The 60,948-nt window shown below is 45.2% G+C and overlaps 1 protein-coding gene across 12 annotated transcripts; it reads left to right on the forward strand.

Moving 5' to 3' along the window:
* The first annotated feature begins 21,717 nt into the window (after nt 1–21,717).
* On the forward strand, nt 21,718–60,714 carry Rcor3 (REST corepressor 3). 12 transcript variants are annotated; one of them, XR_005287751.1, is made up of 12 exons: nt 21,718–22,019; nt 22,263–22,319; nt 29,775–29,852; nt 32,576–32,628; nt 34,308–34,469; nt 35,454–35,578; nt 36,171–36,249; nt 39,881–40,099; nt 43,890–43,967; nt 50,895–50,952; nt 57,301–57,433; nt 57,634–57,773. XR_005287751.1 is itself a non-coding variant. In XM_038350181.2 (12 exons), exons 1-12 carry the CDS (start codon nt 21,848–21,850, stop codon nt 58,661–58,663), a joined length of 1,653 nt encoding a protein of 550 aa, XP_038206109.1. In that variant the 5' UTR covers nt 21,718–21,847; the 3' UTR covers nt 58,664–60,714. The 12 variants fall into 12 exon arrangements, 9 of the variants coding, with proteins under 9 accessions (XP_038206109.1, XP_038206112.1, XP_038206114.1 ...); XM_038350181.2 differs by lacking the exon at nt 57,301–57,433 and adding an exon at nt 58,319–60,714 and having other exon boundaries at nt 57,634–57,860; XM_038350184.2 differs by lacking the exon at nt 57,301–57,433 and adding an exon at nt 58,319–60,714 and having other exon boundaries at nt 57,634–57,749.
* The last annotated feature ends 234 nt before the right edge of the window (nt 60,715–60,948 follow it).

Here is a 60,948-nt window from a genome sequence, read left to right on the forward strand (position 1 = left end):
GTCCCCATGTGGCACTTTGTAGTTTACATATTCATTGTGTATCCTCTAATATTGGCTATCACTAAGCTGTTTACCAAACAGTTAACACAAAAATGAAATGAGTTTTTCCATTTTAAATGAGATTTAAGCATCTTTTTGCTTATTATTTTCTCAGTATACATTTCAGATACACTAAATTTCAAAATTACCACTACAAGAACTGTAATGTTTTACTATATACACGGATGCTCCCTATTTTAGACACCACGGAAACTAAGGGGAAATAAGTCAGTACTGGGTGGTGTGCCTTGGCAAAATGCAGGCTGTCCCTGAGAAGATACAAATTCGGTTCTGTCTCACATCCAGCTTCCAGACCTCTTGACAAACGCCTTCAACCAGGCTGAGAAGGGCTTTCCTCCATATGTCCAGGACCATGTGATGCTATCCAAAGAGATGAATAAGTATGTGCACTCTCAGGAGAGTATTGTGATTGCTACCAATGTTCTGCTGAGTCTGCCCAGTGTGCTGAGGGACTGAACCATACCGTCCTTGGGTGGGCGTGGACCTGGACCCATGGAAGACTTGTATCTGTTATATTTTAGCACTCATAGTCCCTGATGGTGTGTGTAAAAAGGTCTGGACACCAGCCTGTGATGCTTTCGGTGGGTTGTAGGAGCTCTAGGAAGTGGGGAATAGCTGGAGGCCTTAAGGGTTATTAGGGGAGTTGGGACCCTAGTGTGTGTGTATGTGTGTCTCTCTCTAACTCTGTCTCTCTATCTCTGTGTGTATATGTCTCTCTGTGTATGTCTCTGTCTCTCTCTTTCTGTGTATGTTTCTGTCTCTCTTTCTCTGTGTATGTCTCTGACTCTCTGTCTCTCTATCTGTCCCTCTTCCCCTATCCCTCCCTCCCTTCTATTGTGTGACCCCATAACAGCTTCCTCTACAGTGTGCCCTCACCATGGTGTGCTCATTGCCAGGTGCTCCCACCGTGGTGTCCTCATTGCCACGTGCTCTCACTGTGTTGTGCTCATTGCCACGTGCTCTCACCGTGGTGTGCTCATTGCCACGTGCTCTCACCGTAGTGTGCTCGTTGCCACATGCTTTCACCGTGGTGTGCTCATTTTCACAAGCTCCAAAACAAGGAAAATCATGAACCAAAGTGTGTTCAGTTTTCTGTCAAATTGACACAACTTTACTAGAGTCATCTGGGAACAGGAACTTCAACTGAGAAAATGCCTTCATCAGACATGCATACAATATACACATGAATGCAAAAAAGTTAAAAATGCCTGAATCATTAAAAATCAAAAATTAAATGCATATTCTCTTTTTAAAATTATGTTAGTTATTCATTAGTGAAATTACTATTACTACTGCTACTACTATCATCATCACCATCACCATCACCAACATCACCACCACCACCATCATCATCATCACCATCATCACCATCATCATCACCACCATCATCTTCATCTTCTTCATCATCACCACCACCACCATCATCATCATCACCGTCACCATCATCATCACCATCATCATCTTCATCACCACCACCATCATCATCACCATCACCACCACCATCATCACCATCATCCAATTCCCCAGCTGTTCAAAAGCTCTTTCCAGTTGGAGAGAGCACAGTGGGCCACCCTGAGGTGGAAGGTGAATTAACTCAGGTAGGATCAAGTTAGACATGATCAGCTTGCATCTGGAGGAAGCTGGACTGACACACAGATAACTAACTGCTAACAGAAGCAGTGGCTGGAATGAATTATGGGCCACAATGCTGTGAAACTCTTTTTAACTCAGGCTGGCCGCAACTTCACTGTGTAGCTGAGGGTAACCTCAAAGTGTGCCTGCCTCTACCCCGAGTGCTGAGGTTGCAGGCACGCACCTCCACATGCAACTTCCGTGTAGCATGAATTCTAATTGTTAATAAAAACCCAGAGTCAGATATTAGGGGGTAAAAGCTGAGAGATCAGAGAAGCAGTGCAGCCAGCTACCAGAGAGACCTTTTACCTCTACCAATGCTCCGACCAAATGACGATCCAGTTCTGACTGCATCCTAAGACTGCATCTGTCTCCACCAAACCTCAGACTGCTTTTGAACTCAAGTCTTCTCCTGCCTTATATTCCTCTCTCCACCCAGCCATTTGCCTCTTGTCTCTACTTACCTAGTGCTGGGATTGAAGGCATGTGACTCCCATGAACTGGGATTAAAGGTGTGAGCCACCACCACCTGGCTCTGTTTCTCTTTGAGATGGGATCAATCTAGTGTAACCCAGAGTGGCCTTAAACTCACAGAGATCCAACTGCCTCTTTTCCGAGTCCTGGGATTAAAGGTGTGAGCCACCACTGCCTGGCCTCTAGTGGCTTAGCTCTGCACTCTCGTCTCTCGTCTTCAGGAAAGCTTTATTTATTAAAGCACAAATAATCACTGCACTGCACTTCTGAAGTCCTAGCATCTGACCCAGGGCTTCACAATGCTAGGTGAGCATTCTGCCTGCTTAATTACATCCCAGCCTCCGTTTGTGAGAGTTTTCACACAGAAACAGGCCTGAAAACTGAAGCAGCAGTTTAGGGTCTCCAGGACCCAGCTCCACAGAACCTTTTGTATCAGTTGGTTTTCATCTCCATGGCCCAGTATATGACAGAATGGCTCTATGGAACAAAGGCGTATTTTAGCCCACAGCTTCAGAGGGTCCTAACCCGATGTGCTTGGGCAGAATATCATGGCTCCGAGAACATGGACAGGAAGTAGAGAACGTTGTAGCTGATGAAAAGTGGCCAACATGAGATAGAACTGCAAAGAAACACCCCAACTAATCCTCCTCCTAGGCCCTGCCTCCGATCTTTTTGCCACCTCCAAATGGGACCTCATATTGAGGACCCATCAAAGAGTTAATCCTCCTCCTCTTTTTGAGATCTGGTCTCACTATGTAGTCCAGGATAGCCTGGAATTCACGACTATTACACCCTTCCCAAAGAACCCTATTTTCAGTTTTGTCTTAGCTTAAGTTTGTTTTTGTAAAATGCTTTAATTCTTTCACATTTTTTAAACTGTATTTTGGCCATCTTCATTTACTTCCCCCAACTCCTCCAGATTCACCCTCGTTCCATTTACCCAACTGTGTGCTCTAATTTTTTATTGTAAATAATTTTTTTTCAGATAATATATTCTGATTACAATTCTCCCCTCCCCCAACTCTTCCCACATCCTCCTCATCTCTCCACCTACCATGCCCTTTCTTTCTCTTAAAAAAGAAAAGCAAACAAAATACAGAATCCAAAGCAAAAGACGAATAATACAAAAAAATGACCAAATAAAGTGATTTGAGATAAAATGTCTACAAAAATATCATTCAGTTAAATTTGTGTTGGCAATCTGCCATCTCCTTCTGGGCATGAGGCCGGCCCTAAGTGTGGTGAATGTACCGAGTAAGATTTGGCTGGAGAAAGGAATCTGGGTCAAGGAATGAGGTTAGAACACCCTTCTTTAGGTGCTTCCAACAAGGACAGATGTGTTGGTGAAGAGCAGGACCAGGAAGTGAGGAATGCCAGGAAGCAGCGGTTAGGGGTTAGGCACAGTTGGTTGACTCAGCTGGTGATGGGGGAACCAAACTTGCTGAATGAAGGTCCTGCGAAACTGAGCAGAAAACAGCCAGGATTGAGTCCACTCCTACCGTACGTGTGTGAGAAACAACGATCCTCACTTCCTAAGAGCCGGGAGACCCAGAGCAGTTTTGCAAGGTTGGGCATCAGCCTAGAACAGCAGGTATGCTGAATGCAGAGAGGTCCTTGACCCTAATGTGCAGCCCATCCTCCCCTTTATAACCAGGACAGACAATCTTACTCACTGCTTAGATCTTATCTTTTCCCCCCAGCATAAACAGTGTGTGCTTTTTTATCTCTGTGTTTTTACAACCTATTTATTTTACAGCTCATTTGATGAACATGAATGAACTTGACTGTGAATTTCTGCTCTAGACTTCTAGTTTGGGTGGAAAGGCTTTGGCAGGGGTCTGGTGTTTTCTGTTTTTTGTAGCTGGACCTAAGCTGGCTCGTGGTACCTTAGAGAACAAACTGTTTGATTTTCTCTCTCATACACGGCCTCTGGGGGTTATCCTGTGGGCCTGCAGCAAAGCAAGCTCCCAGGGTGCAGAAAAGCCCTCAGGCAAAGAAGGCTACAGAGAGCTCAGAGCCCATTTGCTGCAGTTTTAGCCTTTCCTATCCCACACAGGTAATTCCAGTCTTAAAATTGGGCCAGTCTGTTGGAAGAGACTCTTATTTCTGGTCATCACTTGGGTCTCTATTGCTGCAACAAAACACCATGACCAAAAAGCAAGTTGCAGAACAAAGGGTTTGTTTGGCTTACACTTCAGCATTACTGTTCATCACTGAAGGAGTCAGGGCAGGAACTCAAACAGGGCAGGAACCTGGAGGCGGGAAATGATGCAGAGGCCATGGAGGGGAGCTGCTTACTGGCTTGCTTCTGATGACTTACTTGCTCAGCCCACCTTCTTATGGTACCCAGGACCAACAGCCCAGGGATGGCCCCACCCACCATGGGCTGGGCCCTCCCTCATTGATCACTAAGTGAGAAAATGCCTCACAGCTGGATCTCAAGGAGGTGGTTCTGCAACTGAGGCAACTTTCTCTGAGGACTCTCCCTTGTGTCAAGCTGACACACAGAACAGCCAGTACAAATCTCCAATCTGACATCCACGGTCCCGTGAAGAGCACTGCATTTCAGTTCACAGAAATGAATTATGGGAAAGTACAGCTGGCTGAAGAGAGGACAGCCGGGGAGGTGTAGGACCTGGTCTTGCACCCCACCTCCCGGATGATCTCTGCAAGGGAAGAAAAGCAATTCTGGTGGCCAGCATGTCGTCTTTGGTGTTAGCTAAGCAGGGAGAGGGTGGTGTGAGGTAAGAAAGTCACCTGTGAAAATTAAGGACAGGTGGGTGATGAAGCTGGAGGCATGAAAAATATCTGAAACATTCCTGGCTGAAGGAGAGAGACGAGTGAGCGTAAAACACAATGGGCAGGTCCAGGGAGAAGGCTCTACAGTTAGGGACGCTTGATGCTCTTGTGAAGGACCAGGGCTCTGTTCCCAGCACCTATGTTGGGTGTATCACAAAGACCTACAGCTCCAGCTCCAGGGGCTCTGATGCCCTCTTCTGACCTTCACACACACACACACACACACACACACACACACACACACACACACACACGTTTAAGAGGAAAAGTGCAGTGGTTGTTGGGAGGCTCAGAGTGGTGCTTGGTCAGTGGCCGTCAGTATGCCCAGCTGCATTCTTCTCTGAGGCTGCACTGGAGCCAGATACACGCTCACAGCAGCGGTCACCTGGATAGACTCCGTTTGGCCGGTTGATCCACTTATAACAGTCTGCCCACGTGGTTGATTTCCACTTTCACCTGTAAAAGGAGAAGCAAGTGGGGTGAATGACCAGAAAGAAAGATCTAAACTGACATCTCAGGTTGTGCTCAGTTCTTTCGCAAGACCGTGAGTCCGCTAAAGCCATGAGCTATTTGCTATTCACCTCTGTTTCCCACATTTATGATGAGTAAACTTGTGAAATAAATGGCAGAATGAATTTTAAAGCCTTGAGATTTATTGGGCTTGGTGTGTGCTTATTGTCTTTCAAACCAAGAAATTAAAAGTGGGTAAGAACAACTTTAAGAAGCAGCCAAGCCTTTCCTGTTTATTAATAAATAGGGACAGGAGCTGGAGAGATGCTTGGGGTGAGAAGATGCGAATTCAGCTCCCAGCACCCACGTGGCAGCTCACAAACACCTGCAACTCCAGTTTCAAGGGAAATGATGTCCTCTTCTGGCCTCTTCCAGCACCAGGCACACGCATGATGTAATACATGCATGCAGACACTCATACACATACTTAAAATAACAACAAATAAGTCTTTTAAAATAAAAAATGGGGAATAAAACATTGAGAATCAACTAGCCAAAAGCCCATCAGACAACTTAAGATCTAAAAGACAGATTTCAATGTAGAACAAAAGTAAAATTTTATAAATACTTATTTGATATTAACAGTTGTATGTATGTCTCTATTCTATTCCATTGGATAGAAATGTCTTTCTATATTCGCATTAAAAAGACACCATTGTACAGAACTAGTTTCTCTTGCAACAGTACACTCAGCAGTTGAGTCACAGGTCACAGCCTCGCATATCAGGCCACATGCTATCCCCGGTCTTTCTTCCCTGCAAAGGCACTACCAGCTGCAAGGGGAGAGAAGCTGCTCTGACCCTGCAGTCACTGAGTACCGAATTCATCCCCCTGGTATTGTAGAATCAAACAGAAGCAACCTGACTGTAGGCAGCATAACATAGGCTACCCGTTAACCATGCCTATTCTCTCAGGATATGGAGCCATATGCAAAGCACATCGCCCGCCCGCATGATGCTCTGCTGTACACCGCCTTAGCCCCTGCCACTACAGGGCAGTACACAAGCCGGGAACTAAGCTGGAGACTTAAAACACACGCACGCACAGACAGACAGAGAGACACAACACAGGTCATCCTTGATACAAGAATGCCAAGTTTATTGTGCTCAGGGGGAGCTAATATAGGGCTCTGGCCAGGCCCCGGCTCTCGGGATCTTTCAGCTGCAGACCCACCGGCCTGCCATCAAGGTCCCATGCTCAGAGCAGCTGCAGGCACAGGAAAAACAAACCGCTCACAGGGAATTCAGGGTGCGGGGGTCCATAGCCCCCAATAGCTCACAACACTTCCCTCTCCTCTGGAAACCTCTAAGAGGGGGACAGGAAATTCTCTCTTCAGAATCCCCCTGCACTGTGCATGGCATTAATAATAAAGCTCTCCCCCAAAAGGACAATTCACCTTGCACCTCCCCCTTGCACTCCCTACCTCCCTTCTCCATGAAGTGAACTAATACCAACAACTGAGGACATTTCTTGTTTCCTGGAGGGGAGTGGAAGAAGCAGAGAGCGGCCATTTGCAGTGATTAGGGCACGGCACAAAGAGGCTGTGGTGACGAGTTTACGTGTCACCTTCACCGTGCACAGGACCATGTCATCCTGAGAGTGTGAGTATGCTCTGGATGACCCTAGCATTCAGGGCAGAAGTTGAGTAAAGATGACTGGCCTCCATTAAGAAGACAGGCTCATCCAGGACTTGAAGGCCTCAACAGAACAAAGCAGCCAGCCATCCCCCTGTGGTAGTTTAAATGTAACTGGCCCCCATAATCTCACAAAGAGTGGCACTATTAGGAGGTGTGGCCTTGTTGGAGGAAGTGTGTCATCGTGGGGGAGGGCTTTGAGGTTTCCTATGCTCAGAATACTACCCAGTGAGTCAGTCAGCTTCCTGTTGCCTGAGAAATGTAGCATGGCTCTCTGCTTGAGTTGACACGATGTGACCAGCTGCCTCACTCTCCTGCCCCCATACTCTCCCTGCTTGTCATGTTACGATATGGCCAGGAGCTGTGAGGGCCAGACAGCAGGTCCCTCATTGGTGGTGGCACTGGCTGGAGCAGTTGTGGGAGGTGCAGCCTCAATGGAGGAAGTATGTTGCTGGGGCAGACTCCGCGTTTAAAGCTTTGCCCACTTTCCGCTCACTTCCTGCTTTGTGCTGAGGTTGAAGATGTGCTCCCTCCACTCCCTCCTGCCACTGCTGGCATGCCCCTCCCCACCATGAATGACTCTGTTCCCACTGGAACCAGAAGCCATCAGAACCACTCTTCCTTAACCTGCCATTGGCAAACAGTGAGTTGTCAAAGCCGCCGACATGATGAGCCGTACCCTCAGACTCTGAACTAAACAGACCCGCCAAGCCGCTTAGGTCAGGATTTTTGTCACAGCAGTGAAAAAAGCAACTAATGCAGAAAACGTGAGCACTGCAGCTCGAATGGAAAGGTATCCTGGCAGCCAGGAGCCAAGGAATACCACAAAGTCACACCACACATCAAACCTCACACAAGAGATTTATTGGGAGGGAAAAAAAACAGGAGGGTGGCTGCCTCTGCTTGGGCAAGAAACAGCAGCAAACTAAAGAGGATCCAGAGTTTAGAGATTCTTGGGAAGGAGGTGGAAGTTTTTCAGGGTGGAGCTTTCCAGGGTGGAGTCTGGTGGGATTTCACGTCCAGAGACTGGCTTTTCACTCTGTAGGGTGGGGGCACGGTCTGGCAGTTAGGGCAGTTAGAGTGTTCTGTGAGTGGAACCTGGCAGTTAGAGGGCCTGGGGGGGCAGCCACCCCTATGGCTTGAGGGGCTTACATTCCCCTGTTTTGCTTATTATTAATAAATGACAATCAGGTCACAGGAAAGGGGGTGATGTTACCATTAGACTACTTCCGGCTGAATTAGGGCTTTGGGGTTCTTTGGGCAATCTTGATCTTTTTTATCAGGATATAACCAGGGCGTAGCTCTCTGGTTTCAAGCTAGGGGGTGGTAATCCTGTAACAGTAACTGGTTAAAAGTCTGGCTAGAAATATCTTGGATCTGTTGTTGAAGAAATCTGGACAAGAAGCTTATAAGGCAGGGTACAACCAGTATGATGAAAAAAAAAACAGGGAAAAGGGGTTAAGAAGGCGGCATCCAGTTCCATATGTTGGAAGCCAGGCTGTACCTGTGGGTGTTACAGCTCTAAAGGAAAGGTTTCCAGGACATCAGAAGTCAGGCTATACCTATAGCTGGGAAGGGGAGGCATCCTGGATTCCTATAGCTGGGAAGGGGAGGCATCCTGGATTCCTATGGGTGGGATGGAAGGAAGGTTCCTGGATTCCTATGGGTGGGAAGGAAGGAAGGTTCCTGGATTCCTATGGGTGGGAAGGAAGGAAGGTTCCTGGATTCCTATGGCTGGGAAGGAAGGAAGGCATCCTGGATTCCTATAGCTGGAAAGGAAGGCATCCTGAATTTCTATAGCTGGGAAGGGAGGCTCCTGGATTCCTACAGCTGGAAAGGAAGGAAGGTTCCTGGATTCCTATAGCTGGAAAGGAAGGCATCCTGAATTTCTATAGCTGGGAAGGGAGGCTCCTGGATTCCTACAGCTGGAAAGGAAGGAAGGTTCCTGAATTCCTATGGCTGGGAAGGAAGGTTCCTGGATTGCTATAGCTGGGAAGGAAGGTGTCCTGACTGTCAGAAGCCAGGCCACAGCGGAGGGGAACGTTCTCCTGGCACACCTATGTGACTTTTGTAGTAAAAGTAAACAGCAGGGAGGTCAGCAGTGACCCCCAGCAGAAGGGGGGAGACGAGCTGGAGAAACACAAGTGTCTCAGTAAAGTATAATGCACACACGGTGGAGCCCTGAAGGGTGTAGAAGACTCTTTCATAAAAGGTCAGCCATAAGAGGCTTAGTCCCCTGAGGCTATGGCGAGAAAGTGAGTGTTGAGCCTGGGTGATACAGTCGGTGGCTTTGATGAGGCTGACAAAGCTGTCACCCTGCCCTGACAGTAGGGGAACAAGAAGAGATAGACCACTAAAACTCCACTAGGACTAAATAGGTGACCTGATGCTGTGATGTCTACCTGAAGTTCCCAGTGAGAGACGGCAGCGGTCAGGCTGAGGGAGCCCAAAACCTCTCAGATCTAGGTCAGCTGAAGGGCCACCCAGGCTTCATGTCCCCAAGCCGTGATGGACACGGGTGCAGTCAACACCCCAATGCCCTTCTTGATGGCACCTTGGGGATGGTCTGGGTGATTTGTGAGGGATCAGACAGACCCGGGCCCAATGGCCCTCCTGACTGCATTTGAAAGAGGGACCTGCAGGTTCTCGAGCTCCGGGAGGCCAGGGACCTGAGCAGTTGCTATGGCCTATGGAAAGGCCTTCGCTCGCAACAGGTATTTCTGTTTCAGGCTTTTTCATCTCTCCCATGGCACACCTTAAGGCCCTTGCTAAGACTTCTGCTTGTGGAGTCAGGTGTCCTTTCTCTAGATGTTTAAGCTTGGCCCAAACATCAGGGAAACTAGGAGAAGTGGGTAGAGCCAGCTCAACATAATCTCAACACAATCACAACACTGTATGATTGTTTTCATATTAAACTTCAACTAAGATAAACATTTCTGAAGTTGCTATTTTTCAGGAAAGACAAAAGAATAAATTCTTTGGCAAAATTTGTAATAGAAAGGAAATCACTCGGAAATGGGATAAAATGAACAAACAGGACCTCTTATATGCTTTCTAGAAACCTCCAGGGGTTAGCAGAGCAGGGGTAGTGCTGCTTGTTTTGTAAATGAGCACACAGACGCTTTCCTCTTCCGTTCTACTTCTGAAGTCCTGTTACAGCTCTTTTACATTGCTTGTTATTTTATTTACATTATAATAATTTGTTTTATCTGTTAGTTGATTGATTCCATAAACATGTATCACCTTAAAATGATAACATAGACCCATGGTAAAGAGTCTAACCATAAAGAGTACACAAGAAGAGAAAGACCACTTTTCATCCCAGATTCTGGCACAACTTCCTGAGGTAACCAGTTTTTATGTACTCTTGAAGAAATATTCTAAGCATATGTGGGTAGCTATATATACCGACCTTATGTAGTAAGGAGGCCACTAGTTAGTTCCCAGCCACTTAGCCCTAAAATAATCACACAGAAACTGTATTATTTAAATCACTGTTTGGCCCATTAGCTCTAGCTTCTTATTGGCTAACTCTTACATCTTAATTTAACCCATCTCCATTAATCTGTGCATCACCATGAGGCCATGGCCTACCAGCAAAGTTTCAGCATGTCTGTCTCCAACAGCAGCTCCATGGCTTCTCACTGACTCCACCTCCTTTCTCCCAGCATTCAGTTTAGTTTTCCCTGCATATCTCTGTTCCCCTATAGCTCTGCTATAGGCCCAAAGCAGTTCCTTTATTAATCAATGATATTCACAGCATACAGAGGGGAACCCACATTACCTCCCCTTTTCTGTTTATATATAAAAAAGGTTTTAACAAAACATGTATCAAGCAAGAATTGCAGTTACAATATTTACATCTACTTTATCTTTTATCATAACTAAGGAAAACTATAATTATAACTATTAATTCTTCAACTCCATCAAAGACTCCAGAAGTTAACAAGAAGTGCATTGCAAGCAACTTCCAAAACTCTAGAATTGACAGAGACATCTCACTGGCTGGACAGTCACCCAAAGTTCTTCTGTACCACTGGGGCATTCATCTTCAGTCTATAGGCCCATAGTGCCCAGCAGACTTTTCCATGAAGCAGGAAATTTCAAAGACAGTTCCACCTATATTGGCAGTTTGTCAGTCACTTTTTTTCTGTGTCCTACAGAATGTCTAGCAGACTCTTTCATGAAGCAGGAACCCTGAAGTACTGTCTCACCTTTAGGCAAGTTCAGCAGTCATTTCTCTGTTGGACCTGCATATCCAGTTCATCAAGCAGTCTAGGCAAGAGCAGTTTCCTGCCCAAATGGCTAACAAATTCCATAAGGAGCCTCTTCAATGCCCATCTTCCTCTTGAAGTAGATTGGAGCTGCCAGGAGCAGATGTGTCTTATTGTCATAAAAAGACCTAAGTTATTAAAAAATTTTAAATGCCATATTCTGAAGGTCTCTGAAAGATTTGAAGAATACCTATCCATCTTAAATATATCTGTACATCAAGAAAATATAACATGACTACAAGCTTGACTATTATAGATGATTATCTATTAACCTACATTTCTTAATTATACATTACATTTTTAAATGAGCTACACAATTACGAAACCTTAATCAAGAGCAGAAATATATATGTATATATACATATATATATACAGTATAACAAAATTGACCTTAAGTTTATATCAATAAACCAAGATCCATACCCATGCAAAAATCTATAGCATATCCCCTTTTAAATTTGAAAAAATTATAAACAATATTTGGGAATATGGGCATAGTTCTCTCCAAACTGTTTTCTGCTTTTTGAGGGGCAAGGTATTTTTTGATGGGTATTCAAGGCCACCTTTCAGGGGTTCTTGGCCCATCAAACCACATTAGTCTGAGAGGATCCCACAGGCTCTCATCCTCTGTGGAAACAAAAGAACCTCTTTTCCAAAGCAACATATTCTTAGACCCAAATTCTGAGGTCAAGATACCTTTATAATATACATGTTGGTTTAGCTTAGCAGGCCATACAATGAAATGTTTCTCTGTACTTAGCTCCTTCACAGTCAAAAAATTCAAAGAAGATGCAATAATATACTATAATAATCCAGACTATCTATGCATATTCCATCTTTACGTGGCTTTTCTTACTCTATTACTTTTTAATATCTATTTTATCTTTTCTCCTTTAATCTATGACTATCTGTCTCTTTAAAGACTTTGTTTTATTTTTTATAAACCATCTATTCCCTTTTATGACTATTTCTTCTCTCTCCCAAGTCTATGTACATTTATCCAACACTGTGACCCATTTAGAGGTCTTTTATGTCTGAATCTTTCCTATTGTGTATCTGTAATTCTTTACTGTCCAGGAGCACTTCTTAAAATGCTAAGAACTTCTTAAAAACTTCAGCTGTGCCATTGCTAGGGGAAATATGGCACCGCCTGCTTGCCTCACTCAGCCCAGCATGGCAGAGCTGCTTGCTGCCTCTGAGAGTCATGCATAATGCCCCATCTCTAGGCACATGGCTGGTCCATGTTTTCACCAAGCAAGCGGTAGCACTTTGCTCACAAACCCCATTCAAATGCTCAGTCTCCTGAAAGAGCCAGAAGTCACACTGGCAGCATGGCTCAGAAAGCCGGCATTTCAAAACAGTGCAGCTTTTTCCCTGCTACCGCTGAGTCAGGAAAACCTCTTTAAAGTAGCTGCAGCATGCCGCCAGTGATGGAGGAGGGTCATCTGTCTATGTGTTACTTTCATTGGTTAATAAAGAAACTGCCTTGGCCCTTTAATAGGACAGAAAATTAAGTAGGCGGAGTAGACAGAACAGAATTGTGGGAGAAAGAAAGCAGAGTCAGGCAGATGCCTCAGGAAGTCGCCATGATTCTCCGACCCAAGACAGACGCAGGTTAAGATCTTTCCTGGTAAGCCACCACCTTGTGGTGCTACACAGATTACTAAATATGGGTTAAAGCAAGATGTGAGAATTAGCCAATAAGAGGCTGAAACTAATGGGCCAGGCAGTGTTTAAAAGAATACAGTTTCCGTGTAATTATTTCGGGTGTAAATCTAGCCAGGTAGTGGGACGCAGCCCCGCTGCTCCTTTCTACATGCCAGCAAACAGCAAAAAGCTGTGTTAAACTCCATATTTTTGTGTCTAAAATTACTTTTTAAGCTTTCTCGGGTTTTAAGTGGATTTTAGTTAGCCATGTTGGTGCCAAATTGTAGTAAAGAGGCCGCTAGTTAGTTCCCAGCTGCTTAACCCTGAAATAATCACACAGAATCCTATTATTTAAATCACTGCTTGGCCCATTAGCTCTAGCTTCTTATTTGCTAACTCTTAAATCTTAATTTAACCCATCTCCATTAATTTGTGGATCACCACAAGGTCATGGTCTACAAGCAAAGTTTCAGCAGGTCTGTCTCCAATGGTAGCTCCATGGTGTCTCCCTGACTCCGCCTCCTTTCTCCCACCATTCAGTTTAGTTTTCCCTGCCTAGCTCTGTTCCCCTATAGCTCTGCTATAGGCTCAAAGCAGTTCCTTTATTTACCAATAATATTCACAGCTTACAGAGGGAAATCTCACACCAGAACATGTGTGTAAGTGTGTGCACTCTTATGTGAGTGCAAGTAGAGGCCAGAGGGCAACCTTAGGCCTTATGCATTTTTTTATTATCTTAAATTATGTGTTTACGTTGTGGGAGGTATTTCCATGTGAGTGCAAGCAGTGACCAGAAGTGTCTGGCGTGGAATCACAGGTGGTCTAGCGCCATGATCTGAGCACTGGAGATTGAGCTCCGGCCTCTAGAAAAGCATCACATGCTCTAAACCACTGGGCCATCTCGAGACCACTATATACATTTTTGAGACAGGGTCTCTCACTTGCCTTTACTTCATATTCACTAGGCCAGTTGATCAGCTTTTTTATGTAGGTTGTGGGGGCTGATCTCAGGTCCACAGAATTTATCTACTGGTTGAGCTATCTCCCCAGCCCTGCCCAATGACTTTTCACTTAAAATACTTTCAAAACTTGCCAGCATTTGATATAAGCAGGTATGCTTCACTGCTGAAAAGATCTTAAATTCCATTATGTGTGCTGGTTTTAAGGAGCCAAAAGCCTAGGAGTCAGGTGTGGTGGTACACGCCTTTAATCTCAGGAGGCAGAGGCAGGAGGATCTCTGTGTGTTCAAGACCAGCTTGGTCTACATAGAAAGTTCTAGGATGGTCAGGGCCACATAGCAAACCCTGTCTCATAAGTAAAATTAAAAACTAAAAGTCAACATCATCACTAATAAATAAAAATAATTTAATTACCTACAAAATTCTTTTTGTGATTTGTGTGCAAATGTTCAATTGTGCACAGGTATGCATGTGTACATGGAAGCCAGAGGTTGAAGTCAGGTGTCTTCTTCAATCTTACTTGTGACGTGTGTGTAAACACACTCAGTTGTGCACAGTTATGCATGTGTATGTGGAAGCCAGAGGTTGAAGTCAGGTGTCTTCTTCAGTCTTGCTCTATTTTATTTATTTTTTGTTTTGAAGGACCTCTCTATGTAGCCCTACCTGTCCTGGAACACACAGATCTCTGTCTCTGTCTCCTGACTGTTGGTTAAAGGCTCACCACCACACCTACCTGTTGAGATAGTGTCTGTTCAACTCTCTTCCTGCCGCTGTTATGGTGACAAATGCCCCTTAAAAAGCAGTGCAGTTATTTTGGCTCACAGTTCAAGACTACAGTCCACCACTGGGGAGGGGGAGAGCTATGGCGGGTGACACCTATGGCAGCTAATCACACTTCACATAATCTTTTCAACTTGAGGGGATTCAGAACCACCTTGGAAACAAATCTCTTGAACAAGTTTGTATGGGACACCCCAAATGAGGAAAGCACCATTCCATAGACCAGGGTCCCAAACTGAAAAGGAGCAATAGAGATGAGCATCGGCTTTCATCTCTCTCTGCTTCCTGACTGTAGATGCCATGTGACCAGCTGCCTCCAGCTTCTGCCACGATGATGTCCCCGTTGTGGTGGACAAAAGCCCTTGAACTGCAAGCCAAAATAAACCCTTTCTAATAAGAGCCCTTGGGCTCAGACTGGACACAACGGCAAGGGGAAATGACTTGTTCTGAGGGCGGGTGAATTCTCTCACAACAGCAAGGGGAAATGACTTGTTCTGAGGGCGGGTGAATTCTCTCACACGTGCTTTTCCCAGCCAACCACTTTATTGTCCTCTCTTTATTTTTCTGCCATTTTGAAGTCTCCAGTCATATATACACACAACCAGCAATTCTCTGGCAATAGCAAGGTTACAAGACTTGAATTTCTCAAGGTCATAGAACAGATAGAGCTGCACAAAGCAATAATTGTCAGCTTACATCATGGCTCAAGGGAGGCGAGGCTCTGACAATTCTAAGAGGCAAAAAGGTCAACTAAGGAGCTTTAAATTCTAAGAAGGGAAGAGGTGAGTTCGTGTGCTATACTACATTCCTAAGTAAGTGTGACTAATTAAGCTAGAAGTTTGTAATCAATAAAAGAAAATAAGCGGGAAAACACAGACACAGTGTTTCCTGGTAGCTTGCTGGAATAGTACCTCTGGGAACAGCATAAGGTAGCCATGGCAACCGGCATAAACTGCAGCATTTGTTCCAAATTAGCATTTTCATCAAATGTTAGCTGGCTAAAGGGGACCTCTCAGATCTAAGAATTGCATCTTTCTTTTTATGGTTTATTGGAGACAGGGTTTCTCTATGTAATGCCCTGCCTTTCCTGAACCTTACACTTTGTAGACCAGGCTGGCATCGAACTCATTCACAAAGATCTGCTGCATCTGCCTCCCAGGTGCTGGAATTAAAGGCATGCACCACCACCCCTCGGCAGAACTACATCTTTCACCCTAAGCTGTCAGAACAAGGGGAGGCCTATAGTTACACAATATAAAATTTGGAGCCCTACACTTTCCAGCTGCCCAGGCCAAATGGTGGTGTTTGTTCCCACGGCTCCTGTGTGGAAAGGATTACCTTTCTCGGGAGTTGGTCAAATATCTATTGCCTTTTCCTGTTATCTCTCAGGGTTAAGAGACAAACAGTTAATCTCCCAGACTAAGATCTTGTATCCATAAACCAAGGTGAAAGTAAGCACCGGGTATTAATAGTTAGAGCGGGTTAACTAGGTTTGTACTCCCCCATATCAGCTGAGGGTGAATCCAGGGCACCCAGTCCTCCTTATTTGTGAGGGCTATGAATCTACAAACCTATCTGTGAATGTCCCGATGGTGGTCTTTCTGTAAGACTCTTGTCCTGGCCAAATGTCCTGCCATAGAAGATAACTGGGGGGAGCTGGCTTCTAAGTTTATATTCAGGAATGGAGCAGAGATTTGACTATAAGAACAACGATTTTGACCGCATTGCTTACTTTCACACCAGGGTCCCATAGTGTGGGGGAAAAGGCATCCAATACACCTGTACAGAGGGAAAATTGTGCCCAATAATTGACTATGGCTTCACAAGGATCCACAGCAACAACAGCCACGGTTCGAAAGCCGGTGCTCCCAGCGCCTACGTTTGAACTTGTCTCCATCTGAATGCGTATTTCCGGGAAATTATCAGCTGCAATCTCACTGCATAACTTGTGGACTCAGCACCTCCCACCCTGAAGCTGCTTCAGTCAGGTATTTTATCACAGCAAGGAAAAAATTAACACCTCAGATTTTAAAATTCACACACATGGGGCGGTGGTGGCTCAAATTGCACTGCTTGTTTCAAGACATTAAGTTTACTTCTTTATTTTCTGGAGCTTCTGTGTTGTTTCCTTGTTGCCAATATGAAAACATCGCTGGCACAGACTCACACTGTATTTCTTCCTGTTTCCCTTTTGATCCACCGCAGTGTGGCTGCTCTGGCCATCAGTATCAGTGGACCTGCTCTCATCCAGACCACTCAAGACCTCTTTCTTGCAAGATCTGAGTTCTAGCTCAGTGAACTTGTGGTCATCATGGTTATCCTCAGACCTCTCTGTACTTTTGGTTTGAATAAATAACATCCAGCCATATTCCGATCCCCTATGTCCTCAAGCTTTCGGGGATTCCTTTCCTTTTTGATCTTTCCATGTTGTTGCTCTTGGTTTTCACTTTCCACTTGCCCTCCCTGGGGTCTGTTAAGTCTGGCTATGATTTAAATATATGCGTTCCTTTGAAATCTATTATGATGGAAATCCAGTGCAATAAATAGTTTTAGGAGGTCTAGCCCCTCCCTGGCAGTGGGACTAGGATCTATCCCTGGTGCGTGAACTGGCTTTTTGGAGGCCATTCTGTATGGTGGGATGCCTTGCACAGCTTTGATGCAGGGAAAGGGGCTAGGTCCTGCCTCAATTTGATGTGCCAGACTTTGTTGACTCCCCAAGGGAGGCCTTACCCTTTCTGAGAAGTGGATGGGGGTCAGTGAGAGGTGTTGGTGGGTGAGTGGGAAGAGGGCAAGGAGGGGAAAATGTGGTTAGTATGTAAAACGAATTTTAAAAATTAAAATAAATGATGTAATGAAGTTATTAAGTCATAGGGCTCTGCCCTTATTAGCAGAATTAGTGTTCTTATGAAGCAGAAAGCCCTCACCAGCAAACACACCTTGAACTATTCTGCAACTGCAAAAACAAGTTACATTGTTTACAAGTCACCCAGGCTAATTTCTTGCAGCAGTGCAAATAGACAATGACTGATCTTAAGACTCTGATTAGCTACAATCAACCCCAAAGAAATCCCTCTCTCCTGCTCTGATCTCGATTACACATCCAGCTTCATGTTGGGTATCTCATTAAGTATCCAGTATATACACATCCAGATGCATGCTGGGTATCCCATTAAGTATCCAGTATATACACATCCAGATGCATGCTGGGTATCTCATTAAGTGCCCAATACTCCCCAAAATAAATCCACTATATTGCTCCTGAGATTGTGAACTACGCAGGGCTGTTTCCATCTCAGAGGCTGATACAATCACCCAGACTCCCAAGCCAAAACACTGGCACCAGCTTAGATTCCTCGGTTCCATTTTTTTTTTTTTTTTCGAGACAGGGTTTCTCTGTAGTTTTTTTAGAGCCTGTCCTGGAACTAGCTCTTGTAGACCAGGCTGGTCTCGAACTCACAGAGATCCGCCTGCCTCTGCCTCCCGAGTGCTGGGATTAAAGGCGTGCGCCACCACCGCCCGGCCCATTTTATTTCCAATTCAGTTTCTCAGATCTTTCCAATTCCACCTAAGTTTTCTGTCTGTCCCTTCCTCTAGTCTTGCTACCACTGCCACAACTTCAGACTCATTTCCTGACCACTTTAACAGTCAGATTTGTCAAATTTCCACCTTAGCTCTGAAATGGAATCCAATGACTCTTCTGCCGAGACCTCTCTGGCAGTTCTTTGTAGGGTAATTTGCCTAGCCCTCTGTCTATGGCAAAAGGTTTCGTGTGGCTCAGGCACTGTCTGCTCTACGTTCTCTTCACAGTCCAGGAGTACCCAACCATTTTTAGTTCTCTGGTATAATATCTGAACTCATGGTTTGCTCTTTCCTATACTGTTTTCTGTACCTAGATTGTTTCTTTTACAAATTATGTTGACTGACTACCCAAAGTACTATCTTTTATCACAATGCCCACAATCTAATTTTTTATTAAAGGTTTTGGTTTTTATTTTGTTTTTTACATTTTATGTGTATAAATATTTTGCCTGAATGAATTTGTGTGGATCATGTGTGACTGGTGGCTTCAGATTCAGGAGAGGGCATTGGATCCCCTGGAACTGGAATTATGGATGGTTGTGAGGCACCATGCAGGTTCCGGGAACTGAACCTGGGTCCTCTGCAAGACTAACAAATGCTCTAACCCACTGAGCCATCATCCAATTTGATGAGAAGTACCAAGGATTTTTTTTTTAACACATGGATATTCAATTGCCCCAAAGTCATTACAATGGTTATTTTTTCTACAACATGTCACGGGTTTCTAGCCTATGCCAGTTCTGTGTGTGTGTAGCCAGAAGTTAGACCTTAGGTGCCAGCATCCTGCTTTTGAAGACATGGTCCCTTGCACTTACCAATTAGGCTAGGCTGTCTAGCCAACAAGTCCCAGAGATTGACCTTTCTCCACCTTCCCCAACTCACTACCCCAGGCTTGGGTTTTTTTTCTCATATGAGTTCCGAGGACTGAATTTAGGCCCTCATTAGCACTATTTCAGCAGAGTTCTTGGGTGTCTTTCACAAGACTCATTCCTAGAGGTAACATGACAAGTCATCCCAAGAGCTGGTGGATCTTAATCCCTTGGCCTTCTAAATACTGTCTTTTTTGAAACGAAGGTCTCTGCCTATGTCCTTGCTTCTTCTGGAACTGACCTGATTGTCAAGGACAAGCCCAGGCATCGTTAGGTGCGCACCATACAAGTTAGCCAACCCCAACCTTTACCTTACCTTTGGTCTTTGAAACTCTGAGAATGTTAAATGTTAGAATAGGAAATTTTAAATTGTGCCAACAGACCAGTGCACTCCCCCATCCCCTGGACGTCCTAACCCTTGGAGCTCTCCTCCTCCTCTCTGTGCACCCAGAAGCAGGCATTTCCCAGCTTTCCTCCCTGGGGTTCCTACTCTGCCCCTATCATGTGTTGAGAAATCATTTAAGGTCCATTAGTATCATCCTTCTGAGGCAGGCAAGCTTAAGGTGATTTCCCTTTCTTGAGAAGCAAAAGAGGAATTTGTTTTCCTTAAACACACACACAAACCTTCACCCCAAATCCTTTCCTCAAAGGTGAATGTAGTTGTCTTTGCTCCATCCTCTTCTATATTCCAGTAAAACCATTTTACATCAAAGGTTTTCGCTAATGAAGACGACACAAAGGTCCTTGAATCTTCAGATTTCTTCCTACAGAAAAGTGTGCAGACAGTGTTGCAGGGCTGGGGTGCCAGAAAGCCGACCTGGTAAGTGGCCTCTAGGCAGGGTCTGACATTTGTGTTCCAGGACCAAAGGAGCTTATGTTCCAGGATGAGATGTGTCATGTTCATTAGCAGCCGGAATATAAAAAACAGAACATCAACGTACACTTCACAACGAAGAATGCAACTGCCCCAGGCAAGTGCTCCTCATTTGTCCACGACATCTCTCCTTGTAGAAAATTAAACCGTGGGATTAAAATATTCCTCAGGAATGTATTTGATTACAAGGGGTCGACTGTGATTCCAGTAAGTAACAGGCACGTATAAGGCTCTCCAACGAGAAATTCCGTTCTTTCCATTATCAGAACCAGACACGTGGCCTGACTAATATTTGTATCCCAGAGTTTTCTTGGCTGAATTCTTCAGTAGATATGTTATTTCTCAGTAACGGAATTCTTAAGGACAGTTTTGTCCTGCAAAAACCATCTTACTGTTGCTTCCAAATTCTGCAGAACATCTGCACGTGAGTCCTTCGTCTTCCTCCAGAGACAGAAAGGCTAACACAATATAGTCCTCCAAGGCCAGGCAGGACGTTCAGCGAGGCCACCAGGACGATCCTCTTCCAACCAAAGGCAGCTGGTCTCACCTCCCTCCGCGCAGGGCTCTACTCTCTCAAGAACTGCTCCAGACCACTCCTTCAGCGTCGACCCAGAAAGCACTCCATGGGGAGGGCAGGATTCTGTCTTCATTTTAGTTCCTCACTCATGGTATTCACTTCTTAGTTGGCAAAAGAGAAAAAGCAAAGTGACCTCAATGCAGAGATGTGCAGGTCGTTAGGGCCGGGTCCCCTTGCACCAGACGGGGCCGGGGTCCCAGGGACGCCGTGCAAATTCCACTACGAGACTGGAGGGAGAGAACGCGGCCAGCCACCAACCCGAGGTGGCCATCTCCTCCTCTCCCGAGTAACCGCCAACCTGAGGCCATCCCGGGCGGCTCGTCTCCCGAGCAGCCAGCTGTGGCCACCATTCCCGGCCGCTCATTCCCCTAGCAGCCACCATCCCCGCCGCTTGTTCCCCGAGCAGCCACCATCCCCGCCGCTTGTTCCCCGAGCAGCCACCATCCCCGCCGCTCGTTACTCGAGCAGCCGCCATCCCCGGCCGTTCGTCCCCCGAGCAGCCACCATCCCCGGCCGTTCGTCCCCCGAGCAGCCGCCATCCCCGGCCGCTCGCCACCGGTGCAGACACCATCCCAGGCCGTTCGTCCCCCGAGCAGCCACCATCCCCGGCCGTTCGTCCCCCGAGCAGCCACCATCCCCGGCCGTTCGTCCCCCGAGCAGCCACCATCCCAGGCCGTTCGTCCCCCGAGCAGCCGCCATCCCCGCCGCTCGTCACCGGTGCAGCGCCTGTCTAGGGCCGCGCTCAGCGGGCCGGCTTCTTCCGCTCGGACAGGGTCCAGCGTCCGGCTCGCCTCCCTCCGTGCGGCCTAGCAGCGAGGCCCGATTCCCAGGCTCGCCCGTCGGCCGCGAGCCGCCGTCGCTCGGGAACGACGGGCCGGCCAGGGACGCGCAGGGTCTCGGGGCTCCGGGCGGAACCCCCGAAGGCGGAGAGCTCCGGGCCGCCCAGGGAGGAGCGCGCGGCCGCGAGGGGCGCACGGCCGGGTGGCGCGGGGCGGCGGCGGCGGGGGAGGGGAGAGAGGCGGGGCCGGGGCGGGTTGTTGTGGGGCGACTGCGCTACGGCCCGACCGGGGCGCTGATGGCGGCTCCATATTAACACCTCCTCCTCCTCCTCCGCGCTCCCGCCCGCGCCCGTCAGCCGTCAGCCCCCTTCCCTGACGCCACCTCTCCCCCTCCTCTACCATGCCCGGCATGATGGAGAAAGGGCCCGAATTACTGGGGAAGAACCGATCGGCCAACGGCGGCGCCAAGAGCCCGGCGGGAGGCGGCGGCGGCGGCGGCGGCTCCTCGGCCAACGGCGGGCTGCACTTCTCGGAGCCCGAGAGCGGCTGCAGCAGCGACGACGAGCACGGGGGTACCTCGCCGCGCTCCCTGCCCCGCCCGCCCGGCCCCCTCCCCGCGCCCTCCTCCCCTCGGAGCCGAGCCGCGGCCGCCGGAACTCCCGGTGCCGCCGCAGCCCGCGACCCGCGCCTCCCCGCCCCCACCCGGCCGCGGCCTCGCCCGCGCTCCCGCGGCTGGAGAGCCTCTTGCTTTGCCTTTCCCCGCGCTTCTCCTTATTTATTATCATTTTACCATATTTCTTGGCATTGCTTTGCAGATGTTGGGATGAGAGTCGGAGCTGAATACCAAGCTCGGATCCCTGAATTCGATCCAGGTAGATATATTTGCTCACAGGAAAACCCCGTCTCTCTCGCTCTCCCTTTTTTTTTCCGGGCTTGCTCTGGGGTGGCCGGCTTCGGAATGGGGGAGTTACGGATGCGGGTGTGGGGAGCACCGGGAGAGGGCCGGGCCGGGCAGGGCAGGGCAGGGCATCGCGGGCTGGGAGGCTGAAAGGCTCGCCTGGGCAGTGACACAGGGCGTAGGGGTGGATGTGTGCATGGCAAGGTGAACATGGTTCCCTCCCGCGGCACTTGCACGCTGCTGGCATCGCACCGAGGTCGCGGGTCCGGGGCCCGGGGCGCGGGGAGCTGCAGAGCGGAGGGCTGCAGAAGAGGGCGTACGGGATGTGTGTGCGTGAACCTACCCCAGGTCAGATGCCACACCGACCCGCCCGGGGAACCCGGGACTCGGCCGTGCTCCGCAGACCCATGCTCGGCAGCCCCGGGCTGCTGTCATCCGCCCCGGCCAAGGGCGAGCCCCGCGACCCCCGTGCTTGAGAGAATCCTGGCTTCTCTTTCTGTCGCGGCGGTGTGGACCTGGGCGGGGAAACACCCGCGCCCGACACCCCCCCCCTGCCCCCCCCCCCCCCCCAACGCCGAGCCGGCCAGGGAGAGCCAGACCGCAGGACAGCGGCTACGGCTGCCAAGGAGACATTTTCTCCGGAGCAGCCAGGTTCCAGCACCCTCCGCCAGCTCAGCTTGCGGGCTCCCTCTCTACTTTTCTCCAAACAGGCTCCCAGGCGGTCACGGGATGCGAGGCTGCTCGGGGATTGGGCGAGAGTTCCGCATATGGAGGCGCCCTTGCTGGAGCCTCTGGGCCTGGAGCGCTTGGCTGCTCTAACCCAGCCAGACTCGCCGCGAGCTCAGTGGGCTCTGCCCTGCCTGGACTGCCCTCCCACTTTTCCTGCAGTCAGTTTTTGTCCAGAGCACATTCTAACAGCATTGCCAGAGTCAGCGCTCGAGTTGTAAATTAGCTATGCACAGGGCTTACTTGAAATCTCACAAGGAAACCACTCCTGTCTGTTTAGTACCAAGGGCTTCAGACAATGTATTCAGTATGTGCTGTCCACCAGCTAGGTAATAACCCCTCTCTGGAGGGAGAAGCGTGGAGTAGTGAGTTAAAAGCCTGACTAGGACCGCATCCTGCAGTTGGTGATCTATATCAGAGTGTTCACCAGATTTGGGTTACCTTCAAAGTGACAGCTGTTGGAATATTTTTGCAGTGGTGGGCTTCCAATAGTTTTAAATGTTTTTGTGGTAAGTATTCTTGCAGGCACAGCTAGCTTGTAGGTGAATTCTGCCACATTACCTACATGCTTCGGGACTTAGACACTGGAAAGAAGACACCTTCACCTAGGCATAGACCGAACTTAATTCTCAACTCTTGTTTCTGTGCTCTGAGCAAGTCAGTGGCCTTCCCTGAGCTTCAATTTTCCGAGCTGTAAAAAGCTATTGCATGGAGCTCTTGCCAGGATGAAATGACTAGGCATATGGCAGTTATTCAGTAAAGATTAGATTTCATAATTATGAAGAACGACTTGGAGCTTTCATTGGTACTCAGGTTTTTTTTTAATATTGGTGAAGTCATTTCCAGATGGCACTCAGCACTGACTTACGCCATAAGCACACCTATCTTTCTGCCCAGTTAGGATGATTTCAGTCAACATGTGTTTCCCTGGTTGTGTGACATGATGAGGGGCTTGCTTGTGTGTGTTAGCACCAAAGCATTTGTCGTTTTAAATATAAATCGTGCAACAAAGTTCAAACTGGGAAGACTAGTTCATCTCTTTAGGTGATCTTACATGCCATTATTTGGATTTACTAACCTAATTCATCAGGTTTTGCTTGTCCACCTACATAGAACATCTGTGAAGGGTAACAAAACCCCCAATGAGATGTTACTGTGTCTAAATTAGAATTTCCTGTGTATTTACTCTGACTGTAATTGGCATGGTTGATAGAATAAGGATATTACTCAAATACACTTACTTTTTGCCTAACAGTGCAGCCCAAGACACAGTTAAAAGCATTTACTTTTCATGTGAATCATTAAGGTATTTTCCCCAAGGAAACACTGCTTCCTATTTAAGTGTTGTACTATTTTGCAAAGGTTTTATTTCATATTGACTTAGTGTGGTTAGGTGAAAATTTAAGTATTACTGTGGAAACGATAGTGGAAGAGAAGGGGAATGTGTCAGTTAATGATGAAAACTGAGAAAGCGAGCCTCCCTTTCTCCTCACAGCCCTGGCTGTCCTGAAACTCAGGGTTAGGGCTAGAGGCCTCAAACTCAGGGATCCACTTGTCTCTTCCTCCCCCCATAAACCACTGTTTTATGGAAAATATTCACCATAGCTGCAGATGTAAGTCACGGGGAAGAACATTCCTTAGGTGCTGGGACTGTTCTGATGAGAATGTAGAAAATAAGTGTTTCTAGAAGAGATGATAATGACAGGTATAGAAAGCACAGCATGGAGCTGGAGAATGAATTTCTACTGTTCCGTCTCAGAAACCCGGGAGAGGTCTGTGTTGAAGTTCCTCAAGCGTGGCCATTAGGGAGAGTTTGCCTTAAGTGGTTGTGCCGATGTCTTTATGATTGGCTAACTGGATTTCTGAGTGTCATCCCCCATTGTAAATCCACTGTTAACTAGTTCTGAGGGTTACCAGTTGTAAATCGGTTCTTTTACCAGTTCTTATATTTGCTGCTTAACTGTGCTACCCCTGAAGAGCGGCTTTGCCTGGTGACCGCAAGCCTTCCAGTCTCTGAGGTACAGTTAGCTCCCTGGGATGAACTACCTGACCTTTTCTTGTTCATAAAAGGGAGACTGTTAAGTACATGACAAGAGTAAGTGAAAATATGTAGGACGCAGCGATTTGCAGACTCATAAAAGAAGTTTGAAGAGACAAAGCGTTACATATTTTAAAGTTGGCATCTCTTATTTCTTGCTGAGTTAAATAACTGATGAGGAATGTAATCTTTGGTATATTAAAATATTAATACTTTGAAATAAAATTAAATTCTTTATTTTTAAATTCATCTATTTATATATAAACATTAATGTGATAGTATCCATTTTGTAAAATACCTGGGTATTATGTTTTTGTTTTTGAGTCATTTTTGTGCAAATTGCCCACAGAATCTCCCATACTGTATCTGCATACTTAAAAATGCTTTATTGGGGACTGGGAAGACAGTTCAGTTGATAAGAACGCTGCTGTGCTGGCAAGGAAACGTGAGTCTGAATCACCAACATCTCCATGAAAGCCAGAAGTGGCTGCACGTGCCTGCTGCCCCAGCTGAGGGAGCTCCCCCTGCCAGCCGGTCCTGCCATCATGGCAAGCTTCAAGTTCGGTGAGAGACAATGTCTCCTGACATGAGGCAGAAAGTGGGAGAGGAAGACATGGATGTCCTGTTGATGTCTTCCTCTGGCCTCTACGGGCGCTCGTGCACACTGGCACAGACACATACAAAGTAGTTTCTTGATTACCTGCTTCTTTACGTATGTCCAGTATGTTGTGAGTGCTCAGCCTCCTCTGACCTGAGTTAGTGCACAACTGACTAACACTGCAGTGGTTATGGTCTCCTCCGTAGAGGAGAGCTTTAACGAGAAGCTTGGAACCTTGGAGTCTGCTCTGTAAGAGAAGCATGTTTGTTCCGTGTGAGAGGACATTTACTACTAGAACGTCCGTGATGTAGTCCTTGCATACAGGGCTACAGCTTAACTAGAAAGCACCGAGCGGAGCGCTGACGCTACTCAGGCTGCTGTGGAGTTTAAACTTACGTGTTCGTTATTTCTGGATTGGGCCGTTTAGTATCTTCCGGCTATAGTTGGTGATAGAAGTGTAGTCTTCCACTGGGGAGACTACAGTATAACTTAGACCTCAGGTGACTTTTCAGGCAGGTTATGTTGGGAAGGAGAACGGGAAGCTCACGAGTGAGTCCCTTGCAATGCATGGTGCCGGTGAGAGCGCAGTAGGCAAAGCTCACCACAGGAAAGGCAGCTATGGGGGTGCATACCCATGTCTGGGAAGGTGAAAATAATTCCCGGGGCTCATTTGCTCTCCAGCCTGGCTGAAGCTGTGAGTTCTAGGTTCAGTGAGAAATTCTTTCTTTAAAAAGGGGGGAGGGTAGTCAGGAGTGGTGGTGAATGCCTTTGACTCCAGCAGAGGCAAGCCAACTTGTTTTACGCAGTCATAGTTCCCGGACAGCCAGGGCTGCACAGAGAGACCCTGTGTCAGAAGAAGTACAGACACGGGAGCCTGCAGAAGATGCTCTCTGCTGACCTCTGACTACCACATGGTTTGTGCACACACACAGGCACACGCGTGTGTACACACATAAGTTATTCATGCTTCCATATCATGAGGAAAGTCTTCACCCCCATTTGAAGCTAGATACCCAGAATATAATATAAAACCTAGTTTTGTTTATAAACAGTTTGTAGGTATTGAGACCACTTTTTGGGATCTAAATTCTTAGCTTAATTATTTGTTCACCAAAGCCCTTTAATTTCTCGAAGGCGGTCTTGGAAAGTTACAGATTGCTGTTTTTGCACTTCGCACTAGACTAGAAATCCTACCTTATTCCTTACACTTTGTATCTCAGTAGTCGATTGTCCCATGTGTGTACATTATCAACTTAGCAGTTTTCCTTTTGAGCAGCGCTGCAGTAGATACGTATATATTCCCTGTTATTATAGATGAGGGGAACTGAGGCACAGAAGATATTTCCAAGGTGGCACGCTTGCAGTGACTGGGAGTCTGAAGTCTGTAATCTATACTCTTTCTTGTAAACATCAGTATTTCTTGGGTGATGTATAATTGAAAAGGTTGGGGTCCGTAATTAGGGAAAGAACATTGTAAGTGCCTACTTGAGCCTTCTCTGTCGTCAGGCCACTCACAGAAACTCTGTCGTCCCACATTAGAAGTGATTAGTGTCCTCAAGTCGGATGCTGGCTTCTGTCATATTAGACCCTTAGTTACAATATGGAAAAACTTGGGGAGAATCATAACTGGTATTTTAAATGGAGAAAAAGCCACACTTGTTTGAGAAGAGCTATTTAATGAGACACCTCAGACTTTCTCAATGCAAGAATGAGGCTCATGGACTGGAGCCATGGCTCCGTGGGAAGAGGTGCTTGTCACCAAGCATGGGTTCTGTCTCGGATGGCCGAACATAGTCTGCGGCATGTATACAGCAACACACATACTAATATGGAAACATGTTTTTAAAGAATGGGGTGCAAGAAAATACATTTATTGATCATGGAATACTTAAGACATGAGACTTAATGGAAGCTTTTATATGCTGTGTTATGTTCTGTGAGGGAAGATTGCGATGGCCTTATTGTCAGAGTTTTACACAATTGTGTAGGAAGACTCTGTTCCTTGACGAAGAATTGAAGTTAGGACATTGGCTGGAAGCTGATTTTCTAAGCTAAAGGCTTGACTGGCATTTGTTTCATTTCCATTGAGTTACTTGACTTTGGCATTTGGAAGGCTTTTTATTTGTTTGTCTTTGTTTTGGTTTTTAACCTGCGAGGCCCATAACTAAAAATTAAATCTCTTAAAATTGAAAGCATTTTGTTTTGGTTTGCTTGGTTTTCTTTTTAACCTTACTGTTTGGCATTTTGTTCGCTTGGTTGGTTGGTTGGTTGGTTGGTTGGTTGGTTGGAAGATTTTCACTAAATTCTTATTACAGAAGCTTGCTTCAAACTCCAGCTCTAGCCTGGTCCTCTGCTGAGTGTGTCACACCTGCAGCTCAGCTCTCTCGCTTGATCCTTCACTCCTGAGTGTGTCACACACCCTGTAGCTCTCTCCTAATCCTCTGCTCCTGAGTGTGTCACATCCTACAGCTCTCTCTCCTGATCCTCTGCTCCTGAGTGTGTCACACACACCCTGCAGCTCAACTCTTTCTCCTGATCCTTCACTCCTGAGTGTGTCACACACCCTACAGCTCTCTCTCCTGATCCCCTGCTCCTGAGTGTGTCACACACCCTGCAGCTCTCTCCTCATCCTCCACTCCTGAGTGTGTCACACACTCTGCAGCTCTCTCGCCTGTCCTCCACTCCCGAATCTGTCACACACCCTGCAGCTCAGCTCTCTCCTGATCCTTCACTCCTGAGTGTGTCACACACCCTGCACTCTCTCACCTGATCCCCTGCTCCTGAGTGTGTCACACTCCTGCTGACACTGGAGTGGGTTTTTTTTTGAGATAGGATTGCTCTGTAACCCAAGATGGCCTTGAACTCCCAATCTTCCTGTCTCTGCCCCCCAAAGAATGGTATTACAGATATGCACCAGTTTTTAAAGAATATCTCAATTTTAATAAACTTCTAATAAGATAATTTGTAAAGATTTTAAGTTCCTCTTTTTGCCCCTTTTTTTAAAGATACAACACAATACAAAGCTTTTGCTTTTTGACTGTGTTTGTGTAGTTGAAGTTTTCTTAATACTTAGAGAACCTGTTCACCAGCCTTAACTGTTCAGATCACAGAACGCAGGTTTAAAATCATATGAGTATGATTCTTCCAACTAAAAATTCTTACCTAAATAAGTACGTTTAGTAGTAGTATATGGGGATTCTCTGAAAGTGAAGTAAATTATTGGCTCATAACCGATTTCTCTATATAGAAAATGTAGTAAGGAATGTCTGTATTCAAAATCCCTTACAATAATCTGAGTTTAACCTCAGAATTCTATTAGTATTTATGTGGTTAATTTGAAATTCTGGCTGTTCGTGTTAGGTAGACAGCTGCCTCATGAAAAGCAGTGTTCTTAACCTGGCAACGGTGCTTCCTGTTAACAGTTTGAACTGACTTGTAGCTAAGGACTGGGTAGAAGCCAGAAAAAGACTCCTGTTCTATTAAAAGTATCTACGGGCATGAGGCTTGATGTTTTGGACTTCTTAGGTTAACATGAGGAATGCCCAGGAGAGGACAGTGGGCGTCTAGACTCAGGCAGGTCATGCAAAGAAGAAACTGTGTAACTTTTATGCCTTGTCTTGGAGCGTCGCTATGAAGATGGTGAAACTGAGTTTGGAAAGGAAAGCTAGCAGACTTGGGGATGAGATCTGATGCACGCCATGAGAGATGCTCGTCTCTTTAAGTCGCAGCAGTTGTGCCCTGTCTAGACAGCACGGGTGTGGCAGGCGCTCTGTAGGGGAAAGGTCAGTTTTGATGAAGCTCCCTACCCAGCATACCGAAAAAGAAAACCACTCTCTCAGGTGACCGGAAGGGAAGGCGGGGCTGCTTCAGAGTGGCCTTAAAGTGAGAGCCACGGGTTTGCAACAGTGCCCTCCACCCACGACCCAGTGATCTGCTGCCTTTCATAAACTTCCTGTTTCCTTGGACCTTTGTCCTTGACAGGTATACTAAAACATAAGATTTTGCTTGTGCTTACTTGGAATATAAATAAAAAACTATCATATTCAAAATAATTCATTTTTCCTCAGGTGCTACCACGTACACAGATAAAGACAATGGAGGGATGCTTGTGTGGTCACCTTGCCACAGCGTCCCAGATGCCAAACGTAAGTCCTTTTCTGAGATCAAACGCTGAGGTCCACAGGGAATCGGCCTGTTGGAAATGTAATTTGCATTTGTGTTTAGTCTTTTAGGTTCTCTTAAGAGCTGAATTACCTTTGCTTTCTCTTTTAATGGAAACCTCCACTCTATGAGAATGTCTTTCCTTTTGAAGGATAGTGAATCTGATCATTCAGTTTGTGTCAGGCCCATGAAGAAAGCAAACACCTAGGCTCTGATGGCTTTGCTGCTTAAACCCTCAAGCAGGGGAGGGAGTTATGTAGACAACCGCACAGGCTTTGCCTCCGTCTGTGGAGCAGTAAGAGATGCCTTCAGACTCCAGAGAGCCCACTCTCATTCCCACTTTAAAGAGGAGAGGTGAGAGAAGTGACTTCAGCAGCCGTCAGGCCATCTTGTGCTCTCCACTCTGGACGGAGACCTTCTGGATCCCTGAATCATGCTGTGGCTTTAGACTTCAGTGTGATGTAGCAGACCGGAATCCTTTGCGGCACACCAGATATAGGAAACATACAGGTAACAGCACTAAGATCCCACCCTCCATTCAGCTATCGAGTTTATGAATGACAACAGCAGCTACACTAAACAGCCCTTCGAGCAGACATCAAATAAGCTTGTCTTGAGAAGCATTTTCCTAGCGTCATTTGAACTTATGTCTTGTTGTGATTTATTTAGTCTGGAGAAAAATAGCCGTGTCCTATATATCCTGTGGGTAGAGTCTAATCATGGTATCCATGCAACTAAATGCAAAAAAGAAAGAAAGAAAGAAAGAAAGAAAGAAAGAAAGGAAGGAAGGAAGGAAGGAAGGAAGGAAGGAAGAAAATGAGTATATGCCTGCACACCTAGAAATCCTCCTGACTTAAGAGCTTTAGAGCACTAGGTCACGTTACCCACTGTTAAGCTGGGATCCGTGCCCTGGAGGAATTCAGTCAGAAACACGTACCAAGAACCCAGAAGAGGTTTGCTCAGTATGGCCTGCCAAGGTTTTCATTCATAAAATGGGTATCACAGTGTCATGGAATGTCACTGTTTGGTACGCTGGTGCATTTCTAGCAAAGTGAAAGACAAATTGCAGAAAGGTAGCATGACCCTGAGAATGGTGTCCACAGGGACGTCCAGAGCAGGCCTGTGGCAATGGTCAACCCTGGTTATATCGTGTGTTAGAACCTTAAAAGTATTGGTGTCTGACTAGCCCACATCTTCAGAGGCAAAGCCTGTATGTACTTCTAAAGCCCTGTCTTAGTTCTAATGCCCAGCTGGGGCTGAACCACTTTTGGCCAACTGTTATTAATGAACTTGCTATCGAAAGGACTGTAATACACTTTTGTTATATTTCATCAGCATCTATCCATGTCTGTAGCATACTAAAGTAGATTCTAAACAAAATGTAAAACTTCAACTTTCTGTATCAGAAAGTATATTATACTTGGGAAGATATAATATAGCACCCATTTAAAAATAGCTATTCTAGCATATTTATAATATATTAAATTGTAATGTTCAATAATAATAGCAGATTCTTAGAGGTACTTAGGAAGTGCCAAGTACTCCTGAACATCTTCTGAGTGTTAATTCATTCAAGCATGGGAGAGTATGTTGTTTAATCATGAATTTAGATCAGGAAACTAAGGTATAAAATTTCAAATGACCCCCACCAAAGTTAAAAGTGCTAGAAATGGACAGAAAAGCAAGTTCAGGTGGACAGTAGCCACTCCAGGGTCAAAATACTTAAGAGTTCTGCTTCTTAGAAATATTTTTAAATAATTGATTATATATGAATATGTGTAAAAATAATTTTAAAAAGGATAAAGAAGTGACTGTGGACACCACAGAGTAAATTTTGACAGTAACAGATTGCTTTGTAGTGAGGCCTTGAAATAGCCAGCGCATCACTCTGAAAACTGCTTGTCTGGATTACTGTTCATTTAATCACGTGTGGCAGACAAGTGAAAACAGGACCTAAGTACTGCAGAACACGCGGAAGAGCCGAGAGGAGTGTTGGGATGCTTGTGCACACAGCACGCTGTCCGGACAGCTCACAGGAGTGTTAGGGATGTTTGTGCACACAGCACGCTGTTCGGACAACTCACAGGAGTGTTAAGAATGCTTGTGCACACAGCACGCTGTTTGGACAGTTCACAGGAGTGTTAAGGATGCATGTGCACACAGCACACCATTCTGGACAGCTCACAGGAGTGTTAGGGATGCGTGTGCACACAACACAGCACACCATTCTGGACAGCTCACAGGAGTGTTAAGGATGTGTGTGCACACAACATGCTGTTCGGACAGCTTGCAGAAGTACAGATGAGCCGGCCTTTTATATATATGAAAGGGTCGTACACAGCCAAGTATTTCAAGGATTATTTTAGGATTTTACAATGTGATTAGGTTCCTTTGTCTACTTCCACATGGGTGATTGTCAGCATACAAAAATAATTATAGTAATGTCACGTAACTTAGTAATAATTATATCATATATGGTCATAGGATTACTAGGTCAAGTGAAATTTTACTAATTACCAGCTAACCTGTTACCCCAGCAGGTGAGGAGTCGCAGAATCTGTGTGTAAGTCTCCTTTAGTGACATCTCATACTAGCTTTGGCTATTTTTAACTCAGAATGATAAATTATCTTACCATGTTAAAAAAAAAAAACAGATCTGAAAGACTGAAGTTTGTGAGAGCACTGACGTGGCCTTGTTCCCTTCCAGTGGACGAGTACATCGCCATCGCAAAGGAGAAGCACGGCTACAATGTCGAACAGGTATGGAGAGCAGTGTGTGTACACACGTGTGTGCCAGAGCATGTCCCCATGTGTGGGCCTGTAGGGGCCGGAAGTCATGTCGATCACTTCCGCCTTTTTTTTCTTTTCTTTTTATCCCGAAAGGCCCAGGCCGGCCGTCATCCTGCCGCAGCTGGGCTGCAGGTGTGTGCCGCTTCGTGCTCGGAATCCTTAGTAGAAGGGGTGGGCTGCTGCTAGAGAGATCAGCTCTGTGTAGGTGGGTCTCTGGGCGCTCACTCCACGGTGCAGCATTGGAAGTGTCTGGAATCGCATGCTTTTCTAGAGTTAAACAAATTAACCTTTCAAAGCTTTTTTGAAGCTTTTGGTGGCCTATTTTATTATTTTAGGTTTTTTTGTCTGTTTTTGTTTGTTTGATTGATTGATTTTGACACAGTGTCTTGCTGTACAACCTTGGCTGGCCTGGAGTTTGCAGTGTCCCTCCTGCCCCTGCCTCCCCAGTGCTGGGATTATAGCCAAGACGATTACCGATCCTGTTTGTTTGTATCTGTCTGTCTGTCTGTCTGTCTCTGTCTGTCTGCCTATGTCTTCCTGTCTTCCTGTCTGTCTGTCTCTGTCTGTCTGTCTGTCTGCCTGTCTGCCTAGGTCTTCCTGTCTGTCTGTCTGCCTGCCTGCCTGTCTGTCTGTCTGTCTCTATCTGCCTGTCTGCCTGTCTGTCTGTCTTCTGTCTCTGCCTGTCTGCCTGTCTGTCTGTCTATGTCTTCCTGGCTGTCCGAGAGCTCAGTCACAGACCAGCCTGTCCTCACACGCACAGAATCCTCCTGCCCCGCCTCCCGAGTGCTGGGATTAGAGGCGTGCCTTCTTTGTTAGTCTTGGAGAAGGTTAATCTTCCAAAATATGAGTAAATATTAGTTTGTTTTCATGTTTATGTTACGGTTTTATTATCAAAATAAAGAAATTTACGTTTAAACTCACCACTAAAAATTCTGTCTCTTTTTTAACAGAATGAGAACTCACTCATTAAATAGTACTAAAATACCATCTAGGAAAGGTAGGGCCTCACTACTTAAAATAGAGGGGACAGTATGCACTTTTAGAAATGACTTGCCAATAAAGTCACTGGAGTTATTTAGATGACTTTTAATAATTGTATGTATACATTATGGTAAAGCAAAAAAATACACTAAAATAAAATAAAATAAAAATAATATCTTATTAAATATGTGACAGAATAGTGAAACTGAGGCTGCTGGAGGGAAAGTGCCCTTCAGTCTTAGACTGTTTAGCACATGACATAATTCTAAAAGGTTAAAACTTATTATTCCTCTGCCAAATCCAACCGAATATTTCTGGTTCTTCTGTTAGAATTGATAATTTTATTCTGTTATTGATGGCAGTTACTTACTGGATAGCTTTCTTTTAGGCTGTTTTCCTACATATTGACAAAGTGATGAACTGTGCGCAAGTCTTGTTGCGAGCTTTGGAGTCTTTTCTTCCTTCTGCATCAAATAGGACATGCACAAACACTTGTTCTGAGGCCTCGACTTAAAATAAGTAATTAGCTTTGTGACCCTGTTAAAGGCCCCAAACTCAGTTTGTCTTAAGTTGAAGTCACAGACTCAATTTTAATCTGATTTGTGTTTAGCTCTTAAGAGTGGCGGAAGTAGGTCCATTAAGATTCGGGGGACGGTTTCTCTTCAAAGGCACTTGGCATGTTGTTCTGGCATAAACATGACATCGAGAAGTCCCTTGCGGACCTCCCAAACTTCACTCCCTTTCCGGACGAGTGGACGGTGGAGGACAAAGTCCTGTTTGAGCAAGCCTTTAGCTTTCATGGGAAGAGCTTCCACAGGATCCAACAAATGGTACGGTGATTTGGGTCTTACTCAAATTCTTGTTAGGATAATTATGATACTATTGAATACTGCCTACCTATTAATTATAAATGTTTTCCATTTTAATATTAAAATGTTTTTGAAATGGGTGTATTTGCATACAGCATTTCTACAGTCACCTGTACATATCAGGTATATGCTTTTACATTAAGGCATTGGTTTTTATCTGATCTCAAACAACTTATAGTTACTAAGTTTGATGGTTGTTTGGGGGGGGAAATAACAATTTAAGTTTATTTTTGAATGTTTATTTTTACCTCTAGGATTTTCTTTCATTTATATTTTTAATCTAATGTTTTGTGAGACTGCATGAGCACTGTATCTGCACACATCTCCCCTCAGCTCTCCCCGTGTCCCCCACCTCGTTTCCAAGGCCGACATATGTTGATTTCGGTCATATACCACAAGCTGTAAGCTAGAGAAAAGGAAGCAGATGCTGAGTTCTAGCATGGCCATGCCGGGGACCTCGGGGAACCTTCTCATCTAGTTAGTTTGTGACATCTCCCTTCCCCCCCAGGAAAAGACAGGACATTGGTTCAGCCGTGTCAGTGACATTGGTGCCGTGGAGTTCTGTGACTATTAACTGTGCTTTGTGGTTCTTGTCATTCATGACTCTCAGGCTCACTGTGGCCTGCTGCTCAGAAGTGGTTTTGGTTTCTTCAAGACAGGGTTCCTTTGTGTAACAGCCCTAGCTGTCCTGGCACTAGCTCTTGCAGACCAGGCTGGCCTCGAGATCACAGAGATCCACCTGTCTCTGCCTCCTGAGTGGTGGGATTAAAGGTGTGTACCACCACCACCTGGCCACTCAGAAGTCTAGGTTCTTGTCATTCATAAAGGTACCTATGACATAGTTTTCATTTATGCCTTGTTTATCAAGAATATGACATTGATGTTCATGTGTTGGTCAGAGTTTATGAATTAAACTTTTCAATAGTAACAGGACTTTTTTTTAAGCTTCCAGATAAGACAATTGCAAGTCTTGTAAAGTATTACTATTCTTGGAAAAAAACTCGCTCAAGGACAAGTTTGATGGATCGCCAGGCCCGCAAACTAGCCAACAGACACAATCAGGGTGACAGGTGGGTCGGATGCTTTACCTTGCTGGGCTGTTGGGGACTTTTCTCTGCGGGGTGTTTTCCATGAGACAGAAGCCTCTGGAGAGCTGAAGAGCCGGCTGGTCAGAGTCTTGGCTGTAAGGACTTGGCCACTGTACTGTTGGTTGCTCAGTGTGAATGAAAGACACCCTGGGGATGTTACTCAGTGGTAGAGCACTAGCATTTGTGAGGCCTGGATTCCATTCCCAGCCCCCCACACTCACACCCAAATATATTAAAGAACGTGTTCTGTGCAAAATGGTCATTGTTCATTTGCTGAAGTAACATTCCTGAGTAGCTGAAGTCCCCATTACTGTGACTGCGTTTTGTCTCTTTACACCACGTGCAGTCAGAGCTGGAGTTAGCAGTCAGGTCACACTGCACGTGTCCTCTCTCCAAATGGAACTTCTAAGTTTTCTTCCCACCGAGTCTCTTACTTTTTAGTTGATAATGCCCTAATGGATGACTGTTTCTTAGAGCTGTAGAAAGGCGGGGCACAGCTGTTCTCCCCAGTGGCAATCCCTAGGAACCTTTAGTAAAGTTACTAGAAGATCCCCTAATCTATTGTTTCTTTCAGTGATGATGATGTGGAAGAGACACACCCAATGGATGGGAACGACAGTGACTATGACCCGAAAAAAGAAGCCAAAAAAGAGGTGATGATCCCTAGAGGTCCTCGCACTGTACACTAGCCTGCTTAGAAAGACTGACTGCAGTAAGGGGTAAAGAGGCCAGAATCCAGTGTGGTGGCGCACACCTGTAGTACCAGCACTTGGGAGGCAGAAGCAGGTGGATCTTTGTGCATTGGGGCCAGCCTGATCTACTTAGAGAGTTCCAGGCCAGTGAGGACTACACGATGAGACCCTGTCTCAAAAATAAGACAAGAGCGGGGGTTGGGGAGCTGGCTGGTGGTTGAGAGCACTCACTGCCCCTTCAGGGGACTGGAGTTTGGTTCCTCGCACTCAGGTCTGGCCTGCGACTCCAGCTCCAGGAGAGCCAGCACCTCTCACTTCAGTGTGCAGACACACAAACACACGCAGACAAATAATCAAAAATAAATCTTTGGGGAAGCGAAGAAAGACTTTCTGTATATTGGTTTAGGAAGTAGATTTCAGTGGAGATTTCAAGTTTGGAAACTACTGAGCGGTTACATAGTGGTGTTGGGTTATCGCCTCTGGTCACAGATGAGCCGACTCTGCAGCAACTCTTAGTCTAATCCCTTAGAAGAAGATTAAACACACCTTTACATGGTAAGATTTGCTAGGTAAAATTTTAGGGTTTCTGGTTTTGTTACCCAATTTTTCTCAGCAGTGTTTTTTCCATGTTATAGCAAATTAGAAAGTAGTAGCAGGTATATGGAGAGCAGTGACCACTGAACGCTGGCTCAGTGAGAGGTGGAAGGACCCCATAGAAAAGTGCTCAGCTGCCCCGAGTGCTGGTGATAAGGAGACTTACAGTCATTAAGAAAAGGCTAAGTTGACGCACATGCTGTTTCATAAGGTAAGGAGTTGTATTTGTAAAATGTTCAGAGTGTGGACAGGCAGAAGCTGGCGAGGGGAGCAGTGAGCACAGCCCCGGAGTGGAGGGGCTGCACGGCTCTGTGTTCACCTGGGTCCGCATTTGTACAGTGTGTCATTTCCACCACGACTGTCTCTGTCAGGAGACCCCATGTCCCGATTAGTCCAGCCCTTCCCTTGAAGTTTCTGCATTAATGACATTTTAAAATCCTAAATGACCTTAACTTGATGTTTTCTAACTTTCCTAGTTTTTAGATTTTAATAATTTTCGAATGCCAGCTGTTTCAGATTTCTTAATCTCTTCATCACTCCTGTCCTCTTGACTTTGGCTTCCTTGAGCCATTGGCAGATTTAATCACGTGCGTGCGCAGGCGCGCACGGAGCTGCTTCTAAATATATGCATTTTGAGTACAGTGCTTGCAGAAGCCAAAAGAGGGCCTTGGATCTCCTGGACCTGGAGTCACAGGAAGTTGTGAACCACCCAGTGTCTGTGCTGATGACAGAGCTCGGGTCCCCAGCAAGGGCAGGGCGTGCTTTGAACCACTGAGTGGCTCTTAGCCCCACGATTCACTTTTGAAGTTGATTTCTTCCTGTTTTTCTAACTCTTTTCACTCTTCTTGCCGTAGCCTTCTTAGAACCAAAGTACTTGTTCAGGTGTCCGTCTGTCCGTCTGTCTGTCTAGTGCACTCATCCACACTTCCAGGTGTTCAGGCCAGAGTTTCCTTCCTTCCTCCCTCCCTCCCTCCCTCCCTTCCTCCCTTCCTTCCTTCCTTCCTTCCTTCCTTCCTTCCTTCCTTCCTTCCTTTTCCCTCTCCTCTTTCTTTTGAGGCACGATCTCTCACTGAGCTTTCCACCAGGATTCCTGTCTCTCTGCACCCCCAGTGCGGGGCTATGGCCGTGCCGCTGTGCCGAGCCTTCGTGTGCCTGGTCCTCATGCTACACTGTGAACTCTTTCCTTGCAGAGCCCATTCCCGTCCGATCTGTTTGCCTTTCCTGGCTTCCTTCTGTTGTGGCCTACTTTAGAGGAGTATATATCCATTCTTTTACTGTTACTGTGAGCTGGCTATTCCTGTATTTCTATTCTTGTGGACCCAGGAGACGCTGTCTCCTGTATTTAGGTTAGATTCTAGTGCTGCTGTTCCCAGACTTTCTAGCCAGTAGACGCCATGACTCCAAACCCTGCTGATCTGTGTAAAAACCCACAGTTTCAGCCACATCTTGTTTTGGTTTTGGTTTTAACTTATTCAAACTTAAATTTGGTGTTTTTTTAAACATATATGTTTATTGACTATTTAGGTCACCATTCTTTCTTGGTTCTGTCCTTTCTTTGCTTTTTCCTGAGGAATATCCTTTAGAAGCTCATACACATCTCTGAGACCTGAGATTAGAGTATGTTCCTGCTTCTGAGTGTGTGTAGGCACAACCATCCTATGCCTCCAAAATGTTTTATGTGAGGCTTCTCAGGCTACAAAGATCATAGACGTTTAGGGCCTAAACCTGTCTGAGGCAAGACTCTGATTGGGAGTTCTCAGGGAAGACTTTTCAAAGTTGTTTTTCTAACCAAGACTGGCACAGGCACGACCACTTCTAGACCACTTCTAACCCTCTCCTGTGGCAGAGTGAACCGGGGCGGAGCAAATGGGGGTGTCTTCCCTGCTTTCCACACTGATGGGTGCTCCTTCTAGCGTTCTGCCCTTGTTTCTCATGCCCTGCACGACCCCACTGCTGAGAAAGGGCCTCAAGTCACCGTCAGCTTTGATCCAAAGACTTTAGGAGGCGTCTCTCTGAATGTCAGATTTGCCTGAGTTGCTTTGAGTTTCCAGCAGTAAGGTGAATTACACTTGACTACACAGCTGTATGGATCCAACTCCACTTCCTGAAGAACAATCAGGAATGTATCAGTAAGATATGTATCAAGACTTAATGACTTCCTCTCAGAAGCACAGAATGGCACTGGTGTTTTCATTTTAGGACATTAAATATTAATGCTGCCTAGTAACTCATTCTCATCATCACCGGACAACTTTTTTAACTCTTCTGGGGCATGAACTGATCCCTAATGCTTGGGTTTAGAGTTTTACTGTCTACAAGCCACATGCACACATTTGACAATGTCCCTACATCAGAATCAAGGTCATCTTGTATCCATTCTAACCTCCAACCCCACACATTGTTCTGAAACTCCAAGTAAAATAAAACCTCTCTTTTTTTTTTTTTACCAGCTGCCTAATATACACATATATTTCCCTAAACTGTCTTTTGTTATTTTTGTAGACCCTTATATGTATAATTTATAGTCTGGGGCAAGGTTGTTGCCCTGCTCTTTATTGTATAAGCAAATGGGGAAATTTTATAGTATAACTTACTTTTTCAGTATTCATAGGCCTCAAGTTGTAGAAACTAAACATTTTATTGAATTAATCAAAAATATGTTTTGTTACTGGGTGGTGATGGCACACACCTTTAATCCCAGAACTTGGGGGGTAGAGGCAGGAGGATCTCTGTGAGTTTGAAGCCAGCCTGGTCTACTGAACGAGTTCCAGGACAGCCAGAGCTACACAGAGAAACTGTCTTGAAAAATCAAAAAATATGTATATGTTTTGTCATAGTGTCAGCGCACACCAGTGTGTGTGTCTTATTTGGACTTGTGAATAACAAAGCTTGTTGGGAGTATTTTGCAGTGCAGGAGATCTTCCTATTTGTAGGAGGTTGTTTACTCTGCATACATTTATGAAAACAAAGTCTCTGCTCTTCTACCTGCACTCCTCAGGGTAGCACTGAGCAGCCTCTCCAAACCAGCAAGGTTGGCCTCGGGAGGAGGGAGTACCAGAGTTTGCAGCACCGCCACCACTCCCAGCGATCCAAGTGCCGCCCACCCAAGGGCATGTATTTAACCCAGGAGGACGTGGTGGCTGTCTCCTGCAGTCCCAACGCAGCCAACACCATCCTCAGACAACTGGACATGGAGCTGATCTCTCTAAAGCGTCAGGTATTTTATAGAAGTCTTTTATGACTTTGTCCATTGGTGTATCTGTGTTTGTTTAGGTTGAACTCTAGAGTTTGCAAATGTTCTTTTCTAGAAGTTACAATGTTTGGTTTGGGGGGAGGGGTGGTAGTGTTTGTTTCAGGGTATGGGCTTGACTCCACAGCCTCAGCTGTCGAACTGTATTCCTGAGCCACATCCCTAGCTTGGTTTACTTTATGAAATCCCTCCGCTAGTGTAAATGCAAATCCCAGCATGACTGTCATCAGCACTGATTCTAAGCAAGTTCCATAGCTCACTCTCTAGCCTGCAGTTTTCCTGTACAATAAGGAACAATAGCCATAAAGGAACAATAGCCATACTGTTGCAAGTTGCTGTGGTGCCTGTAGCGCTGTGTGTAGGTTGTTTGGCACACTGTGTCTCCTTAGTGAGTCACCACCACCGCTGCTGTCCTCACTGTGGGCTGAAGTAGTAACACTGTTTTTAAAATGTCCACATGGCTTTTTAATGCTAAGACCCTGGTATGTAAGCACTGAGGATTACCCATAAGACCGATTTCTGCTATTGATAGCAAAGAGTGTTACCGCAATGAGTGGTTACAGTTCGGAGCCGAGCCGGGAGTCAGTCCACCTAAGCAGACCGCAGCCTGTCTTCCCCTAGGCAGCTGTCCTGTCATCTGGACAGGAGTTAGCATACAGGGCTGGAACCAAGATCATGGATGACGGGAACTGAAAGCAGTGGCTGACATAGTGAGCTGTCCACACGGCTTATAGGCATCTGGCCTTTCTTATCCACTTTATCTGTTTCTTACTTGGTTTTGTCATGAAAGATTCCCGTCTTCCAAACTATAGCTCTTCTCCATGGAAATGTTCAGATCGATAGTTCTCAGCCTTCCTAGTGCCATGACCCTTTAATACGCTATTTATGCTGTGGTGACCCCCAACTGTAAAATTATTTTGTTGCTACTTCATAACTGTAATTTTGCTACTGTTATTAACCACAGTGTAATTTATCTGTGCTTTCTGAAAGTCTCAGGCAACCTCTTGAAAGATCTTTTCAACTCCCAAAGGGGTCATGATCAACAGGTTGAAAACCCTTGTTCTAGCTAATTTTCCTGTAATCTTTTGCGATTACAGGAGGGAGGAGGCCCATTGTTTCCATTTGCAATTTGACTTCTGCTTTTAGGGCATTTCCTCATAATTAGCTCTTTTTCCTTTATTTTTATTTTATTTGTTTTCTTATTTATTTGTGTTTGTGCATGCCCATATGTACAGCACCCTCGTGAAGGCCAGGGAACAACCTGCGAAAGTCCGTTTTCTCCTTACATCTTCATAACTAAGATCATCAGCCTTAGTGGCTCAAGCGCTTAGCTGTGAGCCATTTACCGGCAAGCTTCTCTCCGTGGTTATTCATTTGATAGGTGACACAGTGAAGTTTATATCAGCAGCACTTCATCGTGCACTGACGAGTGGCTGTCTCCACACTTGTATTTCCCATCTGTGAGCATCGCCGCACACAGGCACTTCCTCAACTGACGTCATCCAAGATCCCTTTTGTTTCCACAGTCATCTTGATGAAAAGGGCCTCAGTTTTGTTTCCAAGCTTCTCTAGTTTTTGGGTTTTGTTCTTGTTCTTGTTGTTTGTTTGTTTGTTTTACGTTGTCATTCTGCATAACTCTGACTGTCATAACTCTGCAGACCAGGCTGGTCTCAGACTCTCAGAGATCTGCCTGCCTCTGCCTCAAGTACTGGGATTAAAGGTGTGCGAGGAGAGGTTTCTTAATTGTGTAATTAATATTTCTGACTTGTGTTGTATCCGTCTAGACTCTCATCTCTGTCTTCTGCATTACTATTAAACATACCTTTCTGAAAGGCAAGTGTGATCATGTTTTCTTGACTAAAAGTCTTCAATTTCATTCAGTCTTTAGGCAAAATTGAGATTCTTTGGTGTACTACATGGTTCTTTGGCTCTTTGCCCTGGTCCAACATCCTTCCTTTTCTCCTAATTGCTATTTGCCTGGAGTTCATTCTGTCCCCCCAACCTTAGCTGCTGGCTGAATGCTTTAAAACTTGGTTTAGGTTCTGTCTCCTCCGGAACATTCCTCCCTGCCGCCCACCAAACACCTCCTTTATTGTCTTACTCTCCCTCCCTCTCTTTCCCTCTGTGCGGCTTTCTAACGCAGCCAGCTAATCACTCTCAACCATCTGTTGACTTATTCCAGACACTCTGGCTGAAAAAAAGTGAGGCATAACCTAATGCTATCTGACTGCCCACACTGGTGCGAACCAGACCAGTCGGGGAGCAACAAGCAGACAGCGCTCACATGCAGGCCTCTGACTGGAGACCGGCTGTTGCTCAAAGAGCGGGAGTTTGCACTTGGCTTACATTCAGATCGTACCTCTTACACGATTGCGCTGAAAGGTTCTTCACCTCCGCATGCCTTATGTTTTTATCTTCAGTGAATGGCTCCAATGGAAGCAGAGAACACATGTTTCTTCCAATACTTTGATAGACTGGGGAACAGTTTGAGCATAGGATGAATTTTGTGTTGGCCAATATATATTTTTTCTGTCTGTGAAAAGCTCCCCCTGATTGGCTGACCACTGTCATAACCTCCATTGTGTGGAGCCATTATCAGTTCCCTGTGTGCTGGAAACCACGCACACCTGTCAAATGTGGGGAGAGTTACAGGTGTCCATCCTCCTGCCACAGACTAACTCAGAAGCTGCAGTCAGTCTGACACCCATCTTCAAACCAGCCTGGACTTCCTTATAGGGTCAGGTGCCATCTCTACTGTAGCATTTATACATTTCCTAACCATCTAGAGTATATAAAACCCCCATTTTTGCTGGCTTCCTGCCTTTTCATGTTTCTCATTAAAGGTTTTGAATGTTGTGCCCAATAAGTTTTTTTTAATTGAAGATTTTGCATAATATAGTAACTTTTGAGAACATGTATATTGTATTATAACAGAACTAATTGTATTTACCACACAGAATGATTGTGAGAATTGGAAGATTTTTAACATATCAAGAATGATGTTTTATACCTAGCAAATATTAGGCATTATCATCATTATTATTATAGGAACATTTACCATTTGTCAACATTATAGTAATGAGAAATGGTGATAGTTTAATCTGTGTGTATGCCAGCTGCCTTTGGTTATAAAGACTGTGATATGCTCTGTGGATACTTAAAGAATGACAGAGCTAGCAAGGCAGTGATGGAGCACACCTTTAATCCCAGCACTTGGGAGGCAGAGACAGGCAGATCTCTGAGTTCAAGGCCAGCCTGGTCTGCGTAGCAAGTTCCAGGACAGCCAGGGCTACACAGAGAAACCCTGTCTCGAAAATAAACTAGAAACAAACAAAAAGAATGATAGGACTTTTCATTTGAATCATATTTGGATTTTTTAAATAAACTTTTTTAAAAGAAAAAAAAGTTTGTCATTAAGTTCGTCAAAAGCTTGCTTAAGATGAGAGGAAGGTGCTTGCCTACCAGGAGTGGAGCCCTGGTTCCACTCAGCACTGCTCCTCCATGAAATGTGTGCGTGCATGCCTGTGCGTGTGTGCATGTGTGTGTGTGTGCATGCGTGTTATTGTCTGTCAGTCTGTCAGGCGTGTGCTACTTGGATGGCAGCATGACGCGCTTCGCTGTGATAATCATGTCTGTTCTTCTGAACTGAAACCTAGGATGGTTTTGATATATGTTTGATATATGTTTGATATATGCTCTGTTCTCGTAAAAATGTACCAAGTACATGGTCTGACTCAAACTTTGTTGTTTTGTGAAGGTTCAGAATGCTAAGCAAGTAAACAGTGCACTTAAGCAGAAAATGGAAGGCGGAATTGAAGAGTTCAAACCTCCCGAGGTAGGATGCTGAAGGCCCCTGTGGTTGAGCCCCTTGTTCTTTTGAGTTCCCCGTGCTCAGGTTCTACTCTGTCCTTTCTGAAGTTTTCACAATATGGACAATTTATCGTGCTGAATTTTTCATTCACGTAGTTATCTTTTGAGTCTTGACTGATCTTTTTATTTTAAATTAGCTCACTTCCCCTGCCCTCAGCAAGTACTCTGAAAACATTCATTGAGAGTGAGCCCATGAGGCTGGAGGGTCTGTGGGAAGGCTGGCACACGTCTGGGGCCCATTCCTGCCATGTGACTTGGGACCAAAAATAAATCTCAAGGGATTTTTCTTAAACAAAATCTTACTTTAAAACACTTGTTTGGTGCTCATATTTCAATGAGGATTTTACTGTGCATATTTTTATAGACTCTGCCTGAAAATACAAATCTCATAGATAAAGATGGCACCCGTTTTCCAGTCTTATTTGTGTTTTGCTTCTTTGTTCTTGGTAAAAATTGTAGAATTTAAATGCCCATAAAATCCAATGAAATCTTCTTACAAAAGTTTCAGCTGTAAAATCTTTGGTTTTTTTTAAAGACTTCCCAAGTTATGATTCATATTCTGAATTGGTCTTTCTATGTATATGGTGACCAAATAGCTGTACGTGTTCCTGTAGGTCCTTTCTGTGTCTCCTACGTCTGACTGAAATATCTGCAGATAAGATGGGGAGTTGGGAGGGGCAGTAGGATAGAGTGCTCCCCACATCAGGGTTAGGTTATGGGAAACAAGGAAAAATGCATAGGTTGGGATCTCATTTCAAGCCCCGTAGTAAACTAAATACACTCCAGTGGCATTGGATTAAGGGGGGTATAGCACAAAATATTTTATTTTCCTGTATTATTGCAAGAGGAAACTTTAAAATTTGAATTGGTTATTTTAATTTATTTAATCATATATAAATATATAATTAAATATATATAAATCCAAATTTCATGTGCTAATAGTTTCATAGCTTAGAAATTGTATGAGTACAGCAGGTATAAAGCACAGGGCAGGGTCCAGGTGTGGCGGCACACACCTAAATGTCAGCATTCAGGAGGCAGAGACCAGAGGAACAGCCAGCACTTCATAGAGCGATCCTGTCTCAAAAAACAAAACAAACTTGTTGGGGTGGGGCCGGGGGTGAAAGGGTGCTGACTTGGGTGGCTCAGGGAGTAAGGGCACTCGCTGCCGATGCTGACAGCTTTAGTTAGAACCCGAGAAATGCATGGAGGAATCAGAACTGGTCCTGAAAGTTGTCTGTCACTTCCACACATGCACCAAGACACATGCGTGCTCCACACACTGCATGGATAAGTGAATAAATGCCATATATGTAAAAGCAAAACTATGAAACTACTCATAAGAACTTTTATGCAATGGTTTAAAGATTAGAGGCTGGAGAGATGGACGGCTCAGTAGTTTAGCCAGGTTCAGTTCCCTGTATGATGACTTAGAACCATCTGTAGGTCGTGGTCCAGGGGGTCCGATGCCATCCTCTGGCCTCCGCAGGCATTGGGCATGCACAAGTTACACAGACATATATGCAGGCAAAACACCCACACAACATTTAAAAACAAAAATAAATATTTAAGAATTTGAATAAAATAGAGAACTTCTAGATGTTCTACTAAAATTTCCAAGGGGTGTGGGGAAAGGCTGAATAACTTATAATCAACATTTTTCTCTCACAAGAAAACAAGCCCAGATAATTGTACATAAAAAATACCAAATCTCAAGAAAAAATTAATTCTGACCTTCAATTTTCCATAGTATTACAGGCTAGTTTCAGTCATCACCATGGCATGAGATAGGAAAGTGCCGTAAGCAGCTGTCTTGACTGTGGGCTCCCTCTTTGGTCTTTAGCTGCGCAACTGAATGTGAGGAGCCCGGCGCCTCAGAGGGGCTGCCCCTTCCTGGAGATGACCCCGTGGTGGACAGTAGCGTCTCCTGTGGCTAGCCTAGGGTTGTCAACCTGACTGGCCGGTGTGCAAGTGTCACAGAATAGCAGAGCTGTCCGGTAGATGCTCACGTCTAGTCAGCTACTGGGATAGAGGTTATCAAGCACTTATTATATCTTTTGAATTAAGAACAATGAGCAAAATGAAATCACCAAAATCTTTACCATTGTATATGGGTTCACCAAAGCCTGGGTGCACTTGGCTGATTTAATGATCTCGTCTGACTTGAGGTACGCAGAGCACTATCATCCAGAAAATCTCCACAGCACACTTGTGTTTCTCATATTCTTGTTGCTTTCAGGACCGGGCAACTTCTGAAACACTGGTTAGATCTCATGAATGACACTGGAAGGCAGTCCTTTCCTCCTTGGGTTAGACTTCACCTTATCAAAACTGTTAATAAGTGGAGTGATTATGCCTTAGATGCAGTGCTCATCGTTATTGAGGAGCTTTACTTATTAATTTGGTTTTGAGTTTTGATTTTATCTAGAATAAAATTTGATGAAGAAAGTACGTTCACTTCTACAACTATGTATTAATGCCCTGTTCATGTAAGGCAGTATTTAGGTATGGTGGGGCATGCAGGAGTAGGGGAGAATAGGACATAAGGCAATTGTTCCCTGCCTGCTTAAAAAATATTTGTAATCTAGATATTATCTGATAAACTGATAAAGTGTAGACTTAGAAGCAGCTGGGCATTACTTATCCTGGGGGCCCCTCAGGACAGACACTCTAGTGCACACACACAGAGTTCAGCGGGGTTGGGAGGAGAGCGTAACGGTGGAGGGTAGCAGGTGAGCTGATGCTGAGATTCAGTGGAAGTAAAAGACGTCTTTTCTCAAGAATCTTTTCTGCCTAGAAAGGCGATCTTAGATGCAGAGAAGAATGAACACCTGGTGTGGGTTACAAGCCTTTGTGAAGCTAGAAGAATTATGCCTTTGAATTAGGTGCGAGGGGAGGACCCTGCAGCTTCTTTAATGTAAAGAGTGGGTGACAATATGACATCATCCTAGGAAAGCTGCTTTGGAGTGTCCAGGCAAGAAGATAAACTGCAGTAGGCAAGCAGGCTTGCTGCAAGGACGTTCAGCATGGCGCTGTGCAGTCAGAAGTGAATCCAGCAGGGTAGCAGAGGAATGAGAACAGGAGACATCGCCATTCCAAAGCTAGACATCCACATGTGTTGGCATGGAGGAGCTGTGTGTGGTTCATGACTGTGTGGACAGGTGGAGGCATGAAATTCGGGGGTCAGGGAAGGGAGAAGAGCCATACTGGAAGGGACACTGGGGTCCCATCCCGTGTGTTTGCTCCCAGCCTTTATGACGGGCACTCACGCTTCCAGCCTTGAGTAGGAGGTTTAACTTTCCCAGCTCTTCCGAGATCATGGGAACGCGCCACTGACAGAATGGAGACGCGAAGGCGTCCGGTCGGCCTGCAGTGAGGCTGTCAGTGTTGCCAGCAATAGTCTTCTGGTTTGTTTAGCTACTGTTAAAGCAGGCATTCCACATTAAGGTCTGCTGTGACAACCAGAGTCTAGTTTTCATTCACAAGTCATACTCTAGTTATCCTTTCTTCAAATTACAGTTTCTGGGGTTGATAACTTGAAGGACTCTCTCACGTTTAAAATGCCTTGTCCTGTTTCTCTTCAGTCTGCCCTGCTTCCCTGTCTCCATTTGTCAGACATTTGATCCCACCCAGCGCTGGCATCTCCCTCCTGCAGCCTCCCACCCAGAGGCACCACTCCAATGGGAAGCTGTGTGAGATGGTCAGCCCTCCTTTTCCTTCTCCTTGACCACCGAGACACCGCGTTCTCTTGTTACTACTGTCTCCCCTCAGCAGTAGTTTCTACACACGTGCATACAGGCATGATCTAAGTTCTGTTTTTCTCCTGGAGAAGTATAATCTCATCCCTTCACAGCATCAAAGTTACATCATAAATACATTAGAATTTCATTCAAACAGTTGAGAAGTGGAGGGGCAGCAGGCAGGCATGGCAGCAGCTCCAGCAGCTCCAGCAGCTCCAGCAGCTCCTTGGACGGCATTACCTGATCTACACCCAGGGAGCACGTCATGGCCTGGAAACTGAGTCCCGTTCCTCCAGTCACTTTCTAGTGTACCCCTTTGGAGTGCAAGCGGTTCCTAGTGTTTAAGGATGCTGATGTCTTTCTGCCACACTCGTCCACAGCAGTTTAACAGCCATATTTGGGTTCAGCTAAAAAAAAAAAAAAAAAAAAAAAAAAAAAAAAAAACAAAAAAACAGTGCTCTGCCCCAGGGCTGGCAAATGTGTGAGGACAGTGTGTGTCCTCAGCTGCCTTTGGGAGAACACTCAGGAGTCCTTTTGGATGGGACATACATTACTTTTTTAAAAGAAAGCTTGTAGCCTTGTTTAAGAACTTCATTTACATTCAAGTAATATATGAATGACTTCATTGTTATAAAATCTTCTCAAACCTTCAAAAATGGGTTGGATACATGAAGACTGTGTTTTTGTCCGTGCAGAACCTGAGTTCCACCTGAGCCCCAGTGCCTCGTTTTCAGTGTGTCCCCAATGACACTCACCTTTCCCATCTCCCATGAGCACCTCTCAGCTACACCTTCTGCTGGCTCCCCAGGCTTAAGAGTCTTGTCCTGGTGTAAGTCACGCCCCCACTGCACATGCCCTCCTCCCTGCAGCCAGCACAGCTATTGCTTGTCAGGCTTAGGACTCTGCACGTGGCCCCTGCCTTTCAGGCATGCCTAAAGTCTACATAAAAGGCATTTTATAGTCCGTATTTCTGTTTCATTTTTGCTCCCCTTTCCCTTGGGCTTGAGCAGATGTCACAGTCGCCGGTCAGTTTTCGCTGACCCGGGCACTGTCTCCCATCATCCTCAGAGCAGTTTATGAAGCAAGCGTCACTTCTTGTGCAGGAGAATTCACCCGCCAGCAGCCAGGCGCTCGCTCCCGCATTAACCACTCAGCACTGTGCATGTCCATCACCGTGGCTGATAAAATGCAAATGCAGTGCAGACCAAACAGACCCTGGACTTGGCCCAGATGAAAACTGGTGACATCTGTGCAGGAGAGCGGCCCCACCACCTGTAAGACTGTTGACCCATAACTCCCTCAGAAGCAACCGTTGAACAGAATGGCAGCCAAGACTTCAAAAGGAATGATTTGATCAAGAAAGAGTTAAAAGCTTGAGAAAAATATTGAAGCCTTCAAAGAACAAAGCCCCATGTTATGATCATGCAATTTTCAAAACCAAAGGATCATAGCGTTCCATTCTGTAGTCAGAAGCCTGTGGCCACGTCATGAATGACGTCATGAATGGCCTCAGGACGAGCCGGCCCTCAAGGGAGCTCTTCTGGCAAAGGAGCTACACAGGCCTAGAGACCTGAGTTCGATCCCTGAAACCCACGTAAAGGTGGAAAGAGAGAGCAAACTCTGTAAAGTTGTTCTCAGACCTCCACATATCCACATGTGTGCACGGCATAGACATGCACCATACACATGACAATAGTAAATAAAAGCTTTGTTTTATGAGAAGAATGAGCCAGTTTATAACGTTTTTGTTCTCTAGGTCAGATTAAGTTGCAGTAGGCCCTTTTCTTTCTCACCACCCCTCTGAAATGTCCGGATCCATTTTAAACGGTTCCAGTACCAATTTGCAGGAGTTGGCAGTGAGCTCCTCTGGCTTCCACCTGACGGCTTCGGAGCTCACACGCCAGCTCAGCTTCTGCCCCTCCTCCACGCTGCTCTCTTTCTGTGAACTGCTTGGGTGTCCGGGTTGGTTTTATTGATTCCTTTTCCCTGACTGGAGAGTGCTGGGGTCTATGCCCTATTTCACTGGAGACAGAGGTCTCACTAAGTTGTATAGGCTGTCCTTGAACACTGTAGCCATCCTGGTCTAGAACTTGAGATCCTCCTGCCTCAGCCTCCCAAGCAGCTGGAATTACAGTCCTGCAACCTCAGGCCCTGCTGGTCAACTCTGTGTGCCTCAGAAACTGTGCTTCTCTGCCTCAGGGTCCTTGCAGCTTACCGGCTAGTTGCTGCCTGGGCTGTGTGCTGTGCCCTTTTATCTCTCCTGAAATTCTCTCTTTCTGTTTTTCGGTTTTTTTTTCCTTCCTTGCTCTTCCAGACCTTTTTCCTTTTGTCTCTCAAAATTTTGTTTCTGACTTTGAAGTTGTTTCTTTCTTCTGAATACTTTGTTTATTAGAAGTGTAGGCCTCGTCTCATTGGTGCCCCCAGAGGTGAGAGCTGATGTCCCGTCTCGAAGGACGCTGTCTGCTCACTTGCCCAGTAGGTCCAGGTACTGTGCCAGCTTGCTTTACCTTGGCAGTGTGTCCTGTGGTCATCCATGAGCTGGTGTACCGGTTTCCCCCTCTACTGCGAAAGGTCCTTGACTTACTCCCCAGTGCATTGGAGTCTGGCTCGGTGGTGATTGCTGTAGGATTTTTAACAGTGACTTTGAGAGAAATATTAAGAAGTCCTGGGATTTGAAAAAATAAAAGGTCTTATCAATGAATCATTTTCTGCTTCGGAAATTTAAAGAAATATTTTCAGACTTGGGCTTCTCCTCCATTCTTAGTCTGATTTGTACAATGGTTATGGAAGAAAGCACAGCTTTTACTTAATGTGAAGCCAAGAAATATTAGAGTCACAGACCCTCTCGAAAATGGTCTCATGAACGTTAAAAGCTGGGCCAAAACCAGATCTGTGATACGTAATAGGAACATTGTACTGGAAAATGGTGCAATGTCGGTGTTGTTCAGGCCCCAAATGGGTGCATTTTTCTGGCATTATCTTTGTGTGTGGATAAAAGGTAACTCAAGGCATGTTTAGCCCTTCTGAAAATGAAGCCCGTGAGTCAGCATGTCGGTCTCATGTCTGTGATTTGGTGAAACGTTTTTGAAAAGCAAGTTGGAAAAATGTCTGCCTTCACATCCTCACTAGGAAACTTCTTTTTAATTTTGTAGTCAAATCAGAAAATTAATGCCCGTTGGACCACAGAGGAGCAGCTTCTAGCAGTGCAAGGTATACTAAAGATAAGCAGTAATTGTTGTTCATTATTAACTGTCATGAGAGGGGGCTGCCGTAGCTCTTCCCTCCTTCAGAAGCGGGACCATACATCCTGACTCTGTTCACTCCTTGTCCCGAGGAGCACAGCCAATCACATGGTACTCTGTGGCTCAGCTCCTGGGTGTGTGACTGTCACATTGATGACTCACTATGAACATAAACTATAAGCTTTTTATTTGTCTAATTTATTTGTTTTCTACTTGGTAAGTGTGAGGTCATGAAAATATTAACTATGTGCTTCCGGTGTGTCATTCCTTACGAAGAGATAGACCCCTGTGTGCCTTTAAGGGGCTGCACACCCAGCGGAGTGCGCTGTTTGGCACTGTTTGTGAGAACACTCAGTGGTGTGCACCCACAGGCAAATGGAGAACACTGTACACTTGGGTTTCTTCTGTTTGAGCTGCTTAAGGGCAAATTGCTTACTTTTTGTTCAGCGTAGATTTTATTTCTCTTTAAGATGAACCTTCTACAGAATTTGTTGTGTAATTTAAATATGGTCTGCCTATCGTTTGGTGAACTCACTGTGTTGAGTCCTAAGAACTCTCCTATTGGGCTTAATTGCCATGAGAGTGGGCTCCAGTGATGTGTGAGCAAACAGTCTGTGATGTCCAAACACTCGGCCTTCTCTTTGTCTAGAGGTTGTATCGTGGCATTTAGAACGGTGGCTTGGAGCTCTTCCAGGAGTTTGAGCAGGCCTTCCTTCCACTCATGCAAAGCCCGTTCTCCCCGAAGTGCCGCCTGATAAGAACTGAGCCCTGCTTTCTAGCGTTTGGCTAGTTTGTTAATTCTGTACCATAATAGAAATTATTTAAGCAAAGGATTTTCTGAAGAGAATCGCTAAGGGAAATTGGGAGTAATCTTTCTCCACATAGCACTTGAGATTTGATCGCTTTCAGGGACAGAGTTCACTGAATCTAACAGCTTCCCTGGACTATACAAAACTGCATTCGAGGAAAGGGCAGTGGTGAGATTCCTGCATGCAGCCTGGGCTGTGTATGTACAGATAGCTTAAAAGTGTTGAAGCCGTGGAAGCGCGAGCTGATGCTGAGAGTCAGGCGTGCGTGGGTTCCATGATGCACACTTAGAGAGTCACCGCATGGAAGCATGCTTGCTCTTCAGATTTTGAAGATTCTTCTAAAATAATGTGTTGATGCCTCAAATTTAGTTCTTTAGACTAAAATTATTTGGACTTTTTGTCTCTATTGTTAGCACATGAAAAAAAGCAGCATTTATCTATTTGTGTCTGAAGTGGTAGTTCTAGAAAGGCCTAAAAGGCCCTCTGTGCCCACATCTCATAAACAGTGTACTGCAGTCCCCTGTGTCTGAGTCTCACTGGTTGAGGTATGTATATTTAACATGTAAACTTTGCTAGTAAGATGCTATTTTGCAAGCAATTTTTTCTTTAATATTTATGATAAACTTGTATGTGGTAAATCCTTTAGTAGCTGCTTCAGTATTGCAAAGCAATAATAAGTTGTTTTGATATTAACATGTTTTAATTTGTGTGACATTTTATATTCTGAATATCTAATACATGCGTACTGCCGTGACACCTTTTGTAAAATGCTTTGTCTTGCTCATAATGGACTGTTCTGGTGACCTAGAGGAATGAGTGGCGCCATTGTTGAGATCAGGAACTCCATCTGAATATACTTTTTTGCTAATCCTTTAAAACCGAGAAGCATAACAAGATCATTTCATTCCTAGGTTTAAATCCTATACCCCACCTTTTCTGCTGATACCACGTGGTTCCTGACAGGTGAAGCTTGCCCCTTCCTTCTTCCCCTAGCGAAAAGTGGAACCAGGGATCAGGCAGCTCTGGCAGGACTGAGTCTGCATCTGTAACTTCCTCGTGCTCATCCTAGCTCTGCTGTGATCTCAGTGGCGTTCTTTGGGAGTCCAAGGGGGACATCATTGGTGCGCCAGTAAGAACAGCTCTTCTCCTATTTTTCCCATGTGCGTGGCCTTTTTCATGTGATGGGACAATTATTGGCTATTGGCTATTCTCAGAAAAACATACACTTAGGTGTCACACAGGATGAGTGTGGTGTGAACATTGTTATTCTCGTCCACCTCAGAAGTATATTTGTTTTCTAGTGTGTAAAAGATTCACCTCTCTGATCTTTATGCTATTTCAAGAAGAACTAATTTTTATCAAGATGTCAGCTTTAGTTTTTAGTTTTTATTTTACCTGCCATGGCTTCTGAAACAGGGACTGAAAGCCCTGTGTCCGGAGGGCTGTGCATGTGCCGAAGTCACCGACTCTTCCACAGTTCACACTGCTGATCTTTCAAAGAGAATTGAAGCTGTGAGTCTAGAAATGGCCTTTTTAGATTTATCTCATAGTTAAAAACCCAAAACTAGAATGGTTCATAAACTAGAAGGCGGTTGGTTTGGCCTCTGATTGAAAACAGAAAGATCTAGTCCATGGATGATCAAAGGAGGTGGACGTAGAAGCTAGTACTTTTCTGTCGTACAAGAACCCCTTGTGCTGTAACAGAGGATGTAAGTGTGGACATCTTAGAGTCTGCCAGCCTCTGGTGTGCTTCCTTCAGATAATTATCCAAATTTACCATTGTTTTTGCAATGGAACAAAATTTACAATGTGGAAGATGTGAGTATAGGACCCGGGGAGAAGCAGGAGTCAGTGGAAGGAAAAACCATGATTTGGACTTCACTGTACAAATGTGTCTCTTGGCTCATGAAACCCACAGTCTCAGAGGTTCTAGATACCATTTCAAAAATACTATTATTTCTGAATCTATTCAAAATAAAAATTATTAGATACTATTTCAAAAATAGACTTTTGATAAATTTGCATTCCCCAATTATATTGAACACATTAAATTTCTCTTCTAAAGAATTTTGATGTGAGAAGCAGGGGGAAGTCCCCTGAAGTTCTGCTGCCTTTGAGCCCTCAGCACTCTGGGTGCTTAGCTCTCTGTTTTCTCCAAATACCAGGAGCAGTGTCCATGCTGTGCTCTCTGAGTCCATGACTGCAGTTGGGGACCACTGTCTGCATGCTACTAGAGCATGCATGGACATAGTCCCCACCGCAGGAACCACTGTCTGGGATTGTTCTGTTAATGCCTGTGTCAGTCTTTACCTTTAACAAAAGAAAATCAGGCGCTGTGTGAAAGTCTCTGTGTAGTGGTGTATTTGTGGGGTAGCGTTGAACACTGTTGGGAAGATGTGGCCTCATAAAGCATGATGGAGTCAATCCCTTGGTTCCATTTTTCTGAATTCCGAGACAAAAATTCTTTCCAGTATTGAAAGTAATTAGTTGCAGGAACAGGAAGTTTAGAAAGTTGACTGAGAACAGCATTTTCCTCTCTGGGGATTTACAACTTTGGCTCTGGAGGGGTCTCCAGATGTTTGCTCCACTGCCCTTTGAAAACTGGCCTCTTACCCTCAGTGGTGGGACTTTTCATTCAGATATTCCTTAACCATTTGATAGATTAACCATTGTAAGTAAGCCCCTTGCTGAGGAAGCAATAGATTGCCTGTTGTTATGGACCACATGAAGAGCATGGGCCACCCCTCCCGCAGGGTACTGAGGTGATCTAGGTGTTCCTGGCCACTCACTGCACCCGGTTGTCCTCTGGCTGCCTGATGGAGACTCTTCTGAAGAAGCATTCGCAGGAAGGACACCAGCCGGCCGCCCATTCCAGACAATATGCTGAAGCTGATTGCTTTGTGTAGATTTGTTTTTAAAGGATACCCTCTTCTAGCAAAGCAGGCTGTTGAGTAGTCAGGGAGCACAAACATGATATAGCAGCCCCACCACTGGCCCCGGGGCTAAAGCACAGGACCCTGGTTCAATCCGTAGAACCAAGGTGAAAAAAGAAAGAAAGAAAAGAAAAAAGGCCAGATGTGGTAGCCTTGTGTGCACTCACAGGCCCAGTGCTGGGAGGCAGTGACTTGCCAGTCCCAGGGACTCTGCCACCCAAGCCTGCATGGTGAGTTCCAGGACACAGGGAGAGGAGACCCTGTCTCAGAAAATTAGGTGGAGAGCACTTGAGGAAGAACATTTAAGCTAGTCCTCTGGCTTCCATGTGCTCATGTGTGTGCACACACACACAGACACACACACACAGGCATGCGTACATACACACATTGATATAGGCACACACATACACACATGGGCACGCATACATACATACATAGGCACATACACAGGCACACACCAACACACAGGCACACACACCAGACACATACACACACAGAGACACATAGGCATGTGTAAATACACACATAGGCACACATACAGGCACACACACACGAACACACAGGCACACACATACACACACACAAACACATAGGCACAAATACATACACACAGACACACACACACATACACACAGACAGACTCACACACACACACAAACACTTCAAGCCACTGTGTGTGGCCTCCACAGTTTGAGGAAGAACAGGCAAAGTAGACTTACGATAAAGAAAATCCCATTTCCCCGACACATTGTCCAGACTTAGTACTGCAGTGCGGCTGGTTGCTCTGCATTTTCTCCAGGTTTTTCCCCATTGTGGTAACTCTGGAGTTTGTCGGGACATAGGAACAAGCAGGACTGCTGCAGTCTAAAGGCAACCGCAAGGAGCTTCAGCTAGCACAAAGCCTTCCCCGCAGGCTGAGGAGATTGGCGTCTGGGTACACCTGTTCTCAGAACACTAGTTGGGGTCATCCACCAAACCAGATGGTTCACAGGGTAGTGAGATCCTCACCTGAGTTCATCACAAACATGCCCGAGTGAGCAGAGGAAAGTCTGGCACCAGAGTCTTCAGAAACACTGCGCTCTCACGGAAGTACTTTCCAGTTTAGAGTCTATAATTTTGCAAATATGACAGTGCTGGTGCCAAAATCAGGCTTGTTAAACAAGAGAAGATTAAGAGGAAGGGAACTGTCAAAAGTAGTCAAATTCCTGGGGTGTGGTGGGGCGGGGCGGGGCGGGGCGGGGTGGGGTGCGTAAATTAAGTGGCCCTTGTGGAAATTAGTGCTGAGGGAGCGTCCTGTCTGGCTTCTAATCAGTTCTCGCCTGTTTCTCAAGTTTGCGTTTAGATGGCACAGAGTCATCTAGTGCTGCCGCTTCCTAAAGAACACTAGTGAGGCTCTTTTACATCTTCCTCTCGGAGAGGCAGCCTCGCTTCTGCCTTTCTCCCCACTTCTCCGCTTCTCCCCTCTCCCCTTTCTCTTCTCCTCCTCTCTCTCTTTCTCTCCTCTAAGTAAAAAATGTCTACTTTTATGTCTGCCTAAAAAAAAAAAAAAAAAAAAAAAAAAAAGAACACTAGTGAGGAACTACTTGGTGTGAACAGTGACTATTATGGGTATCCCAGGGTTTCTGTTTCCATAGAAACCCTCAGTGTAACTGGGTCACTGTTAGGCTTCAGCTTAAGCCATGAAAATCGGTTTGGATTTAAAGAAAGTATACATTTATCTCTGTTGATTAAACTGTGTAACTGATGTCTGTGTTGTCACGCACACCTTAGGACAGAACACACAAGCTTATAAACCCTCTTCTGTTTACGATGCGATGTAGTCAGTGTTAATGCCAGACTTCTCATTCAAAAAGCTCCAAAGTAATGAGACTGACTTCCCATTGGCCAAACCCATCGGGTGAATTTATTTGGAGATATTTGTTCCCAAATTCTCAGTTCTAAATAAGAGTAGAATTTAAAAGCAGAATCATTTCCCGTTGGATTAGTATTTGGGTCCCTCATATCAGCATCAGCAGCTCAGCCTTGCCGCACGCTCTCATCTTTGGCTGCCTTAAGTGGTGTTTATTTATGCCTCCTTCTGGTTGTCTTTCTCATCTCTTTCATGAATGATTTTTTTTTCTGAGATCAATACAGTTATCAGAGTATACAACAAAAGTTTTGTATTTTGAGCAAGGTACATCTCTTTTTCAATATGAATCCTTGTATCTCTCTTTTAGAATTGACCTCAGCAGACCACCACCCATTTGAAGCTGTGAGATTAGCATTGCCTTCCCTTATCCATAGCATGCTCTGGAAGCAGTGTGTGCCCTTCTTAAATCTCAGGCTGAATGGCGAGCGCAGACCTGAGTCTCCCTGTAGAGAGCACTATAGCTCTGATTTTATAACTTAGTTAGTTCTATTTGTCGGTCACCTGGTGAGGTAGGCACATGGTCATGGTGAAGTTGTCACTATTAAGCCCCAAATTACATTGCTTTTCACTGTGGGGAGACACATGGTGCACTCAGTCCCTCAAGGGGTAAAGAGATGGCTCCTGCCAATCCAGTTTTGTTTACAAACGGTGTTGCTCAAATCTAGGTGACTGGCTGCTAGGGAAATAAATGAATGTGGAATTGAGGATGGAACAAAGAGTTCAATGCTTTACAATAAATGGACTGTATTTGAGAGTTGAAGAGAGCAGTGGAGGAAATAACTGAGTGTGTAAAAACTGGTAAGTCCGATTCTTCAGCCGCAGGCAAGTGGCTGGCTGGATGACACGACATAGCTCATGGTTTCATGTGTGACGCCTGAGGAGGGACAGAGTTTGTGAGAAAGGGTGTTTGTTGCTGCTGTATGTGTGTGCATGGTGTGTGCTGCGCACGGCTCTCCGCACTGATCCTTCACAGGTGTATTATTTACTTTGCCTTCCAGGTGTCCGCAAATATGGTAAAGATTTTCAAGCTATTGCAGATGTAATTGGCAACAAGACTGTTGGCCAAGTGAAGAACTTCTTTGTAAACTACAGGCGCCGGTTTAACTTAGAGGAGGTATTGCAGGAGTGGGAAGCGGAACAAGGAACCCAGGCTTCCGCTTTAGGGGAGGAGACAGAAAGTGCTTCTAAAGTGCCGTCAGGGAAGAGCACTGATGAAGAAGAGGAGGTGTGTTTGTGTCTGGAATTTGAGCTAACCTGAGCTGAGGAGTCACCCTTCGGTGTGGCTGTGGCGTTCTGTAAGGGTGCTGTGTGAGGACTAGCTAAGCGAGCACTTCCTCGGTGACACTTCTCTGGTGATGCCAAGTCCCTATGACATGCCGACTTCTGGTCCTAGCAGAGCGGAAAGTGTATTATTAGTCCTGCTGTTAAACTGCTTACTAATAAAGATGTCTGTTTGGTAGCTTTGTTGGGTTTTTTGTTTTGTTTTTTGTTGGGAAAGGAAGGGTTTATTTTTTGTTTTGTTAAAAATAAAAGAAGCTTGTGCTTCCAATAAACACCGGTGTTATGTTTTTGTTTTGGTTTTGTTTTGGTTTGTTTTTTTTTCCTGTGACAGCCCAAACTATAGTGTATCAAGTTTGTTAGGACTTAAATCTCATACCTGTATCTTTGTTTCCTCACCTCTAGGCACAGACCCCACAGGCTCCTCGGACTCTGGGTCCATCACCTCCTGCCCCATCACCCACTCCAACACCCACAGTCCCCATTGCCACTCTGAACCAGCCTCCACCACTTCTTCGTCCAACCCTGCCTGCCGCCCCTGCTCTTCACCGGCAACCTCCTCCACTCCAGCAGCAGGCTCGGTTCATCCAGCCCCGGCCAGCTCTCAACCAGCCTCCGCCACCTCTCATTCGCCCTGCTAACTCTATGCCGCCCCGCCTAAACCCAAGACCAGTGCTGACCACAGTTGGTGGCCAGCAGCCACCTTCACTCATTGGAATACAGACAGAGTCACAGTCCTCACTGCGCTAGCGTACACTGGACAGAGTGGCCGTTATTTCTCACCGTCATTAGACTGCTCCACGAGGAAAGCGTCCTTCCTAGGTACCGAGGCTGCTAAGGAGTCCTGTGGCCATGGAGTGGACGAGCAAGCGGAAGTGGGTGTGACACCACAGGGAGCCTCGCGTTGGCCTCCAAGTGTTCACCAGTGGGATCTCATGGGAGAAAAAGGATTCTATATGGGGGTGGGGGGATGTTTATTTTTACTGTATTTATTTTGTTGAGGTTTCTTATTTTCCTGCCTCTTCATACTCAAAGCTGTTAGTACAAAAATATTGACTTAAGAATTGTTAAAAACTCCTTAAGTTCCTTAAGGATTTTTAGCTTTTTGCTTTTTTCTTTAATTTAAATTTTTTTTAAAAAAAAAACACTTTCCTATGTTAGGAGTGTAAGAATAAATAGCCTGCATTTCAGATTTTGATATGTTCATATTTAAGAAATTATAGCTTCATAGCCCTTTTTTCAAAATATGTTGCTTTTTTTCTAAAGGAATTCTAATATATTCCTTTAAAAGAAAGCAATTAAATCAATTGCAAAGCAATTATATGAAACCACAAAGAATGTATTGAACCTGCTAATCCTTTAACATAGTTTGGGGTCCTAGCGTAAAGTCCTTGTTTAAAGGTCATTGACCCTGTTTATCAGTAATAGAGGTTTGGAATCATTTACTTGCAGAAAAAGGACTTAAAATTTGGTGAGAGATGATGTTTTTAAGTTCTTCAAAACTGTTAATTTTGAAAACAAAAGTTTCTAAATGCTATTTGCTTTTAGCTAGTATCGGCCTGTGTTTGGAATTTAGAAGAGAGCGTATTTTGTCAGTTATGTAGAGATGGTGGTTATGGAGGCCATTCTTTACAGTTTATCTTCTGAGCTTAAAGTTGCCCTCACACTCATTAGCAGGGTCTTCCTTTAATATGAAGGGTGTTTTTTTTTTCCTTGATAAATCTCTATTGTACATTTGGATGCATTGGTGCAGTCCTTGCAGCCAACCTGTGCTTGTGGTTTGATTTATGGTTAAATCTTCAGCACCCTTCACAAGATGAATTTGAGAGTCTGTGGCATTGCAATAATTGTGCCGTTAACTAAAGTACTAAGACCGTTTTTATGAAGAAACAGACTGAAAGTCTTTTTGTTCCAACATGAAATCATTAGCACCTACAAAGAATATTTTGCAGTGTTAGCATTTCAACAGTGTGTTACTGATAGTTTTGATACAATGATTTCTTATTGGAAGCATGGCTTGTTGCAGAGGGATAGATTGCTAGTGTCTGCAACAGACTGTCCACATCAAAGAGGTCATGTGTTCCTAAGTGTTGGGAAAATAGTCCCTTTGTGTAAAGGCTCCCCCACCTTAAAGAGCCCTAGATTTAAATTCATTGGTCAGTTTTAATTTTCAAGGTTTCCTTCATAAGGACCCTCCATTCTGACACAACCGAAAGTGGCTTTCAGGAGAGGCCCTTTTTTTTTTTTTTTATTGGATCACCTTAATAGTTTATGTCCCATATAAAATGCAACTGATTCAAAAGTAATATTAAAGAATTTATACTTATTTTTACTTTAAAAGCCATGGAAGACGGTTATGTATCTTAAACTGTCTAGAGCATTTTTTTAAGCACTTGTCTTGTGTATGTGCATATTATACCTTGACAGCTTTCATTGTCTTGTCTCCTGTCAGTAGACCTTCAGTACAGTCTGGGGAAATGTCAGTCAAATGGTCAGCACCAGCGTCTGTCCAAATGTTCAGTATCTTGTGGTTCCTTTAAAGCCTGTTGTGTCCCAGACATGGGCCTAGGTGCTGTACCTGAGGGATGTGTTGCAGTTTTACTTACAAACACGAGAGCACACGGTAGGAAAGCCGTAGTTCCATTAGAATATGACTCATGTATATGGTGAGATGTCTTGACTGTGTGCTTTGCATATTTTGTAAATATTTTGCACGTCATTATTTTCCTTCTCTGTTTGAGCAGTGTTTGGCCTGGAAGAGTAATATGCTTGCTGCCTAAAGGATTAAAGATTTAAAGGTGTCCACGTCTTCTATTTTTATATGCTCTCATGCTGTATGAGAATTTAGAACCTCTTCACTGTGAAATTCTAAATGCAGGTTTTTGATATAAAACAAAGCCTAGAACTCTCTTCATGGCCATTTTTGTCAATTCTGAACTCATCCTTTCTGAGAGATCTACACCAAACTGTTTTTATAGCGCAACTAAAAATAAATCACACTGTTGCTACAACGGTTAAAATTAAAGAAAAAGGTA

Source organism: Arvicola amphibius, chromosome 12, assembly GCF_903992535.2.
Source record: "Arvicola amphibius chromosome 12, mArvAmp1.2, whole genome shotgun sequence".
In the NCBI taxonomy this organism is placed as follows: domain Eukaryota; kingdom Metazoa; phylum Chordata; class Mammalia; order Rodentia; family Cricetidae; genus Arvicola; species Arvicola amphibius.

Bases quoted from the DNA above. Each gene is read 5' to 3' on its own strand.
- Rcor3 (XM_038350181.2), top strand. From the start codon at position 21,848: ATGCCCGGCATGATGGAGAAAGGGCCCGAATTACTGGGGAAGAACCGA. The intron at 29,853-32,575 runs GTAAGTCCTTTT...GTTCCCTTCCAG, and splicing joins CAGCGTCCCAGATGCCAAAC to TGGACGAGTACATCGCCATC. The intron at 34,470-35,453 runs GTACGGTGATTT...CTTTTTTTTAAG, and splicing joins TCCACAGGATCCAACAAATG to CTTCCAGATAAGACAATTGC.